Source organism: Melanotaenia boesemani, chromosome 10 (genome assembly GCF_017639745.1).
Source record: "Melanotaenia boesemani isolate fMelBoe1 chromosome 10, fMelBoe1.pri, whole genome shotgun sequence".
Lineage (NCBI taxonomy): Eukaryota > Metazoa > Chordata > Actinopteri > Atheriniformes > Melanotaeniidae > Melanotaenia > Melanotaenia boesemani.
Genome location: NC_055691.1, coordinates 35,004,276 through 35,076,364, shown reverse-complemented (window position 1 = coordinate 35,076,364; position 72,089 = coordinate 35,004,276). Strand labels below are relative to the sequence as shown.

Here is a 72,089-nt window from a genome sequence, read left to right as displayed (position 1 = left end):
TCTCACAGGCCAGTCAATCCCTACAAAACACTGATGTGTAAGAACTAAGCATTTTTTTGTGCATGCCCACTCTATCACAAGTGAAACAGAGAGGAGGCATCATCCCATAACAGTGAAATGACTGCAACAGTCTGCAGAGTCAGACATCACCTTTGTAAACCTCAAGTGACTCAGTGAGCTCAGTTCAGCCCAAACTGTTTGCTCTTGGGAAGCTCACAGCTTTGTTTGTGCCAGACAGGTATTCCTTCGCCTCGTCTTTTCTCCCACCAGTTATCTTTTACTTCGACAGCCAGCAGTACGTTGTCGCATATTTTCAGAAAAGGAAACAGGTGAGATTTTTAGTACCTGGCAAACACAACAATGCAAATCAGCTATGTAAATAAAACATTCAGGCAGGAGACTTTGTGAAAATAGTGCAGATGATGATCAGATGGGGAGATTTTCATCTTGTGGTTTGGGTAAAATAACCTTTTATTATAAAGATATGCAAAAGAGGCACAGATGAAGTTAAGTTATGGAAAGAGAGGTGCTTTCACTATACATATAAAAGCCAACAGCAGCTAATGTGATACAGCTAACAGGTGTGCCCTTTTTCTTTCATGTGTATGCAGCAGCTATTGATTAGTGAGCCCCAGATGACACTGACTAAACGTTCATGTAAATTTATGTAAAGTCCGTGCAAATATTCCACCCCTGAGATGAGCAGACCTGGAACCAAACCGACCAGACTTAAAGATTCAACTACAAAGCTGTAGCTTTAAGGCAAAACACGCTTTGTGACATTTAGAGGACATGCACAGATGAATGTCCTCTTAGCAACAATTAAGCCATTTCAGTTGCTTCTGTAATTACTGTAACAAAAAGTACTGGCAGATGTATAACCTTCCCATTATCCCCGTGTTTGTATGTGTTTATGCAGTTGGGCGGATATGCATCCCAAGTGGCTCCACACAGTTGTTGCAAAATCCAAGCTGCCCAAGTCTCTGTAACAGACCTTGAAACTCAAAAGTCAGCTGAGTACAACCAAGTTTAGTCCAGTTAAACTTTTTTTCTTGCACATATCATGCAAGTTTTGATAAGTGAAAACCAGTGAGATGAAAAAGACGAGTGAAGTCAAAACTTATTGGACTGAACTTTGTTGCATTTCCATTGGATCCAATGAAAATAAATAAGATAACCATAACCGTTACTCATGGTGCAGGCTGGTCATTCACATAGAGATTAAAGCTGCAGAGCAGTGAAGCTTAGAGATGCCAGCATCAAGTTTTCATTTGGAGTAAATTTTCTCTGAGGCCTGCAAGTGTCACAACTCCAAATAATAAGATCACCTGACATGCAAATATTGAGGCAGATTAAGCTGGGACTTTAAATCTCAGGCCATGTGGGAGCCAGGGGGTCTATACAGGATTGCATCATATCCATAATTCACCAATCATACACCCACACAGAGGTGGACTGTCGTTTTTAGAGAACATGAAACACATGAGGATTTTATGGATACACAAGGGTAGGTTCAGCTTCTCTCCCAGCAGGTTTGGAAACATTGAGGTGCCAGATGTAAATGTTTATGAAGCCATTACATGACATATAGAATTCTCTTTATAACAGAGGCATGGCCTTGTCAAGCCGGCTCCATTTGAACCATAATGGGCTGCAACCGATGCCTGTTGTTCTATTCAGCCTGTGAGACAAGAATCCACCACAACTGAACCTAAATATCACTTACAACAAGAAGTCCTTTTAAAAGCTGCAGTTTTGGATCTGATTTGTTTCAGCTAAGCCTTCTTTACTGCATTACAGGAAATTCCACACAATGAAATCTGTGAGAACATCGGCAGTAAAAATGAAGGATAGATACACAGAAACATCTGATCTCGTGATCCAAGGTCCAGTAGAAATGCAGTCTGGTCTGAATGTACTCTTTATAAATAAAAAACAATAAAGACTAGATGGAGCAATAACCTGAAGCAACACTTCTAATGATATAATATCTGCCAGATTGATTGTCTTTGATTGTGCTGTGGTATTCTTTAAATGACAAGTGGCCAAAAGCAAACAAACAGATAAATCCACATGCAAAAGATTTAAAAATATCAGCACTGAGTTAAAGACACACATGGTGGAGCATGTTTTGTTTAGTAAATCAGTCTTTAGAACCCTGTAGCAAGCTAACATGCTGTTAACATACAGTATATCCATGAAGATTTAAACAGTATGTTTTTCATTGTTGATTTTGTTGACCGTTATTCACAAAATCTAGAGTGCTAGCATGCTAACATTTTCAACTGGAATGCCATTAAATTAGCATGTGTTGATTGCTTTAAAATGTTCACCAAATTAAACCTGGGATCACTAAAGCTTCTACATCTCATGAAAAGGAGGAAATCACTGTTTCAGCCTAACAACCCATCCTATACAGTTTTAAGAACATTTCCTCAATTAAATCTTATAGCACTATGGGTAATGTTAGCATGTTGTCAAAGTCATCAACATCTGTCATTTTGTGATAAATGTTGAGGTATTTCTCAGACTCCTATGAGCACACAGAAGCAAACATTAAACACAGATTCTCATTTTTCACCAACAGTATGCAGTTGATATGAGATATTTCTTCAAACATAAAGACTTCTAGTGGAAACTTTTTGAACCATGATTTATCAGACAATAACATGCAATAATTACTGGGTAAATATCAGGGAAAAAAACAAACAATACTAATGATAACAGATTCCCTGCCAGAAGCATGGTCTCAAGATCCGCACTTAAATAAGAGGCATTTCTGACACCATCCACCAAACCCTGGTAGAAAAGTGTGTTTTCACAGACTCAAAGACTAACATCTGGTAAAGTGGTGTTGGAGCTCATAACATCCTTTGCTAAACAAGCTAAATTACAACAAAACCAACACGGAGGTTGTGTGTCGGATCCGATTTGCTTGGATGCATAATTTGTCTCAAGGTTCCGTTTATGTTTTATCTCCCATTAAAGACAAACGATGACTACTTTAGCAGTTGTGTCTGTTTAAGTCATGCAAAATGCTAGTTTAATTAGCAATCTGTCTCAATACAGCAGTCATTCTATTCTCCCCCTGTGGAGCCATTTTTAGAGCCTGGTCTCTCTTTCCTAGAATGAAAATTTTCTCTTTTGACTTATGAATTATTACATGTTCCTCCTACATCACCCTAAATGCTCCTCAATGGAAAATATTCCTGGTGTTTTCTCAAACAGGGGGGCAGGAATGGGAATGCTGAGGGGATTTAAAGGTGAACATGATTTATGTAAATGTATATCAAGAATCTTTGGGATATTTAAATAAGCTTAAGCTGAGCTGATTTTAAGTGTTTTTTTTTTTTTTGTTTTTTTTTTACCAATATTATGAATGAGGAACAAAGATTAACCCTGGACTTGGTCAGGAATGAAGACCAGGAATCTTTTCTTTTTTTTTTTTTTTTTTTTTTTTTTAGCAAATTAATCATTGAAAATGCTGATGCTGCTTTTTAAGCTTAAATTCTTTTCTATAAGACCTTTGATGAGGTCAACTAACACAGGATTACATAGAGTATGTCTTTGAGTATATGGGGCATTTGACACTGAGACTCTGAAGCTAGTTTCTCTCTATTGAAGCAGACTGGTTTGAATCACTGTCATCTTTGTGATTACATGACCGATGATGTTTGAGGCTTTCTAGTTACAATAAAACGCCAGAAATGAGGTGATTAAATATTTGGCATCGTGTCATTTGTCTTAAAGAAATGTGACATGATCCGTGTTCCGTCTCTGCTTCAAGGGCGTGAGGAACAGATGGAAGAAAATTATCCTGTGTATGGAAACACTTGTGTCACCCAGCAAGGTATGTTCTCTAAGATAACATGATATCATAAGGCATTGCTTCATGCCTTTACCCTTGCAGAGAAACGTTTATAAAATGTTATAAAAGAAAGCTAAGTGGAGCTGGAGAAGATGCATGTGAGGAGTAACATGAGAGTACAGCTTACCAGTTTTGTACTGTTATTATCTCTGCAGAGCCAAAAGTCTCTTGTAAAGTAGATTATTTCTACATAAACACAGACTAGCTGGCAGCTGTGTTACACTTAATCATGTTTCGTTTGTAGAATCATAGACTCAAAATTTCTGAAATGTCCCAGGAAGAGCAGCCGAGATAACTTTAATATTGCCTGCCTAACATACTAAATTAACATTGGGTCTGTCAGCAAGAGCAAGTTTTGCATAAGGAGAGTGCACCATCACAACAGATTCTTGTGCCACACATGCATATGTGGCAAACACACACACTGAAAGCACTGATTTGATTTCAGCTACATGCAGCCATCAGGTTGCAGCAGTTCCTTGTGATTAAGTGAGCGTGCATGTTCTGTTGTGACCTCTGCATGTGCTGTGCATATGTTAAGAGACTCATGATAATAAAACTGATCAAGGAAGTGGTCTTGTTTATTATCGATTTATTTGACTGTCATAGAGTCTCTTATTTTCTGTATCATATTCTGGTTCTGGTTATAATTCACTTGCTAAGCCAAGAAGAACCTGATAAACTACAGATAAATATAGGAGAGCAGGGAGCAGCTGCCTGAGCCTCTTAAAGCATTGCTGGTTATAAAAAGTTAGTCATTAACGAGGTGAATGACTTCCTGAAATCAGGAAAAGGTAAAACAAAGAAAAAAGATACTGCAGATACACTCCAAAACATAGATGGTTTATAATTTCAGCTGCTTTAACTTAAATATCTGTCTACATTCTCAAAATAATGAAGCTCAGTGCCATCACTGCCATCTGTTAACAAACTATAGATGACTGTATATTTTCTCCTGGAATAACTTACAGTTACTGTAGGTCATTACAATGTTTGAATGATTTGACTACATTTAATATTAATGATGTGAAAGTTTAATGATGGTTGTTCCAGATTTTTAACATTTCTCTTTTTTTCCCCAAATATTGAAGGCAGTATGTTAAATGCTTCTTTGCAATCAGCCATCATGCTGAATGTATGCAATAGTACCGCAGCCGAAATCTTATTAATATCTAATAAATTACACTTTACTGGTAGGAAAACACAAGATTTTTAGAAATTATTTCATATATTGTGCCAAATTGTGTGCGTATTGTCCGTGACAGGATTGTACAAGAATGACTCCCAGGTCTTAATAAATACAGGTAATATTAATATTACGGGTAATATTAAAAAGTATTTTATAGTTGAGCTGGGAAAATAGGTTTTATGTTGTGGATTTTTTCTGCCCTTGATGAAATTTTTTAAATTACAAGGTAGAAATGGCACCTGTTTCATAGAATGACTCAGCTGCTAGCATGAAATATGCTTGTTTTATGCATTATCTTCCCTAAAACTCTATATATTTATAATTTAATGTAACCCAAATGATGCAGTTTCCTCCTTTAATTAGAATTAAATTTCTGTTGTTTTTTAAAGTTTGCCTTTGCTGCCAAACTTGTGCATTTGTAAACAATGGCTCCGTTTTTTACTCTAAATCCAAACTGAAGGCAGAGAAAGTCTTCTATCGAGTTAGAGATATTTTTGTGGTGCAATCACTATATGTTTAAAAAAGAGTAATATTTAGAGAAGAACATAAAAAATAGAGAAAATCTTGGGTTTCATGTTAAATAATTTACTGGACCATGATCTTTGTGAAAAGTCTCTCTTCACTGTGGAGCCCAGAACTCTCCAAGGACTCGATTCACCTTTAACCTTTTTTCGAAAGAAGGTTTAACAGCGAAGCATCTCATGAGCCAAGTTTTGTTTTCAACCACTCTCATGATTTCTCCCACATAACAGTCCATCATAAACCCCAGCCATAACTGTATACGTGATCCATTATCTCATTGGACTTTAATTTCTCTGTTTTCTTTTTGATACAGACGCCTTCCAGTTTTCACCAATATGATATTAGAAGCTGCAACTCATGGTGTCAGATGTTTCAGTCAGAGCCCCTCCAACCATAAAAGGTCTCTTTTTCACCATAAAAGAAGAGAGACCAGTCATCCTAATTTATGTTTAAAACAATGAAATGTACATTTTATTATTGAAAGGCGTGTTTTCTTTAATCTCACTCCAAGTTCAGCACCAGTTAAATGAACCAAGTATTCAATTCATGCAAGAAAGCACAGCATTTCTCAGTGGTAAAGACACCCCAGGGATACTGGTTTGTCAGTGTATTGACTGCACCTGTCAAAAAGCCTGAAGTGATGATCACACTATGTCATCATGAAACAGCTCTGAAACAATCAGGATATAATGAGCTCGTCTCCAGATCCTGGGTAACACATCTTCCAATTACATTTTTCATGCTAATACATCAATATAATTTTCATTTGCATATGGATTAGCAAATAGTGCACATTGATTAGCCAACTTCACTACTGTATGATTACTGGTGGATTCGTGTGACAGCATTTGAACGTGTAATGAACACATCTCCATGTCTGGTGCATGGCTCATTAGATGCTAACATGTTTACAATCTGTCATAACAAATCACATTCATATTCAAAATGATGCACTCAGATGGCCGGGAGTTAGATAACAAATGCTTGACATACATATGGTGGTCCCATATGAGCATCGCAACAGCAAAACATCCTCAACATGAGAAACCACACTTCTTACCGTTAGCATCTGAAACCATTAGCCTTTAAGTGACAGGCTTTTCATTACCATGAGCAACACTTTAAAAATCCCCACTGTGTGTGAGCATAGTTTGCATAGGAACAAAATTAACTCACGTGTGAGGCTGTGCCACTGTTTCAGCAGGAATATCTGCATTATTAAAAACAGCGTTTCTCACATGCTGTTGGACTAAGATGAATTTAAATCCTCGTTGTTCTTTCAAGCAGAGCGGAAAATAAATGTTAGCATCAGCCAGTTTAAAAGGTGGACTAAAAGTTAATTAACTGTTATTTCCTAAACTCTTAATTCAAGCTATGGAAAAACAAAACGATGCTAAAAAAAAAACACCGCCACCATGGCTCTGCGTTGGAACCACTGGAAACAGAAGTAAGAATCTTATGGAGGATATTTTGACTCCACAGCGGAAACTGAAATGGAAAGTTAACTGTGAACAGCTTAAAAGCATCAAGAGCAGTGATTCCCAAACTTTGTGAGCCACAACCCCCAAGATAACCTGAGTTGGTGTTTGCAGAGAGTTCTGATGTGGATTCTCTTCTTGTCTTTTGTTTTGTCTCTTTCTCTCTTTCTTGGGTTTCTTTGCTAAATCAGCCATGGTGCGAGTTACTAACGGCCAGTGTGCTGATATCCAGTTGCTGGCATTTGATGTGGGGCTGCGAAGCATCATGCAGCTGTCATGTAACGCCCCAGGCTAGAGGAAAAAAAGTTTCCCAGCATTGGGATGCTGCAGATCAATGATGCTCCCAGGAATGTAAATAATAAATGTCAGAGTGTCATCAAAACTTTTTATTCTTTTAAAGTGTGTATGGCTGCAAAAACTGTAAACCCAAATAAGGCCCAGCCATTCCCTGTGTTCTGTTATAAGATGGACAGAAAATGTCAAAACCTTTGCCTTATTGAGAGGTAAAATTAGTCAAGTTTATATAATAACTTGGGTGATTTGTGCTTTTGGGACAAGGTCTTATTTAATGCCGTTAAGATCCTGTGTATCTCAGCCATGAGAAACTTGCACATTTCTGCATTTTTGAGTTTGAATTCTAGCTTTTCCTGTTTCGGATCATTTTCCAACAATGACCTGATCCTGTAAGATGAGTTCAACAGCCTTGTCTCTGCCAGATGACAGTTTTGCAAATATGTCTCAGTGATGGCTGAAACAATTGGATGAGAAACATGTTCAGCATCCAAACTTCTGACTTGCCCAGAGACTTAACATTTGGTGAGCAGGCGAATTTAACAAAACTGTCTTGTGGAAAACATTTGAGAATGCTTTTATAGCTTCATGTGACAACAACTGAGCAGAATACTATTCAGATTTCACATTATATTTACGTCAAAGGTTCATGTAACTGTCAGTTTGGTATAAAAATGTGCATACCTTTCTCCCCCTCCAACCCTGATATATCTGTTTTCAATCTGGCCTTACTGCAGAACTTGTTTATGTGATAAACAGACATCAATAGCAGATTTTTTTTTCATTTGTTTCCACTACTTGCTGTCCTAACGCTGCAGAATACTCAAGGGAACAATAATCGAACATACTGAACTGCTCATGATGTTGCTCTTAACAATGACCCATGTGCACAACTCATCACATCTAATGAAAAAAAGATATATCCAGCGGATATTTCAGGTCTGCAAAACAACATAGTCTGGGATGAATCACGCTACAGTAATTTCTTCAGGAGAACAAAAAGGAGAATCTTAAATGAAAGCCTTAAGGAATGTGTCATTTTATATATTTGCATGATATTTATATAACAAATTGTATGCTTCTTCTTATAAGCCCGTCCAGAGCTGGTCCAAGGCCTGGATTACATGCAAAATACAGCTAAGCCTTGTCATCCAGGTACAGTCCATGCAGAAGAATTTATCGACCATGTGGTGAGCAGATTCAAACAATACTTCATCATACAGAACCCTAGAAAAGACAACACTTGATTCATGGCTTCTAGGTCAGCTTGATGGTTCTTATCTTTTTCCGAGAGCTCACCCACCCCCACCCCCGCACTTCTCAAAACTAAAACAATAAAAACTGGAAACATGTGGAAAGGAAATGTGGAAATAAACTCAAACTAATGTGCTGTGTTCCATTGGAAATAACAATGCACGTGTTTCATGTGCAGCATGTTCTTAATTTAATAGTTTAATCAGCAGGTTGGACGCACGACTGAAATGACAGATGACAGTCGAACAACAACCCAACACGTTTCCATAAAGTGAATGATAGAAGAATCTGGTTTATATCTATTAGACGATGGATTTTTTATTTTGTCTTGATACTTGTCTTGTTTTAGTTTTGGAAAGATTGCAAACGCCCCAAACCCACAGATTATAAATAACTTTTTATATATCCCTAAAAGTTTGAAAGCCATCACTTCCTAAAGTCAATAAGAGAACAGTTATTATTGGAAAAATGAAATAAAAATGACAGCATCATTTTTAGAAATAGTTATACTTTTTTAAAAACTTTGTAATAACCATCATGTGCTTTGTTTTGTTTTTATTTTAGCATGATGGCATATAAATGATGCATAGATCTGCTCTACAAAATTAAGCCAGTGTACAAAATTGCACAATGAAACAATAATTTGTTGGTATATTTTTGGATGCAGCTTGCAAAGGTATACCTGAATCAGAACCTATCGTCATTATCAACATTGTGTTCCTCTAGATTAGCTTTGCACCCATCACAGTTCTACGTTGGTTGTATTTATTTCAGAATGGAGAACGCCTCCAGAATTCCTGGACTCTTTCTTAGGGGCAGAAGAGACGACGGGGGTGACTTACTTATGTGCACAACTTTTCCCAGTGATGAGTTCAGACAAAAACAAAAGACAAACAAGCTACAAGCAAATCCAGCCGTGCATGTTCCAGGCAACATGAGCGGCATCTGTTGCAGAGTATATCCAAAGCATGCATGAGATCTGTATTTTTAACTTATCTAGATGCTATTTCATTTTAATAATTTTTATTTTGTTATTTATTAAATAAGTCTTCAGATAGAAACTAATGGACCAATCAGGTTTCTATTGCATAAAATACCTTAACATACCATTTAAAAAAACAACTTTAGATGATACTTAAATAGTTTGAATAAGCCAGAGAACACAGGAAAACAAGCAGGGGCCCCTTAAGGCAAAGAAAACTGAATCAGCCCTGTAGGATCACTCATTCCTGATTTAAAGAAACATTTCCACAATATATAAGTGAATGTGTTATATGATTTTATAATTACAAAAAGACTGTTTATTTTCTGTGTGTTTGGAGGGCTTTATGAGACCTCATGCTTGTTATTTAAGGAATTAGAAAAAGCAAGCGAAGCCAGTTAGCTAATCATAAGATAATGAAAGAGTCCAGAGCAACCGACTGACAAAACACAAGTTCAGCTACTTCCTATTAAGATTGAGACATCCACAAAGACAAGTCATGGTGGACTCTTACTCCCGAATCGGACAATTTTAGTGAATTACAAGATTTCTGCCAATCGAAGCCAAAGCAGCCTCCTTCATGGCCGTTGGATTAACATTCCCAGCAGTGTTTTCACTCAGTGTTTGCACGTCCTCTGCCAGAACTCGAGCTTATTTAAAGGCACTTTGCAAACTGTTCCCTGTACTAGCAACACTCAAAAATGATTAATATGCATAGAGGGGCCAGCACAACACAGCTATTAAGAAAACTACAGCAGCAGAAATAAAAAGTCAAGAGCATCTCATCAATCATGGATTAAAAAATGACTTCATCTTAGATGATTACTTAGAAGGGTGTTAGGTGTATGTACTCTGCCGGGTATATCTCCCCCTTACCGACACTCGTACACTCATTTCAGCTGTTTTCTTTACGGTTAAATGTCCAGCATGTTTACAATATGACATCTGATATATTGAACCAATGTGGAAAGTATGAGTGAAGGAATGCAGTGGGTTTCAGAAGGTAAAACCACAGTATGGAGTATCATGAATGTCCAATTAACAAGACATGATTAACACACACACACACACACACACAATAATTTAATTTATTTTTGGTTTAATTTACTGATTAGTAAGGGAAAGAAATCTGCCACTAAACTCATTCTCATTACAAACTGAACTGATGTTAAATGAATATATTTTATTAGGGTGATTAGCAACCCCTGACAGTGGGAAGCAAGTCATTACAAATCAAATGAAAATGATATTAGCCTTATAATTACCTAAAATAATGAGCTGTTAAGCACACCTACAGTACTGAAAATGAGTTTTTCTTTTAGCTGATTAGATTCACATCAGACTGAACAAGGTGCTGTAAAAGAAAGTTCCTGATCTCTCCATGTGAAAAAGTCTAGATGTGCATTTGCCACAACTCTGCATTTAATAATGATGTTAACTTTAATCATGTTTTTGCTTATGTTTAGGGAATTGCCCATAATGCTCAGTGACACCTTGTTATTTAGTCTGCAGAAGAAATTAGTCCACATAGTGCAGATAATTCACATAGTACTGACATTTCCAGTAACCCTTGCAGCCCTGTAAATCCGTGTTGACATCAACATGGCAGCCTAGTCACATAATCCATACAACTACCAGAGAACATAGCCACACGCAGCCCATGCAAAGAAAGATCTGCAGCAGCTTTAGACTGTGGGCTCAGAAGGGCCCTGTAGTTAGATTTAGTTCATGATGGACTTGGGTTGGGTTGGAGATACAGAAATGTGACAGCCCCCATTTTGCTTCACACTATGATGAACCTGAAACGCATCAAACATTCAGCTTTGACTGGGTTCAGAATTCTCAGGATAAATTTGACCAAACATATTGATCATAATATATTCCTTTTCCTTTGAATATAATACGCTGAGACTGAATACAATCCCTCTGAGGCTGAAGGGTCAACTTCTACAGTAGTAGCGGTTTAAAAGTTCCCATCCAAGCTGAAAGCCAGCCGAATACCTGCCGGCTTCCAGCCCAGTTCCATTCCAGTTCCAGCCAGCTGCCTTCCAACTTCCAGCCGCCAGAGAGGCCCCCTCCTTCTCCTGGGAGTGTCGATGTTTTAATCAAACTCCACCCATTCCTTGTAATATAGGGTAGACCCAGAAGATGGCGCTTCTCTCACAGACTTCTCATCGCCCGTAGTCTGTCAGATTTTATCTGAATTTACACTGACCGGCAGAGGCGCCACTCAAAGCACCTCTGATGGCCAGTCACAATTCATAAAAATGCATAAAACTTAATACATAATCATCGTTTGACGTGGAATGTGAAATTGTAACATGCTTGTGCGCTGCCAATTGTTTTATTCAGAAATGAATGCTAGTAGGTTAATAAAACCTTTCAAATACTGGATCACAGCCCCTAGCTCTATTCTCAATAGGATGTATTTATCATACTGATTAATCTTTTAATATTAGCATTATTAACATAGACAAATCAGATTTGGATCAAGCAACACAGAATCTGTTTGAGGTAGCTAGGAAGGGTTATTTTATTCTCATATTATTTATTTCACCTCCATAAGAAGACAGGGCGACAGATAAAAGCCCCACGCAGGATCAGAGATAATGTCTTCCACTTCAATGTGTCTAATCGCGGGGGGACATCCAACACTCGCTGTGCTGCGACTTCCTGCTCGCCGGGAATCCCGATTACGTCACCCCTCCAGGTGGGCTATTCCCCGACACGCTCTGATTACCATTCCAAAAGGTACTGTATGCAGCCCCCAACTTGAACATGCGCCTTCTTCAACATTCGCACTTGCTCCAGAAAATTACCATCTCTTAGGCTCCTCCACCACCACTTTGACTGTGGATTGATACGTAAATGAGCCGCAATGAGGCAGCTGAACAAGTGACCCAGTTTTGTGATTGTTGCACATTGGGTAAGAGTGGTCAAACGAGTCCAGTTTGTGTTGTCATGCTACCAGAAATTCAGTAGGCTAGTCGGTCCTAATGCAGTGAATTTCCATGTTAATGTTGCCAAATTCAATAGCATAGCAAGAGATGAAAAAAGAAACAACGATATTTCTTCAACATGTTAACCAAAATATTTACCTCTTAAAGCATAAACCAAGTATTTACAACAAGCAGTGTGCTTTTTAACGTTAACGTGTGCCATAGCCTACTGCACCGCGGTTCCTCCTTTCGAGTCTTCTTTTTTATTATATTGTTGTTTTATCATCTGAATATACTACAACAACACAGAGAAAATATATGAAAGTTTATTTTACGCTGGTATTTGCGCAGCAGAGTTTTCTGCCGCCGGATTTGTAGTCCAGGAACGGAGAACACAGCTGCTGCCAGGAAAGGTGGATTACATTTTGTTAAAGCACAGCAATCTCCGAGTAGCCTATTATAAATCTCAGTGGCAAAATAAAACACACTGGTCTGGTTTAGTCTTCACTCTGAAATGGTTCAGTCAGAGGAATATAAAGCTGTTTTAAAAATGTTGAGCAAGCTTAAAATAAACATTCATAGGCTATCTATGTGTTTTAGATTAACACAATGATAAAACAACAATAGGCTATAATAATGGAAAAGAAGCGGTGCAGCATGGCAATGATGCGTTAATGGCTCGGGTCGCGGGTTAAACATCAGTCTGGTTCGGATTTAAATGGAATAAATACATTGGTGACGAGTCGGGTTCGGGAGTCATTCTAACGGGTTAGAGCAGGTATGCGTAGCAAAACGGAACCGTGCAGGACTCTGCTCTAAGCAGTTCGGACTTGGTTGACCTGGAACCATTTGACAATAAAATCTGGAGCCATCCTGCAACGCGCTCGCTTAGGCGTCCAGTTAAACCGTGTTTATTCAACCAGTCCCTACTTCATTGCATTCATTCTTTCCTCATAGCCTACGTGCACATTTTTTTCAAGATTGTTTATGTCAGTTTTGTTTTGGAAAATGAAAAAGGAGTCTTTGCGCAGAACTTATAACATTATTCTAATCTTGCCACTTGCCTATTTTATTATTGTGTATTTTTGTAATAACATGTAAATTCACTGCATAGGAACCAACTAGTCTACTGAATTTTGTGTGACAACACTAACAGAACTGTTTTGACAATGCAACAATTACAAAACTGCGGCTCATTTACTTATCAATCCATAGTCAAAGTGGTGGTGGAGGAGCCTTGGAGATGGTAATTTTATGGAGCAAGTGCGAATGTTGAGGAATTTAGCCTTTGTTCAAGTTGTGGGCTGCATATATGCAGCCCACAACTTGGTATACCTTTCAGAATGATAATAAACACAACAAGACACACCAAACCAGGAGCTAAGACCACGAAGTTCAGCATCATGCTTATCTATCTTTGGCGTTTTTACACCAACATTTTTATACACTGGATAATGATAATAATTATCGATTAAAGTCACGGATAAAACTGCTGTTGTTAAAACACACCCATCTCTTACAAAATCTAAAATGTAAAACAAAAAAAACAACAAACAAAAAATCTGGATCACTGTAGAAATATCTTTATTCATTGCTGATCATCTGGCCATTGAAGCGTTTTTATTTGGAATTGGGAACAAATATTTTCCACCCTGTTATATTCTGTTCCACTCTGTTATGTTCCATTCCACCCTGTTAGTAAGGTGTTTTTTAATTTTTTTTTTTTTTTTACTAAAAACATTGAGGACTGTGAACCTTGTTGCACCATATTAGGAAGTGAGGAACATTAAATTGATTTTGCTTTTCTGTTCCCAGGTCAAAAGGAATGTAATTATCTCTCATTTGAAATACTTGATTATGCTTTCCTTCTTGCCTTTGTGGAAACAGAAACGTGATAATCTCTCACTTGAAAGCAAGCTGGGCGTACAATAGTGTGATGACGATGAAAACTCACATGACCAATGCTCAATAAAGGGTACATGAAAATGTGAGAAATGGTCAAAAGCACATATACCGTTTGTGGTGAGTGAAACTATACAGCACAGTCCCTAGCTCTTTTCAAGCACACTCCTCCCCCCAAGGAGTATGCTTGAACAGCTAACGGCAGGTAATGGCTGTGTTTACAAATGTAAAGGTGCTAATTGTTGGCCATTGAATTGTTAATTTCAAACCGGGCAGCCTTTTGGTTGTACTCTGGGCATGGTAGAGGGATAAGAAATCTCTGGGTTTTCTAGTGTTAAACACTGGAAGCGCCGCCAGCGGTCTTTTGATGACCGCCAGTCACGCTACCATGCTTATAGTGTATTAAAAACTAAATGGCTGAACCTGGTATTTTAGGACTTTTATTAGATAGTTGTTGTCTATAGTTTTACCTGCTTACTTGTTTGGAAAAGTAAACACATCAATATTTACGAGCAGTTTAGCACGTCTAAACTTCCACAGAGCCGCTCAGGGAGACTCTTTCTCAGCCAAACTGTCGTATATCACGGCTATGGAGTTGTAATAAATGGCCGCCCTACTCTGCTTCTGATTGGCTGTAAGATCACAAACCCTGTGTGATGATAGGCTGCTGGTTCCTGTCATTCCTACCAGCCTTTGCGCATGTGCCTGCTTCAGACAGCGGGCAGGCAGCTGTCCCACCGCTGAGACACAGTTGTATGACGTTTTATCACGTTTTATCACTAGATCGCTATGAATAAAATCCAGGGACACTTCATTTCACAGTATAAACCATTTATTTACTTATCTACTTAGGATAATAGCACTTTGAGGCCTAATTCAGAATATAGGTTGGGCTGGGTCCGGACTTTTGTGATCCCTGCTTTACACATTATCAGTATTATGTTATTTTTACCTGCCGATATTACGTTATGATTTTGTCAATATTCAGTTATGCAGCAGCTGTATCAACCCCCACTGTGAATAACTTACGTTGCAGTCAAATGACCGCTGGCAGCGCTCCTCGGGATGTTTAGAAAGCTCGCTGCTAGTGACATTCACCACTTAGCCGACTTGAGGAGGTTGTGCTTTGCCTCATAACACCATTAGCTACACATGTCGGCTTTTTTGATACATTTATTTGACGCCATTTTCAAATCAAATCATTTTTTAAATGTTGGCAAAAATGCAACAAATGAGCGACACAGCTCATTATAAACTGTTTAGAGAGCAGCAAGATCAAATCACTGCTCCTCCCCGTGGACAAAAGAGGGATTGCAGCTGTTTTTTTACTTGGGCTGCTTAGGGGCAGAGCCTCGCTGACGACGTCATTGCGGGGGATTACATTACCCCCACAGACCTGTGAAGGATCGGCCAAGGATCAGTCAAGGACCAGTCAAGGACCAGTCAAGAACCAGTCAAGGACCCATCATGGAAACAGGGGAACTTTTAAACCGCTACTACTGTATAAGTCTTATGTTTGGAAAATCCTTAAACTGACATAAACAAGCCACTCATGGAATACAAAATCTGCCACTGCAGAAGTACTTTTCCTTTTTTTACGGGTTGAATGCAGACATTTTTATGTCCTTTCAACAAAGAGACTTTAAAGCCAACCAAAAGAATTCAACACAGCTTCAAAGGATAACTTCCACTACCTTAACAAGCTAGCTGGCTAGCTTTAAATTATACACATAACAGGGTTCTGTAAAATGACTTTAAACACAAGCAATTTTAAGCTGTTTGGAAGTCACTTGTTTTCTGTCTCACCAGCGGTTTGATGGATACCTGGTCTTCTGTTACTGACAATAGTATCATGGCCTAACTTCAAAGGCACACAAATGATCCATCATCTTGCTGGAGGTGCAAACACAAACACCACTGAAAACGCTTTTAAGTGTGAAGAATTACCAGACTGTATTTTGTTTTTACTCCCTGGTATAATACTGGAGCTGGTAGTCTGTGCTACCAGTGCTGCCCTATGCTGCCTTGACTTGAGGGTTTTAGTTGTTACCAGAACTGACATGTTATTGTGTCCAAAGTCAATCAAAAGCACCAACAACCCATAGAGGCTATCAGGCCAGCTGTTCCTTTGTTCTATGAGGAAAAATTACAGTTTTGTCTGTGGAGTCTGGTTGCTTTGAAAAGAGCATAAATGGATATAAAAACTTCAGTTCTACAGCAGAAAATGCTGCCTGACTGCAAAGAAAATCCTCTAAATATAGCAAACATTAAAAACTGATACAGTACGTGACTGGTTTTATACTGTACCACTCCATCACACCTTTTCTCTGGCACCAAAAAGCAGAGCGATACTCAATAAAATGAGTAATCTCAGCACTGACAGTCAGTTTGCTTGCAATCCAAACATAATAGTGTCCTGTCAGTGATCCCAAATGCCCATATGTGTCCGTTAAGACTGAACTTGGTATAACTGCAGTCAGAATGCAGACCGGGTTGGCACATGAATGCTGGCTTTCTGGCTGGAAATGCAGAGAGTCAGTGTTGGAGGTCCACCCTTAACCTAAATAAGACTTCTGGAAAACTACAGTTACTGGAGCAAACTCTCAGCTTGCAGTTGGTAATTAATACCTACAGCCTCTAGTGAGCAGCTAAACTTTTTGGGGGTAAAAACTCTTGCTCTTACATTTTGGTTTGTCATTAACAGTAAATTCTCATCACACATTTATGTCCTACCTAAAATATCTCCTGATACATCAGGAGCACCGGCTATTCCATGATTACATAAACAAAATGTGGATTTTCCTGCACCAGCAGCAACAAACATTCTGTGGTTGCAACAGCAAACACCGGTAAAACATTTAAGACATAAGCTTAAGACCAGATTTGAGTTGGTAAAAAAAGAGGACATGTAGTAGTGGTGGTGCTGGGGGGGCGTTGCACTGATCTTTTGACATTTTTACTGAATTTATATTGTCTACATGAAACAACCTCTATGTATCTTTTATTATTTATTTATTTAATTTTTTTTACCAATGATTAAATAAAGTGTAGGGCTAAATGTGTGTCTTTCTGTGTTTGTCTCTTTATGAAGGAATAAGGTAATAAATAAATATAATCACACAAACACACAAAAACAAACAAACAAGAGAAATCGGTCTTTGGGTAGAACTGATGTGAGCTTCCAGCTTCCTGCTTAGAGTGCCATGCTCTGAGCTTCCTATGCATCACCACCAAGATGAAGTTGGGATTTTTTTCCCTTTTTGTTCTTTCTGTAGCTCATTTACATGTTTCTGTATTTTCTAGCTTTACTAGATACTGGACACTGATCTAAAACTCAGGTGCATTTTTAAGCTGTCTGGGTAAAAGAGGATGTTTGGTAGCCCTCCTACAAGCATCGGTTCTTAACGTTAGCCTCTAAAAATGGAAACAAAACACAGAAATCAAATTGAAATTAATTAAAAGTTTCAATGTTTTATAATCAGCAGTAAATTCTCTCACTGTTAAAATATGTACAGATTTACTTCTAAAGACTTTAAAAACTGCTCTACAAAACTTTGCACTTCAGTTTTAATCCATTTATTAATATGTTTTATTTAATTGCACAGGAAGCTTGTGCAATAGCAGAAATGTTAAATATGAAGTTCATTACAATAATTCCCTAAATATATAAAGGTTATAAAACATAATCACACTCAGATCTCAAACTGAGCCAAAGCAGTGACCCAGATCTGAGGAGTAAAGTGTGCCACCATCTGCCAGCCCCTAAAGCTCTTTGTATTTTGTGTAATGGACAGGCTTACTAAAGATTCAGCAGGGCAGGAGCTTTTTCAGGGCTTTTGATAGCAAGAGCAAATTAAAACTAGCAGCATGAAGGGAAATGCTCATTCACCTCTAAAATGCTGAACATCCTGGTCTTGCCAAGCCCATCCAGAAAACATTTTTGAGTTATGGCTCACAGGTTAACATTTACTGTTATTATTTTAAGCTAGAAGTTAATTTACTTTCCAATTGTGTTAAATCATCTTTCATACTCTCAGCTGGGCCAGTGGACACCGTCTTAAATCATGACTTGCATGGATAAGAGAATGTTTTTGGTATAAAGGAGCTCTCTGGAAAATACGCTGACCTCACAGAATGCCTTGTTGCCATCTACTACAGATCTATGAGTGGAAAATCTATCAGCTCTACACTGCAGGAATGGGACATATGAAGAATTAGTGAAATTTAACCCTGGGCAGAACAACATACGTCGTTCTACCTTAGGAAGAACTTCCATAAACTTTGAAGCAACAATATTAAAGAGTAATACTTGTTTAATTTCAAGTGAAAATCATCCTGCAAGTATTTCCGCTGCCCACAGAATGGATTTAATAACGACCTGCTGTGAGTTTGCCTCTGTGCTCAGCCTTGTGTGAGGCTGGGAAACCTTCCTTCTTCAGTTTGACTGATGCCATGGCCTTCAGAGAGCCTGGCCAGACACATGGCTGGCACTGTTGTGGTATTTGACTTCTGGTCAGAGCAGACATTTACAAGTTGTGCCACCCAGAAAGAGCACAGTGCCCATCCAGCACAGTGATTATCTCTGGGAGGTCCAGTCTCTCTCTCTGTCTCATTATCTGCCTTATCTGACCGTGTCTACAGATGAATTCAGTCTGTCTCAAAAAGGAAGTGGTATTATGATGGCAGGACGTTGACTGGATATCGTACAACCTGTGCTCTCCAAACCTTGCTTAGCTATGTATGCTCTGAACAAGGCCTGCTAGCAGAAGACCAGGACGGAAAGTATCAGGAGGATCCTGGCAGGGGAAGAAGAGCTGTAGCTCCAAACTGGAGGAAAATGCAGCTCTCACCACATTGTTAATTTACTGAACTTCAGGATATCAGGATATTAAATTTTGTGAGAACTTTTTTTTAAACAAATTACAATCTGCCTTTGGAACCACATTTAAATAAAAGTCTAAAAAATATTCACTTTCAAATACACACAATGTAATGAGTATAATATCACAAATGCATGAACGTCTTATGTTCACCTAAACGTCTGGAAAACTCAGAGATGTGCATTCAGTATGTAGTCTGGCTTAAATTATTAAAATAAAGAGAACTTAACACAGCTATAAAGTTACACTTTACCCTTAAAGTCCATATTAATTTATTGAAAAATGACAAACTTTACACTTTTTTCTATTGAACAATTACCAAACACCTGGAAAAGAATCTAAAACCACACACAGAGAAAGAAAGGAAAACACTTCCTAATTGATTAGTAATGGTTACAGGAGGCATTGCAGAAAAATCCATGAAATCTATACACTGTGTACCTTCTATCACAACAAACAAAAAAACAAGATTAAATTTAAGTGTTTTATTTTATTTGAATGATTTCTGGTTTTACAGCTACATTTATACATATAACCTGATCAGTCAATCAATACAAATAACCTGATTCATTCACAAACAGCTGCTGATCATCGAATGCAGTCAGTTATTTAAGTACGACTGCCCTGAGCAGGCGTCACGACGTCTCCAGATAACGTGCTCTACTCCAACCACATGCAACGGATATTCTGCTGAATTTAGGGAATTTCTCAACATCATTAAGATGTGCAGTGCTGTCTGAGATTCTGCACATACTCTCATTTACTCAGTTTTAGCCATGCAAAAGGTTTTTCCTGTATCTTGCCTCCGTGTAATTTTGATTATGCCATGAAAGCAGATTACATTTTGGGACATTTGGGTATAACACTTGCAAAATAAATAAATAAATTATGGATATATATATATATATATATATATATATGTGTGTGTGTGTGTGTGTGTGTGTGTGTGTGTGTGTGTGTGTGTGTGTGTGTGTGTGTGTGTGTGTGTGTGTGTGTGTAATTATATGGGAACTACACTTGTGTCTGTCATTTCTGTTTATGTCAGTTTATTTTAACAGGTCTATGGCATGATTGAAATGATACCTACAATTCATTTTCACAAGTAGCATTTATCATGAAGTTCTCCAGGCCAGAAGCTTGGCATTTTTTCTTCTTCTGGATACAGAATTCGGCTCTCTGGGTTGTAAAACGGGATGTGAGGAAACCCAAGCCAAATAAAGGCTGAAAAAAAGATGGAAGTGAGTCAGCAGGGACATGTTTACATCACATTCAGTAAGTAATGATTTTGCAAGGCTCAAGTTTCCTTTTATTATATAAAAAAATTTTATGATATGACTAAAAATTCAGTTTCATCTTTCAAATGATATTTCATCTGTCTCAGCTCTGACAGTTAGTCCACATGAGTTAAAGATTGTGGGGTTTAAACAGCTAGTTTGGTGACATGTTTTATGAGGGGACTGATTCCATTCCCATTTCTGAACAACAAATATGAAGTCTGGTAAAATCTTTCAAAAATGTCCCCAGTATGCACTTCTAAATTTTACTCAAACCATAAATCTAATTTGTTTGCTGGGTGACCCCAGCATCCACCTTACATTACATAAAGTGTAACACTCGGAAATAACTACTGGGACAAAAGCAAAACCCAAAGCTGAAGAAAACTTTTAGTGAAATGAATAAAAAAATAGTGGCTTCTTGGTTGTTTTCTTTAATAAATATCTGCTCTTTTAGGTGATATACTCTTAAGACAAACCACAAACGAGCTGCTGAGAAAGCCAATTTCAGTGAGACTGGGAAGATTTGTGTGGTCAGTGTGAACATCTCAGTTTCACCAAAGGGTCTGGCTCAGGAAACCCAGATCGCTGCTGGGTTTCCACAGACAACTGTCCGTTGACCCACTAGGCGGGATAAAAGCCTGATGGCAACAGATGCTTCAGCTGAAATGTCTTGTTTTATATTCTTTTTTTCTTCTGGTTGTTTTTGTTTGACATTTATTTGTTCCAAATAAAGTCTATTACTTAAATAAATAAATACATAAATAAATGAATAAATAAATAGGGAGAGCATATGGCCATCGCCATGGTCAACTGTGTGTATTACTTTCATTATAATAGAAGAAGTTTCAAACGTCAGGCTAAAAATGTGGCCCTTCGGTGTATCAGCAGCTGCTCTGTAAATGGAGCACGTAATAGCTTGTCTTGCATATTAAGACTCCGTGTGATAAGCAGCGATACCATCAGCATGCTTGTTTTGCATGCACGCTATGTGCTTCCAACTTGGCAACAGTCAGAACTCGGGTTTGCCACATGACTACGCGCCAGCCACCATAAAACAAGTCCCATTGGTCAGCTCTTTCACCACTATAATTTAAAAATACATTGGAATAACAGAAGACATGGGGAGATCATGACAAAAAAAGTTGTTTGTGACAGAAGTATGCCCAATGGGTGTTTTGCTGTAACAGTAAATTAACTTGGATCTAGCTCCCAGACAACAACACATTAAAAACAAATCAGCTTTTCCACTTTATTTATACTTGTTCATTGTACTTTCACTTGCACAAGTTAAAAATGACACTTGTTTTTTCTCATTTTTAATTGTAAAATGTGCTGATTAAAAAGCAACCATAAAATAATTTAGGCTATGTAACAGTGATAAACCATCCATAAAATCCTTTATCTTTCTAACCAGAGTCATTGTTATAAGGTTTTTCATAGTAACAGTAAGTCTTCAGGGCTTGAGCTGGATGCTTCAGCACATTAAGACATATTTTAATGTCTTGTGCCACCTAGAGGTTCTCATACACACTCAAACCACGCAGAGGCTTGTGCTGAATACACTCGGGGATGACAACACTTACACCTCAGATTAAAGAAAAAAAAGTATTATTTAAGGTTAATTTTTAAATTACAAGAATTTCTGCCACTAATTCACATGTAATACTTTATGAAAAACACAAATGTTTAATTAAACTAGAAAACAAACAGGTTTGAGTCACTGAGACGAGTGAATAAAGCCGAACTATGTAGAAGGAAATGCAGGCAAAGACTATGTGTCATTCAGTAGCTGTCAAAATGGTCTAAATCTGGACTTTTTGAAGAGGACAACTTTAAATTAGGTCTGTCCTACATGCACGCTTTAGATATTTACTCAGTCTGAAGCTGTGCAATATTTCTGATACTGAAAAAAAAAATGTGAATGAATTTTCCCTGGAGACAAAATCTCAGACAGGAAGGACAAAAGAGCACATGTACAAAAATCCCAGACCCAGAGTCACAAAGAATCAGCAGAGGCCAGGGATTGAAATGAAATGGCTGTCCACACCAGAGCCGCATCCCCAGGCACGACATATCTCTGATCATAACCGCATAGCGTAATCCCAGAAATCCAAAAGACCACTAAAGCAGTGGCACAGATGACTCCAAGCCCCCAACCACACACTCTCATGCTTTCAGATGCTGAGCAGAATGAAGCTCTCCAAGTGTGATGTCAGTCCTTCCAAGGCCTTAAACCAGATCAGTGTGGTGACACTGGCCGCACAAGCTTTCCTCCCTTTTTTGCCTCAGCAGGGAGACGGCAGTGGAGAGGGGTTATCTCTCCACTGGTGAAAATGACTCCAAGACGTCCTTGATAACAAAACTTTGTTCAAGCATCAGAGCTTGTCTGTGTCCTCCAAGGACACATAGATGATGGGAATGAAAGAACGGAAAGAATGGCTTTCCCATGATTAGAATTTATATATATTATATATATATATATATATATATATATATATATCAATTTTCTTTACCAAATTAAAGATTTTGAGAAACTATTCATGTTGTGTGCAATGTGTGCAGTGTTAATGATCATCCCTCAGCGCTCCCCAGTGTAAACACATCTGGCTCAAACATCTCGGCTGGAACATCTCATGCACATCTGTTTGCTGCAAATCAGCCTTTCAAAAGCAACTTAAAAAAGAGACAAAGCTCGAGGGCCCTCATCGCCACCACACATGTGGAACATTCATGTAGCTTCACTTTGGGAAATGGGAAAGTGTGTCAAAAGTGGTCTGCATAAGAGTGATTCTACACCTGCTCGGCTGCTGTGCAATTCTGTTTTTATGGCAGATTATGAGACTCTTCCCCCTGCAAATTAGAGATGGTGGTTCTAAGACTGTGGCCAAGCCCATCTGTAGCATTTATTAGACTATAACAGGCCAGATGAAGAGTCTAAAACTTGATCCAGAATGTTGAATGGTCAATAAGTAGAATAATTACTTCTATAAAAGCAGATTATTAAACAAGGCTCCTGGTTTATGATGGAAAAAACGTGTGTTTACCGGTTTTCATTTCATATAAGTGAATCCATAACACAGCCCATACTGCCCCCATGTGTGGATCATTGGTATTACATCAGTGCAGTAATTGACTGAAAAGCCTGTCCTTGTTGTACTTATTTGAAAAGCAGTTTTTTTCTTTCTAATAAGTAATTTATTTGTGTTTTTGTGTCAGGTCAATGCACATACTTCTGTTTAAATACTCGATCTTCAAGTGTAGGCTATGAATAAGAATAGGTTGGGCTAAAATTGTGACTATTTTGATTAATTAAAGAGTAGTTTTAGGAGAGCAAATGCAAACATAAAACACTTCCAACTGTTTGTTCAAGCATTTATCTTTCTTTTTTGTTAAAACAAAAGTTCACAATTGCTCTGAGATCTGTGCCAGGCTTCTTTACAACAGCACAGACCCCTTTGGCTTTTTTTAGATGGCATATTTGTTGTGGTTTGGGTTAGCATGCATAAAGCTTGATCATCTTTTACAGAAACCTGTTGTGGTTAGGAAGCTAGAACTCCTCTTGGTCTGCAGCATTGTGGTCAGGACATAACAGCTGTTATACTCAAGCCCTGAAATAGATAAGCTGTGAATGCAAAGCAGGCAGATCCAGCAATTAAATCCTGGATCTTTGGAAAATGAAAAAGTTGGGTTAGAATTTTTAGACTAAGAATATGAGATCTAGCTGCAGTATTTAGACAAATCTTTCAAATGCAAATTAAGGGTCTTTGTGAATTCAAAGAGCAAGGTAAAAAACATCTAGTCCAAGGTCGCTGCCCCACCTGTCTCAGCAGACTTACCAAATTTTAAATCCTCGATCTTCAAGTGTAGACTATGAATAAGAATAGGTTGAAATAAAAATGTGACTATTTTGATGAATGAATTGAAAAAAAAAAATCAGCTCTAAATCTTTTGTGCCACTTTATTAACCTGAATGCTTTGCAGGCACATTGATTGGATGTGGCCATCATTAGTCTGGATGCACCTTCTGCTCTGACGAGTTTATCTGCTGTGAAAACGCTGAAATGTTCAAGCAAATGTTTGTAGTAAATATTGCTGCCACGCTTTGCTGAACTGAAGCATACTTATTAGCAACAAGTGTTGTTTTCCTGCACGAACACGTGAAAAAGATGACCTATGCGTGGGGACTAATGACCACTGCAGACAGCCATTTTTGCCTTAAACTTGCAGCCTGGTCAAACATTTAAAAATTCCGTCTAAAACGCCCCCTTTAAAAATAAAGTTTCATCACCAATTTTGGTTACGCGGAAACAAGTTTGCAGCTACGCGGTAGGTTGTACTGAAGTTATTATTTTCCTCATACTTCATGATGATGTCAGGAGGACTTTCCACAACAGCGTGCGGCTGTCGCTGCGCGCGACACGGATGTCTTCCTTGTCAGCGTTGCTATGGCGACCGCCGATAACTCAGTTGAAGTTCCTCCCTCCATATTTGCCCTGTCAGTGCTGTTAGTGAAATTCCTGCACTCACAGACCAGTTACTGGCACCTGTAACAAGAAGCGGACGTCGCACAGCAAGTCCACGTAATCCTCCAGCTTCAGTCCGACCGGTGCGTACTTTTATCCCCAAACCTTTAAGCTCAATTAAGCTGGTTAACTGTTAGCCAAACTTTACAACTAGCAGCTGCCTGAAACTCACAAGGAAGTACATATAGCTTAAAAAAAGTGAACGTTTACTTAAGTAATGTGACAATGACAGGGTGTCTTTATTTGTGACAGGAAGTTTCAAAACATCGCGGAGGAAGCGCGTGTTTAATGTGAAGTTACACGTGTTTTGTTAAACTACAACCCGTGGCCGACAACGTTAGACTATCAGAAATACATTGTTGGCTTTGGTCATTTTTGTTGGCTCATGTACACACATTTGGGTGTAACGTAGAAATCGTTAGGGGGCTACTTGTTGCTGCAGATGACATGCGGACATCATGCTTGCTTGCTGTGGTTTTACTGCTTTTGCCCCTCCTTCTATGCTTGTTTAGCTTCTGCGTCTTAGATGCTTTCGAGATGATAAGAAAGCTGCTCAACAATTGACTAGAGGTATGCAGATATAGGTCAGTCCAAACAAAAACCTTATGAACATTCAGGCATATTAGACTGGGATCACAAACTCATGTTATAGTTTAAAAGAGTAGTTTTAGGAGAGCAAATGCAAACAAAAACCACTTCCAACTGTTTGTTCAAGCATTTATTTTTCTTTTTTGTTAAAACAAAAGTTCACAATTGCTCTGAGATCTGTGCCAGGCTTCTTTACAACAGCACAGACCCTTTTGGCTTTTTTTAGATGGCATATTTGTTGTGGTTTGGGTTAGCATGCAAAAAGCTTGATCATCTTTTGCAGAAACCTGTTGTGGTTAGGAAGCTAGAACTCCTCCTGGTCTGCAGCATTGTGGTCAGGACATAACAGCTGTTATACTCAAGCCCTGAAACAGATAAGTTATGAATGCAAAGCAGGCAGATCCAGCAATTAAATCCTGGATCTTTGGAAAATGAAAAAGTTGGGTTAGAATTTTTAGACTAAGAATATGAGTTCTAGCTGCAGTATTTAGACAAATCTTTCAAATGCAAATTAAGGGTCTTTGTGAATTCAAAGAGCAAGGTAAAAAACATCTAGTCCAAGGTCGCTGCCCCACCTGTCTCAGCAGACTTACCAAATTTTCAACAAATCAGTCATTAACCTGACTGCATCTAGAGTCAACTGAGAAGTGTGACGTTGCGTTCAGTGGCAACTGGGAAGTTGGAATCTGGGAACATTGATTAGTAGAAATTTGAGAGAAATAAAGCCACAAGGAATGAGATTTCCTAGTTGGTAAGTTTAGTATTTTTTGTGATGTCTCTTTAAAGTCAGGCTACACATTAAATGCAAAGTCATTGTTTTGTTTTCTCAGACTGAGTTCCTTTAGTGCTTTTTTCCCCCATTTTCAGCATCATACAACTAGAGTTTGATAAAGATTAGAGTTCTAACTTATCACTTCTGTGGCATACGAAATCCATATTTACTCCCTGAAGCCCAAAATCCCCTTTTCGCTCTTTCTAAACAACAGTTCACTAAAGTTCCTTCCTTGTTTCCTCTCTTATGTTAAAGCCGTGTATCTTGTGTTGTAGACTTTCCTCGTGAGGCTCGTCATGCTTATAAAATATTACATAATATAGACGAACCTCATAGTGTGATATATTCAGAAAAAGGAAGTATTTAAAAAAACAGAAACTGTCCCCTTTGTAATATTTTGAGTCTGAACTAATGTTGCTGAGGGAAAACAAGGATTACTCTTGAATCAGCTCTTTTTTCATTATTTTGTCTGCCTGCCAGTTATTTTCTTACGTTTGTCCACCATCCACATTTGCTTGGGTCATCACACACATCTGATGCTCATGAGTCAACCAAGCAAACTCTTGATGCACACGTGGGAGGCACTCTTCCAAACCAGTAGATGCAGGTCTGTGGTCTGCATAGAGGCCAGTCATTTCAATCAATACTGCCAGACATACAAGAACGTCCTCGTCATGTTATGACTTTCTTTGCTTGTCAGATGACATTAGTCTCAGCAGGGGCCACTGCCCTGATGGAAAAGAGTTGTTTTAGGTGTGAAACTGACACCTAAGAGAGATCCATATGTTCACATTACATTCATTGACTTTATTTATTTTCTGTTTTATTTTTCTGACCAGAAGGGTTTGTGTTGCTGAGTCCCTTTTTTAATGCATTAAAATCACATTTCTGATATTACCCATCCATGAATATTATGATTATTTCTATTCAGTGGACAAGCGGCTGTAACTGAGGACTCTCCTGCATCTCTCATAGGTTTCATCTGTTAATTAAAGAGGTGGTTGCTAAGAGATGAAAATCTGTGACATTGGTGAAAGCCTCAGATGCACAACCGCCTGAAGCTCGACTTCTCTGAGCTCACTTTCCTCCACCCCTCCTTCTATACCTGGCTCATGTGAAGGACGTAGGAAACACTCTCATATCAACACTCGCAGATAAGATGGCAGCTTCTGCGGCTCCATGTGCCGGCATCAACACAGCAGCCACTGTGGCCCAGACTGCCTGGCAAAGGCAGGGGAGCTGCAGAGAGAGGAGTGTGAACAGGGATGTGGGACAAAACACTATCCTGGAGAAAACCCACGAGTTCTTCCAGATGTGTGACATCGAGAACAAGGGCTTCATCACCCAGCGAGACATGCAGGTGAGACACTGATAAATTACTAACTTTACATGTTTGGAAAGAAGAGTTCTGAATGTTGTATTTTAGTCATTTAGTTTGAACTGATTACATTTATATTTTTACACTGCAAAATAACAGAAAATACATCATTACTACCAAATCTGAGAACTCCTGATCAGCAGTGTCTGCTCTTTGTGGAGTTTTGTTACCCGCTGTGTATGTGACGTCACGTTCATGTTGTTTTTGCTTTAAAGGGATGAACACTTTTTATTCATCCGAGCACAATGCTGGGCTTCTCTACGCGCTTATTAATGATGTAGAACAGGACATGCACCGTAGTCGAAGCATCACAGAAGAGGCTGAGACACAGAGAGCCATGTGGGAGCTTTGTCATGCAGCCTCTCGGCCGCATTGTTGTGCAGATTCACTGGCCCTCACATATTCATCTCACCCTTTGATGAGGCACTTCTAGGCTCTTGCTCTGAAGAGCATAATGCAGGATAAGCTTTGATCCGGTGGTTATGATAATGGAAGTTAGATGGCTGTCCAGTTCCTCTCATTACTATATGACCATCTGCACTGAAGAGTACAAACTGTACTTAAAAGCAGTTCTTCATATCTAATACATTTTCCATTGATCCTGATATTACAGCAAAGAAAAAAGTGGTACCATCTAAATCTGTTTGTTGATACAGCTCAAAGTACGTTTCGCACCATGACCAACAACAGGATAGCTTTACAGTTCTGCTGACATAAGGGACATGTTCTGTCTAGATAACACATTTTACAAGAACAGCTGATGGTGTTAAGCAGATGATATCTTTTCTGTGTTCCACCCCAGGATTGTAAGAGTGCCTTCAGTCAACATTTGCTGCTGTGTAAACACTCTATGAAAACTAACCTGCTTACAGAGGTGTGGCTGTGTTGATTGTACTTGATGTTGCTCTGACAATCGCTGCCATGGTCGGGTTTTTAGGAGGATCTCGTCACATTTATTTGGATAAACATCTTGGTTAGGGAGCAGCTGTCAGACCTAAACTGTTATTTGTTATAAAATGCACATGTCAGTTGTTATAGCTACAGCATTATTAATGACCTTGAAAGTTTCTTCTTTTCAATAAGAGCTGTGTTTTGTGTCTTGTAAAGCAGAGATTGAATGGCGAGCTTCCTCTTAGTGCGGAGGAGTTGGAGAACGTATTTGCCACCCTTGATTCTGATGGGAATGGGTACCTCACCCTCGACGAGTTTTCTTCAGGCTTTAGTATGTTTTCAGCCTGTTTCAGCTTTAAACATTACTGTTAAATCATTATTTGTATCATTATTAATCTAAGTTATTTCGCTTTGGAGGTGCATTTCTGTTTGGCCGGAGGATTTCTGTAGAAGACGACATGGGGGAGAAAACCCCCAGCAACAGTCAGCCAGAAGCCCTGTACCAGTCGCAGTGGGGGGCGAGCCCAGAAAAAGGAGACGAGGATGAAGAGGAAAAACACTTCTCTATGCTTATGGAGAGCCTTGGAGCCAACAGTGTCTTTGAAGAGTGAGTATTGTATGTGTTCATGGCTGTGATCCTGGCTCGTTGTTGTATTATATTTCTTCACACTTTGTGTATTTTTCCAAGTCTACACTGTGTTTCCAGCGATAGGCTGGAACTGCAATCAGCTGTGCAAACCAAACAAGAGCTGGAAGTTTCCACTCGTAAGCAAAGCGCTTCCGGTTATACCTCTGAGCAATCTGTGCTCCGTCCATTTTTCTGCTTTAAAGTTAAACTTTTTAAAAGCTCTGCATTTCAAACATGTCAATTCATAATTAAAAATAAGTTTTAAGAAAACGAGAGAGTCAGAAATGATTAATAGTGATATATTCTGTGGTGTTTATAGATTATTACCTGGCCTTAGATGACTCTAGCTTTGTTAGACTGAAACATATATAATGATGGTGTCGAATGAAACACACGAGTCGACTCACACATGAAACTCAGTGAAAGTGAAGCGTGATGGAGGAGCATGACATTTTTAACCATTCTCCTGGCTTCCTCCTGCCTGGTCGGAGCTGCAGAGGGACGATGACATTTTGGATCACATCAGCTGGTGCAGCACAAACGTTCATTGATTTGGCCAAACCTGAAGGAAAAGCATTTAATGGGTTTCTGTGGATTTTTCTAAGAGATACCTCAGAGGCACTTTTAGGTCACACTTGTGCTAAAAGTTAAGTTTGTGAAGAAATTACCATGCAATTTATTTATTATTTAATTTAACACATAATTTATTGCTTCTATCCATTTTCTTAAACATTTTACTTCATTTTTTTTCATTTATAGTAATAAATTAATTAAATTAAAACAGACCTGCACGGAGGAAGCAGCTTAACGTATAGTACCATTTTTACCTCTGCCAAGGCAGAGGGTATGTTTTAGACCACGTACGTCCGTCTGTCTGTCTGCAGCACAAAAGTACAGATTTCTAAAGGAATTTTCAGGAACTGTCAGAAATGGAATAAAGGAACAAGTGCTTACATTTTGGGGGGTCTGGATTGCCCAGAGTCACTGGTAACAAAATACAAGCTGAGATCAGGGCAGACGTTATAATCCGACATTGAGTGACCCGGATCGTGTTGACATTCTGGATCCGGTGGGGGAACTGGGTGGGCTGTTGGGGCTTTTTGGGTTTTTCTCAGTGGCCCTATGGCTTGGCGGAGGTCTGTGCGATCCGAGTCCTTCTAGTTAATCATGTTTTGGCAACATTATTTTGAAGGTTCACTGAGTGCAGTTATTATAGATGATTAACTTTTCCCCTTGTTTTTAGACAAGTCTGACATTCACGTTCCAGTTTAAATTCACTTCAGTTCTCTTTTTCTAATAACTGGCACCATTCATCCACAATTTCCTAACCTTTTAAAGAGAACCACGGAGCATACGCAAAGACATATTAAAGGGCTCCATGTTAGGGGACAAAGCTCTCTTGTACAAATAAAATGCAACTAAAGATAAATAACAGCATAAGATTTTATTTAACAGTTTTAATTTCTTTCTCTGTAAAAGTCTGTCTTCTCTAGCTTTAGTTTTATGGCTGTTGTTCCCTTCAGATTATGTTACAATGATTAATATTTTGTTTTATTGCACTTGTTTCATCTTGTTTATTACAAGTTACTGGCCTTGTTCAACAGTGTCTTCTTCACACGTTTGAAGAACTTTATATTCATGATCTTTTATATTCTGTATGTTTTATATCAGCAGTTATGTTGTGAACCAGGATTTGGAAAGCCTTCCAGAACATTCATGAGTGGAGCTATTATCCAGTAGCCTTAAATGACCTTTAGACAGCTGTTGATGTTTCCTAGAATAGCCATGAACAAAGGATGTTCGATGTCTTTTAGCTCCAGTAGGTGACGATAATTATTATGAGAGAGAGAGAGAGATTTGAGTTTTAAGTTTTAAAAGGTCCTTTATTTCAGGGTACACAAGCAAAGGAAAATGATTCACATATCTAACAACAAAAAAAAGAGGGGAAAAAAAAAATTGAGAACCAAACAATTTTCTGTAACTGAACACAGAAAGTTCTGCAGACCCCAAAATTCCACAAATTCCTCCAACCTGTTTGTGAGTTTAAAGAAACCAAATTCCACCCTGAGCCGAGCTCCCAGTAATCTGGTGAAGACCAGGAGAACCTCCTCTGACCCTTGACCCTTGATCCTGTTCCTTCTGGTCTTCCAGATTTAACAGTGAGTGAACAGATTTTTTACACGCCAAGTACTGAGGACCAAAAACAAAATAACTGAAAGAGAACTGTTCTCCAAACTCCTGAACCAAACCCCTCAACAGCTCAAACAAACCCATCAGCCGTGAACGCTGAACAAAAAGATGGTGAACCGTTTCTAACTGGAAACAAAACGGACACCAAGTCCTCGTGCTAGGATCAAGGTGTGCCAGGTACCTGTTAGTGGTTATGGCCCTGTGCACAACCCTCCATTGAAGGTCACCAGACCGTTTATCAATTGGGTTTTTGTACAGGGACCGCCAGCAGGCTTTAGGGGATGCCCCAAAAAACTCAGTCCACCTCGACCCCCTGACAGCTGCCAGAGAGTATAGGTTTGAAACCTTCATGCTGATGAGGTAGAGGGCCCTCTTTCCCAGTGTCTGAAAAGTCAGTAAAGTTCTTGGTTCTCCTGCCACTGCTCTATAGCAGGAGAAGCTACCAGAAAGGGGAAAACATACTCATACTCATCACCCCACTGGTCAGACAGAGTGCGGTTCTCAGCAAACGCTCTCAGTGGTTCTGGTAAAGAAGCACAGACCTCTTGTACCAGCCTGCTAAGCAGTCTGACAGTTTGACACAGCCTGCCTCCTTCATCTGGGACCATAGAGTGACAGATGTGAGGATCGGAGAAGAAAACAGTTTACTTCCAAGCAGGGGCTCCTCAAACAACCAGAACCCAGGAGTACAGATGGGCTCCCGCTCAAAGAAAAAGACCCGCCATGCCTGCAACACTGACCGGCAGAAAGGTGTCAAGCCCATCAGATCCGGCGTCTGTGATTGGAGAAGAAACAAATGTTTGTCGTAACCGAAGCCCCCCGCCTTCCTCAGTAACAAACAGGCGGTGTCCATCCACGGTGATCCAAAACTATAGAGCAGTCTCGTCTGTAGTCTGAAGGCTGTCACACGAGAGATGATGTCAATCAGGCCCTGTTCCCCCTCCTGGACCGGGACATACAGGACTGCCGCTCTCAGCCAATGATGCCCAGACCAGAAAAAAATCCACAAGTGTTCTATGTACATCCTCAAGCAGGCCTTCTGGTGGTGGCAGCACGATCAGTCTGTGCCAGAGGGTCAAATGACCACGTTATTAGCCACTAGAACCCTACCCATGTAGGACAGCTGAGGCAGCAACCACTTCCAGTTGGCAAACCTAGCACACACTCTCTCCATGACACCCTCCCAGTTCTTTTTCTGAAAACCCTCACAGGGAGAGACACAGAGAGAGACACAGAGAGAGACCGAGACACACAGAAAGACAGAGAGACAAACAGAGACACAGAGAGAGACAGAGACAGACAGAGAGGCAGAGAAAGAGAGGGACAGAGAGAGACAGAGAGAGAGGGGCAGAGAGAGACAGCGAGAGAGAGGGACACACAGAGAGACAGAGAAAGAGAGGGACAGAGAGAGAGAGAGAGAGAGGGACACAGAGAGACAGAGAGAGAGAGAGAGGGACACAGAGAGACAGAGAGAGAGAGGGACAGAGAGAGACCACTGAGTTTTTATTTTAATAAAGTGAATATTTTCCACAGCAGCTTCCTTCATCTTTGTTCTTTTCTGTTGAATTTGACTGGTCGTTATTTTATTCAGTATTACTACAAAAATCAGCTTTTACAAGTTTGTGTGATTTACAGCTTCCATTTGGGGAATAAATACAGTTTTAAGTTAATTTCATGTCAAGTTTCCAGTGATTTAGCATCTGTTTGCATCTGCTCCCCAACCCTACTCCACCAGCCCCGCTGAAGTGCGAACTCTGTGGGCCCAGCTGCGCCGGGACGAACCTCATCTTCTCTCTAATTTTGAGGACTTCCTGGCTAGAGTGACATCCCAGATTATTGAAGCCAACAAAGAAAAGAGTGAGATGGAAAGTGCTCTCATAAGGTACACCAACATGATTGTGTAATTAATATTCAGTTGATGTAGATGGTTTAAACTGTATTTAAGGCTTTTCAGCATTTTATGGTATTTATCTAACGGGGTTCCCATATCAGCATGATTAAAAGCTGTTCCTCTGTACTCACAAATTGAATGTTCTTAAATGGGTTTTTTGTTAATTGGCTGTTTCTGCCAAGACGTCTGTACTGTTCTAAGGCTGATTACTACATCTGAATGTAATCAATACAGGAAAGCAGCAACACATGATGATGAGATCCAACGCTTGTATGAGGAAATGGAGCAGCAAATAAAAAGTGAGAAGGACAGGATCGTACTGCAGGTACAAACCCGATACTGCCCCTTAATATAAAACATATGTTTGTCACATGTATTATAACCCCTCATGTTTTGGCTCATTGCATCATTTCAAACTGCGCTGAAGGACTACGAGCGGTTTCTGTCCCGCAGTCAAGAGCTGGAGCTGCAGCTATCCAATAAGGAAAAGGAGCTAGAGCAGCTCTTCCAAAAGCAGAGAAGGGTAAGTAGGAATACGGAGATGTACTTCCCTCAGAGTGTAGTATTAAATGAACATTTAGTCATAGATAAATATAGGCCATCAGAGCATAAAACACTTAAAACAGGATGACAGATAACAGAAAGCAGTAAAAAGTTAATAAAGTAATTACGCACCACTTTAAAAACATTAAAATATGACTATAAACCCAGTGATAAAGCTGAGCAGAGCACACTTCTAAACAAATATGACGTTTTGAGCCATTCCTCATTTCTTGTGATCATTTAAAGTAGCCATGAGCAGCAACTCTCCAGGTTTTCTGACGTTTTTCTCTGGAGATTGGCTGCTTTTACTGGTTACTGAACAAACACATAAAAAGGTATAGGTAGGAAAACATACTCAGCACCACAGTTCCACGTGATCGTGTTAGCCTTGCACCTTTCACTTTTTATCCTCTGCTGTGTTTAGTTATCTTGATTCTGTCTTGTGGCATCTCAGTAATGCTTCTCCAGTGAGCAGCAAAGAAGCTTGTATTAACAAATTCAATACATATGTGATAACAGGCTTTATCATGCTTCCATTTACAGACTCTACCCTATCTGTCAAAGCTCATTAGGGAGCTAGATTAAAGCAGCAAGGCTGCTTCTCATTGACATTCATCAACAAGTTCACTGACAAATGAAAATAATGAAAACTACTGGTTTGGCTGCTAAAGTCAGAGATGGGAAAGGCCAAATATAAAATTTAAGGCTTCAGGATAGTAGCTGACAAACATGTCATGATGCCAAAATCCACCGTTCATTTATTGTAAATTATGACAGTGACTGGCTCTTTTCTTACCTTGTTTCTCTTCCTTGTACCTTTTTCTGTTACCCCTCTATCTCCAGCTGGAATGTCAGTGTCAGGAGCTTCATAGTGAGCAACATGTTACCAAAGTGGAGAACGTGAAGCTGAAACAGACAAATGACGAATTAGCCCGAGAGCTGGAGCACATCAGCCAAGAGTTGATCCTGGCTCAGGAACAGCTGTGTTTACTTCAAGAGCAGTCCACGCGACTTCATGAGGAGAAGGAGATGTGAGTGATTGTTGATTCACGAGTTCTGTTGTCTAACGACCTTTTATTTTCCTGCTTACATGAAGAAAACACAGCCATATACAGCTGTCTGCAACATCAACTTTCCCCGAGAAGGATGAATAAAGGTCCAGCAGATTTTTTCCTTTTGTGAAAACAAAGTTAAACACTCCTCTAGGTAGATAGAGATCCCAAATTTCCCTGAGGACTCTCCAAAGGGATTAATAAAGTATTTCTATTCTATTCTATTCCTATTCTATTCTATTCTATTTCTATTCTATTCTATTCTATTTCTATCTTATGAAGCAAATGTAATGCTTAATAAAATACGTGTAACAGGCTCGTTTCAATTTGCTGTTTGTGAGTGAATGAAGTAGCCTGTATCTGCAGGCGAGGTTGCTACGTAACACATCACTGTGTCGAAAGCTAAATAATCCCTGAAACCACCTCAGTCTGTTCTGCTGAGGACAGGAAAATGTTTAGATCTTTCCCGTTTCCATCCACCATTTCTTATTTACTTATAAATGTAAACATGACTAATGTTGTCCGTACATCTTGTTGTTATTATTATTATTATTATTATTATTAATGTTATTATTATTAAGGTCATTGTGACCCATATTGTTAAGGTTAGTGTGGTTGCTATAAACCACAAGTAATTCACTCTTGTGCTCTTACAGATGAATTCTTTGGCGTTAACCGTGTCGCTGCCATGTCAGAAAGACTTATGTTTTCACTGCTGTGACACTGTGTCATGAAATAATGTAGAAAAGAGAAGAGCTTGTATTTTGTCCATTTTTGCTCTGGATCATGTTCATACGTAAGATTTTTATCTTGACAGTAACCCTGGAACCGTAGCGAATATTCAAAGTGTTAATCATAATTATCTGATTGTTGTTTAACAGGGAAATTTACAGAGTTACTGAACGACTGCAGAGAGAGCGAGCGAGCCTTCTCAAACAGCTGGACGTCTTCAGGTATGGATCGAGATTAAAAAGAGACCTGTTTAAAGGTCCTAGCTGGTATTAGGAAGCATCACCTATTATTTCCATTGTGATTTGTCTCTGATGTCATTTCACTGCATATTAAATTAAACTATTATCTTTTGAAACAAAAAAGAGAGACAAGCAAAAACAAAGAAAAAAACGTACATAGAGAAAGTAATCATCATCATGTGCTGCTTTCGTGACCAGCAGTGCTGGGCTGGCAAAGCGAACGGTGTTAACTCATCTCAGAGCGTCGCACGGGTCCAACACGATGAAGACGGATTCGTTTCTCAGCTTCATGTCTTTTCATGGGATTTAAAGCTCATATGACAAATTGCTGAATACCTGTGAAAACTGTTTTTTATTCTAAAAACTGTCCAGAATATTAAACCAGGACAGTTACCAACCTTGTTGCCCTTCAGCTTCTCCACTTTAGCACTTTTTTAGGTTTTAAAAAGGAAGTTTAAGTTAATTTAAGACACTTTGTCTTTGGTTCATTTTGACAGCAGTTCTGAGAGAAAAAAAAACAAAGCTGAATGACTTCAGCCTTTCAACACAATGAATGTGATGGTAACTGGTTTAATGCAGTTTTAAGATCAGTCATGTGAAGTTTTCCAGCCACCTGCTTGAACCGGCTCGTTGCTTTATTTACACTGCTGATAATGTGTCAGTCAGCTGGATGGGGACTGTAAACATGGGCCAAGTCAGACGCAACATTCCTCACTGTGAACAGGCAGAATATTCTTGACTGGATTCAGGCTGAAGGTCGCAACAAGAAAGATGAGAAAAAAAGTCTTTTTTAATATTCTGACTTCCCCAGAATAATCTTTTCTTCTGTGACCTGGTAAGGTTTCCTCTTTGGCATCTTCAACAATGTCCAAAGCTCCTAAATGCTCATCAAGATAGCGAGAAGAGCAGACGCTTCTGTTGAAGCGTTGACAATCAGAAAGTCTCTGCATGTAGCGTGCATTAAAACTCACCTTTAGACTGATTCAAAAGAAGGAGAAAACTCTTTTTCCCCCAAATAAAAATAAAAGCACAAATCTTTACCTGTAAGAGTCAAGCTTCAGATCATCAGATTGTCAAGAAATGTGTAAATTGTCTGTCCAGTTATTTTACGCCCTATGGGCCCAACACAGTGCTTTTTATCCAGATACAAACTGAAGCACAGAGCATCAAGAACAAAGAAAATGTGCACCCCTTCTGTAACTCGGTGCACATCGTCTTGCTTTTTAGACTCTGGAGGAGAAGCAGGATGTAAGCATGGAGGTTAAGGTCGTGGTCACGTATCCAGTCTTTGCTCTCACTCTGTCCTGTTTCTCTTTTTTTGTTTTATCCAGAGAAATAAACAAACATTTGCAAGATGAAAGAGACATGTGTTATCAGGTGTGTGTGACGTATCATTCATTCCTTTAAACTTTCAGAGTTATCCTGTATGCATATTGTATTTGTTGTTTCTTTATTAATTTTACAGAAAGTTTGTTATGAAATGAAATTTCGTGCCACTCCACACTAAACACACTGAACTCCATCTTCTGACTCCGTAGAAACCAAATAGTTGTAAGAAATCCTCAGGCTTGAAGCAGAGGCCTTTAGTCGATGGTGTGAAACACGCACACGCAGATGTCTTCAGAAGGTAAACCATCAGAACTGACACGTTGAATACAAATGTCTTTATGTTTAAAGCTGCATCACCTAGAATACTGCAGGTGTGTTGAAATGTCACATTTAATCTGCAGTGAGGATGAGGAGGAGTTGACCTCCAGCTCTTCGAGACAGAGCATCGTTAATGGGTCAGACCAGCCATCTTTCCCAGCAAAGGGGCACTTCCAGAGGATCATATCAATTGAGGAAGACCACCTCCCCCATCTGCTGAATGACTGTCAGTCACAAAACCGTCCTCAGAAATATAATGAAGAAGAGGAAGACTCAGACAGCCAAGATTCTGTAGACTTGGTGATGAGTGATATTTACCCAAATGCATCACCAGTTTGTCCACAGGAGTCAGTGGAAAGTGTGCAGGAAAGGCAAATCCCAACATCTCCAAGGGGTCAGCCCGTTGGCATGGAGACCAGCATTAACGTAAGGATGCAGACACAGAATTAAAAACAACGAATAAGACGGCAGCTATACTGAGAGTTTCATTTCTGCTGTTTGCTCAGGAGGAAGGTGGTCCATCCACACCTGATCGCCTGTTCAAGATCGTCCTGGTGGGGAACTCTAGTGTTGGAAAGACCTCCCTCCTCCGGCGATTTTGTGATGGCAGCTTCCACCCGGGCTCTTCTGCCACTGTGGGTAAGTGGTGTGTAGTGCAGATGCACCCATGCAGCCCTTTTGCTTCCGTGTGCTGACAAGTGTCAAAAAACTCAGCCATGTTTTTGACACTGAAAAGCAAATGTATTTTTTTTAGATTACAAAGATGTCAGAAGAGAAGGTATCATAAAGCCACACTTTGCTGATGCACATGATTCTTTACGAACGTTTCAGTTCTGTGTTACATCAGAACTTCATCACATCCAGGCTTCCGTTATTCTGGGTGGTTCAAGAAATAAATGTGAAATTAATCTGGAGATGAGTAGTTTCAAACCTGGATCATATGTTCTTTTCTTTATTTTTATTCTGGTTCAGGTTGGTTTTTTTTTTTACTCTTTTTTTTAGCTTCTGAGACTTATGGGTTGTGACGGCCACTCTGTTGGCTTCTGTCTTTAAGATAAACTTGATCACACACCTGCCTCCGTGTTCCTGTCCTGACTGGATGTTCTAGGTTCTAGGTGGATTTTTCTTTCCTATGGAGAGAGTCCTGGGATCATCCACTATCGCCGCATTGTGCACATCTAACCTTTATATATGTTTCAAAGCTCATTAGACTCATTTTCTTTCTCAGTTTGTAATCAAAGATTTGTCCCAGTGGTGCTGAAGACTCCCCGATGGTTTAGTTTAGTACGTCATGAAACTTTAATCTGCACAAGTTGTCCAGTTACATTACTAAGACTGAGTTTGGTTTGGTAAACAGCTGAAATAACAAAAGTTGTGTTAACATTTAAATATTTTGGTATTATCTGCACATGACCGACAGCATATTTTCTAAAAGTCAGATAAAAAAAAAGTTTTTTTTCTGTTTAAAATTACTAATAAAGTACTTTAGTTTGTCTTTGAAATGATTTTGAGTATAATTTTAAATGTTTTATTAATACCAGAGGGAAATAAAAATATTTCTTATTACAATAAAAAATATATTTTTATTGTATTACTTTAATAAATATTTACAGTTTTCAATCTTATTGTTTTAATCCTGTAAATCAGTTTATAACTAAAATATCTTCCCTCCAGCATTTTCATATTCACGGCGACGCTCCTGAGATCCGAACACAAGATTACATAACGACACTCAGCATATTGTACATGGTGGTGTTTCCTGACACTTTTAATTTATTGTTTTTCTCTCTTTTTTCTTTTCTTTTTTTATTTTAAATATTTATTTAAAAAATTGCATACGCTGACCTATGATTGACTTCTTTCTGTGCAGGCATAGACTACAGTGTAAAGACAATAACGGTGGATGGCAGCCAGGTGGCCTTGCAGTTGTGGGATACAGCAGGACAGGAGCGGTAAGGCTTGAAGGGAAGAAAGACGGCTGTGGTCCTTCTGATCACTTCATGATCATTTCATATATTTAATCTCATGTTAGGTTTAGCTCAAACAAACTGTTTATATGACCAGAAACCTCCCTGATTTCCTTCTACTGAGACATTTAGTATTAGACGTATTTAAAACTTATTATTGATCCACACTTAATGAAACTCAGTAATGATTTAAATTACTCTAAAATCAGACACTATCCTTGAGTCCACTTTTTCCTGTTCTTCATGCAGATATCGAAGCATCACTAAGCAGTTCTTTCGTAAAGCTGACGGTGTGGTTGTGATGTACGACATCACTGCTGAGGAGAGTTTCACGGCTGTCAGACAGTGGCTGACGAGTGTGAAGGTAAAACAGGGACCAGGCTGTGATGCACACCACGGTCGCTGTTTCACGTTCTGATTTACGGATGGTAGACCCAAAATGAGTTTAGTAAAAAAAAAAAAAAAACAGACACACATTGACTGTTCCTTTAATAGCTAATTTTCTCTCTCTCCCTTCCTTCGCAGGAGGGTGCAGGTGAGGAGATACCCGTCATGCTACTGGGGAACAAAACCGACAAAGAGATTCAGCGACAAGTTCAGAAGAAAATGGGTGACAGACTAGCCAAGGTCTGTTTCAGATAAATATTCTCTACAAACACAGAGTAGTATATTAAATTTGTTTTTTCTTTACTTTTTTCTTTTAAATTTTTTTCTGTCTTTTTGTCTTTATTTTTTTTTTAATCCTTCAATATGTGACGTGACCTGTAGTTTCAGCGTCTGCTGATGATGACATTGATGTTAATACTGTTATCTGTTTTTTTTACCCTACCTAATTCTTCTTTTTCTTCATTTTATTTTGTTAGGACTGCCAGATGAGCTTCTATGAGTGCAGTGCGTGCTCTGGATACAATGTAATGGAGTCCATGGTTTATTTAGCCAGGTGAGCACAAGTCTTGACTTTTATTCAGCTAGTTTATGTAAAAAGAAAACCAGAAGAAATAAAAATGTGTCAATTGGGAACCAGTTGCCATTTTAACCCACTAATGCATAAAAAAATATATAATAAATATATATATATATATATATATATATATATATATATTTGTCCCCTCGCCCTCCGTGGGCAGTCTCATCCATCCAAGCTCGGGTCCTCTACCAGAGGCCTGGGAGCTTGAGGGTTCTGCGCAGTATCTTGGCTGTTCTTAGGACTGCTCTCTTCTGGACCGAGATGTCTGAGGTTTGTCCTGGGATCTGCTGTAGCCACTCTTCCAGTTTGGGGGTTACTGCTCCGAGTGCTCCGATGACCACGGGCACCACTGTTGCCTTCACTTTCCAAGTCTTCTCCAGTTCTTCTTTCAGGCCTTGGTATTTCTCCAGTTTCTCATGTTCCTTTTTCCTGATGTTGCAGTCACTTGGTATTGCCATGTCAACCACAATAACTGTCCTCTGCTGTTTGTCCATCACCACAATGACCGGCTGGTTTGCCATTACCATTTTGGCGGTCTGGATCTGGAAGTCCCACAGGATCTTAGCTCGGTTATTCTCTCCTTCCTTGCACTAAGTGTATAGTCTCAGGCTGCTGGATTTGGGGTGGTACCCTCCATGTATGGTCAGGAGCTTTCATGTTTTCACATCTGTGGTCTGAATCTCTTCTGAATCTGATGACCGGCAGGGCATAGCTAGGGTTGGGCAATTAATCGAATTTTAATCGCAATTACGATCTGGGTTTTCAACGATCATAAAAAATAAATGCTTATTGGGGCTTCATAACCAATCTGTGGATAGGGATTTCTTAACTGCCATACCATACCATGGTCTGGGTGAATACTCGATTCTGATTGGCTGGAGGGTGTCCATTAAAAAGTGATAATGGACACCTACAAAAGAAGTTCCGGCCAAATAGCCTTATTGCTGTAAATTATTGCGCTGACTAAATGGTAATTGGTAACCCTGGCAACAGAAACTAAGACGCAGGGCTGCAGACACGCCAGATCATGTCTGTGGCATTGCTTCGCGTCGGATGGTTTCACTCCTCCTCGTCATCCATTAATTTATGATAATAGCCACCTCGTCGTGCATTATCCCTTACATATATATAAACATTTTATCATATATTTTTTTCTGTTCAGTGAGTGGCAGTGTGGTGGATGACTCACTAATGCCCAGAAACTAAATTGTAAACACAACATCCACACTCACACTATAATACAGCCTTTAGATGTGTACTGGAGTACTTTTAACAAACTAAATTCTTGTCAGATTTGTTCCACGGTTGCCAGATTTAAAGTAATTTCTGTTTATCAGTCATTGCATTCTAGTTAGATGTCCTAGAATCTTTTTCTTTATTTTTTTTTCTATTTTCTTAAAAAAAATCAAACTGTTGTGCAGAGATGTACAAACGTGGATTTTATCGCAGCCTGACTCAACATTATGGTTGTTATTTCCAAGTGCTCCTCGGAGAGAGCATAACAGCATCTTATGCATCGCAGCCTAACAAATAATTCAGTGAACAATAAACGTAATTCTGAAGGCAGAGCAGGAATAAAACATGTGAGTTGATATGCAGTAGCAGCAACAGCTGCAAAGCACATGTAGGTATTAAAACCATGTCTGACACAGTAATGCTGCACACTGAACTGATTTATTCCTTTATGCCTCAATATGTCTCTTAGAAGTCTGAAAGACCAAGAGGATCGAGAGAAGGAGAAGACGGTCCGGCTGGTCAGCAGCCCCTCAGAGAAGAAGAGATCCTGCTGCTAAAAGATGACACTGAACACAAAGTAACACTACCCGTATTCCCAGTATGATGGCGTCTTTGAGCTTAATTCCAACACCAGGATGGAAACTATCACTCTGTCTCGTTGCAGATGTTTGTAAAGTAGCTGCAGTTTGATGTCAGTAAAATGGTTGGAATATGTATTTCCCCCTGAGGGATAGACGTCTCTGAACAATGTACAAAGATGAAAGATGATCTCTTTCATCCCAAACTGAAACTTTTTTAAAACATTTTTTTTTAATCTGCTGTACGATTTTCACTCAAACTTGAATGTAATACTCAGAAACTGCGAACATGTGTTTACTCCAGGCCTCTTACCTGCCAGACACGGACTTTTTATTAGAAATATTATTCTCTTCATTATTTGTGAAATATTGTAGTTTTAAACTGTTATTTACCTTTTGTACACACAAGTGAGCACGGTAGCACGAATCTCTGTTAAATACTCCAGACAACCTTCGAGTAAACACACCTTTTGCTGTTAATTTTTTAAAGAGCTGTTGGCTTAACTTTGTGTTCACTGTTCAGGCTGAGCTTACTCTGGTTTTATGTGACATCACAGATGTGTACTGGAGTACTTTGAACAAACTAAGTTCTGGTCAGATTTGTTCCACGGTTGCCAAATTTAAAGTGATTTCTGTTTGTCAGTCATTGCAATTATTGTTGTTTTGCTATTTACTATTAAAGATGTGATGTAGTTTGATGTTGGCTCTGCTGGAATATGAGATGAGTTATTTTGTATGACCTTAATCTGCCTCGGTGACAAGTATTTTATGAAATAATATCACTGTGTCTTGTTATGTACTTTGTATATGGATATTTTGTTAAAAAGCTCAGATTTTTGTCACTAACAGTATTTCACTACTGCTAGGATCTGACATGTCACTTTAATAAACATAAGATGTAAATATAAATAAATATTCATGTATGTTATGCAGAAAGCACCAAAGGACTGTTTTCTTCGTCTTCTTCTTTTTTTTTTTTCCTGGAACAATTAAATTAAAATTAGCTGCACAGCATAACCCAGTGGACAAGTTTGAACATTGCAGTTTATTCAGTTTTTAAATTGACAAAACAATGTATTTAAGATATATTTTTACAAAGTAAAGGAAAATTAATACTTGTGCAATCAATTTGCCAATTTATATGAATTTATATCATTGCCTATACAGAAATCTTGTCTGTGTTTGAGCAGACAAATATTTTAGTTATTTTTTATACTTCGAACCCAGAGATGTGAATTTCAGGTCTCACTAAAAAAATGACATCATGTAGACTGATTGTAAGCACTGATGGTTCAATGCATTTCTTTCTTCTAACCAACACTTAACCTTGTAATTTTCACTCAAGGATCAAAGAAGTGATCACAGTATGTGCTCTAGAAAATAGTATGATTATTTTTCTTTACTGTGGTGGCTTCCATTGGTTGAATGCTTTATTTATTTATTAACTTTGCATTTTTATTATAGTGTTATCATAATAGCACCTGCCATGGTGTAGTATACGCAGGAATATAATGTGTTTTAAACAATGTTTGGTGCAGAAAACCCATTTCAAGGTTATGAAGTTATAACACCTCTTGATAAAATGTAGATCGTGTCTATACCAAAATAAAGCAGGAAAACTCTTGTGTGAACACCTTGGCAATGACCTTATTAAGAGCACTGGTGAAATGGAAAGTTATTTCTGTCCGAGTACATAGCAGCATGACCCAACTATGTGCAATGTCAGTGTGAAACTAAGCTCCACAAACTACAAGAAATGGGACTCATAAGTGGTTCAAACCAGACCCGGCGCTAAGCGCGGCCCCAGTACACAAGCCCCGCCCATTCACAAGTCAGGCCCTCCCATCCGGCCTATTTTAATTTATATACTTTTCAGTGTCATTTTCATTTATAATTATTCAACAGCTGTTTTTTTTATAGTGGTACTAAATTATCAAAAGTAGAATCAATTCCCACGTGTGCTTTTCTTGCAATGAAAAAACTTCTCTCTTGAGACATTTGCAAGTTGTGTGTGCGTATAATCACCAAATCCCGCGATACCTAAAAAACTTAATGCATTCTTTAAGTTATCGCGATATTTGGCACAAAGTCATTAACTAGCTTTAATGAAGAAGTAGCAAACTGATTCCTTTGGACAGTGAAGATAAGAAAGACATTCAACAGTAACGTGAAGAAAGGAACATGTGTCACTCATTCCAGCAGTTTGGATGATTCCAGTAATGAGACCTAGCAGGATAGTAACCATAGCAACCACAGGTGAATATGTCCCGTCTTCTTCTCTTCTTCTGGAGGCATTGCCTGCAGCTGGATGAAAGTAACGACTCGTCCTTACTAAGTGTAGTAAGTTGCAATTACATGTTTATATGTCAGGTTTCTGTCTGCTGCAGATGTTTCCTGATGTTTAGCAGAGTTGAAGTTGCACAAAATGAAACTGGATCAGTCTGGTTGAGCTCTAGTTGCCTTTCTCTGAGACCAACTTATTAAACTTGTGCAGGTTAGAAGCTCACTGAGTGCTCCACCACGGTTCCTGGCTGGGATGTAGAAGTTTGTTGGGTGGCCTGAGCCTGATGGAAACATGTGTGTTGTGCTGAACGTTTGTGTGTTGTGTAAAATCTGGATCCATGGATCTGAACTTTTCTCACATAATATTGCTGTTTAGTTTTTTCATTAATTGATCTGGACCTGAGTTATTCTGTCATTTAAATCTAAAGTCTGATTACTTGTTGAAATGACTAGATTGGCTTTGCTATTCATAAGTTCAATGCTTTATTTATGTTAAATCTGTCCTGTTACATCTGATATCAGCTGGATCCGATTTTAAGTGTCCAAAGTTTGTTTTTATTTTCAACAGTAGAGTTTTTTTTTTTTTGTAGTCTATAACTAATCAGCCTCACGTGGGTCAGATGTTGAATTATTAAAGTGAAATTTGTCCTCTTATAAAATCAAAATTCATTTGCTAAATGGGGCCTGTCCTGGTTCTCCGTCCTGGCGCCGGAACTGGTTCAAACCAAGACGTACAGGATTGCTGCAGGGTGTCATATTATGTCTGCTTCCCTTTAAAAATACTAATGTTTTGTTTCCGACTTTGCCCTGTTACTAGAGCTGTAAGGGCTGTTCAGTGTAGTGAGATTAAAGTGTAGATGTAAAGTTAAACGTCATGTCAGTAAGCTTCATGTCTTAAAGCAACTACAAGAGTTAAAATGCAGCAATGCAGAAAAGAATTAGGAACACTTGGGTACTCGCTGAAGGCATTTAGGAAAAAATGGGGGAAAGATGGTTATTTTCATGTCAACATCACAGCTCAAACTGACTAAACAAAGCACATAAGGAGTCCTGGCTCTTCCACAGAACGAGCTGTGACACCTTCTATTGCACACCCACAAAATGGACAAGTACACTGACAATACAAACACGTTACCTTCCACAATTGTTTGTCCTTGGCTGTGCTGATCAGATACTCTTAGTTTTCCACCATTGCTTAAAGTATATACACCTAGAAATTAAACTGTTTAGATTAGTTATACTTCGATTTATTGCATACCTATAACTGAATGTGAGGAATTAGATTTGTCTCGTTAAAACCTTTAAATCTTCCTCTCTATCAGCTCCAAGTTAATGTGATAAACAAATACCAAACAAAACACACAAGTACATCACTCCATCTCACATATAAGCATAATTGAGCCACTAAGAACATTCATCAGCTCTAGAAAATATTCCTGACCTGTTTGTGTTACATTCAGAATTGATCAACAGTGAGATTAAGTGACTTCTCAGTGTTGTGACACTGGCGTCGTTGATGGGGCCTCCTGTGTCTTCTTCTCTTTGACCCTCTCACATCCCACTGCGTATCTCCCTGTAATGGTGAGAAAGTCTCCAAACTTAACGCATTTTGTAGTCGTGGGATATGGCCGCTTCACATAGCTGCCCTTTGAAATCCAGCTCAAAAGTAAAGTCCAAGTCGCGCTGCAGGTGAGAAAAGAGAGAAGAAAGAGGCTTTTTAGTGCGCCTGAGACAATGATCAGACGCAGCAGAAAGAGACTGTAGAGAGCAATCAGATTTCTCATTTTGACTTGACAGCAGGATGCTGTGTTAGATAAACAGAAGAAAGCAAACACCCCTTCTACATCCCGCAGGGGAGGCGAGGACACCGACAAGGTCAACAGTGGAATCTGTTGTTTGTGCAAGTCACTGCGGTACAACTGCCTGCCGGCTTGGCCGCTACGCAACACTGAAGAGAAAACAATCTGCTGTGGGCACACTGTGCAGGGGAAGAAGCGTTGTGTTTGTGTTGTTTTAATCTAGCTGCAAGGAATTCTGGATAAATAGTTTAAATAATCTTGCAAACATTTATGCATTTATTATCAAATATTTGCACAATATAAACACGAGATACATTAGATGCAATACTCACAATGTTTTTCTCATTGGGCTTCATTGCAATGCTGCCAGTAATCTCTTCTCCTCTTCGCACTGTTAAATAATCCTCCAGGTAAAACACTGTCTGCTTCCAGTGAGTGTATGGAGCATCTGGAGCTAGAATATACACAAAGAAACAAAAAAAATTCAGTCATGATGAAGCATTTTGGCAGGAGGAGTTAATAAAGGTTTAAAAGTTATCAGGACTATTTTATTGATCAGACTGAATGACAGATTTCCAGCCTGTAAGACGGCCATCATTCTAGATCAAAATCTTCTTACATATTTACCTAATACGTTTTCAAAGCTTTAATATTAACAACTGCTGGCTGATGAGAACGTTAGAGACACACAATGCTGGCAACCTACAAGTTATGACTCACAAAAGCTTTAATCAATAGCATGAAAATTGTTCAAAAGTTCGATCAACAAAGTTCAAACATCTGTCTGAATGTGTCATTTAAAAGGCAAAAGTTTGAGTTAAATCATTTCTCAGTCAGTTTTCTTCTGTTCGTCTATCTGTGTGTATTGTATTTGACTGAGTGCATGAAGATACGATGTAGATAGTTAAAATCTGATATCGCCAGCCTCATAACAGATGTGTCAGTATCCCGTCGACCTGGAGCCCTGACTATCACTGATGATTGGCTGAGATTCAAAAGGTCAATACGATTGAATTGACTTTCTGTCAGCTTTCCTGGAGCAGCTTGGTTGCTCTGGCTTCATGCACAACTTCTTTTGGAGTTTATAGATAAAAGCACCTGTCAGTCAGCTTGGCTGCTGCACAGGAAGGCTCTCATGGTGCAGTACAGACACTGACATACTAAGTCTGCTTCTTATGTTGTTGCAGCAGATAAAATACATCTATAGTGACCAGGATGAAATGGATCCTGACCTCTGATTGCCTTCTTCTTTGGGGTTGAGTCATTTCTGATATGTTTCGCTTTCAGGATTTTTTATTGGCTCTCACTGTGTAAGTTTAGATCTATATCTTAAAGTTTTTGGCAGGCGAGTGTCCAGGTTTGACATTGGGAAACGCACATGACAGTCAAACTCACAGAAAATCAATGGAAGTGCAGCAAGAGGAACAGAAAAAGCTGACGTTAGGGAATGACACTGTACCACTGCAAAGTCCGTGTGATGGTGTTCTTGATGAATAAAAGATGACCTGTTTCTATCTTAAGAGTCCAAAGATACATCTCGATTTAATGTGACATCAATGCAGAAGGATCTGTTTTGCTCAAACACCAGTAGAGGTCAGTAACACCCCAGTTTTGACACAATCCCACCTTAAATATTTGGATATTGCTAATTTTCCTTATTATGGCTGCTTTGACATTCAGTGCCCCCTGTTTAGAAAAATGCATTTAAAGCCTGAAACTACATAAGATTAAACACTCCTGTAATGAGCAAGCACAATAAAAAGAAGAGAGATTTTTATAACATTTCTTACCAAGTTTCACTTATGTTCAAAGGCTGAGATAAAACACTGTGAGCTTCAATAATTTAACAAGGTTCCATCTAGTATATTTACCAAAACTCTACTAGGACTAAACCTGGACATTTATTCGGTTCTGTGTATTGTCTGACTAAATTATGGTGCATGAAATCAGTTTTACATGAATGTAAATAAGGGGATATTAACCAAGTTTAAAATATAATGACAAGGAAGATCTCACAGACTCGAGGTGCATTATTGTTGCTCATGAAGACTATTTAATTTAAATCCTTTCAAATGAGCTTGTGAAGCAGCTTACCTGTGGAGAATCCAGTCTTCTTGTGACACTTTGTGAACTCTATGTTGAAGTAAGTAACCAGTGCATGGATGTAGTCATTCCTCAGGATTTGCAAGCAAAATGCTGAGGTGAATGAGAGGTCCTCGGGCTTTACTGTGTAGATATCCACCTCCTGGAATAACAATAACTCTCTTTACTCCTCTCAAAGCAGATCCCCCAGAAAACAAACAAAAAATCTCTTATACAATCTCTATTTGTTTAATGTGTGACAAATTTAAACTCCAGTTAGTTTTATTCTGACCTAAAGAAGGTCAGTTAAGTAAATGTGAGTCTTCCTCTTTCTTCTCTTTATACATATTGCTTCCAATGTATCAAGGACACCAAGAGACAAATATAATGAGGTGTAGAAAAGCTTCCACCTGCCAAAAGAAAAGGAAAAAATGTACATTGCAAGTAAATCCCAAAGGGTTATTACCAAAATTGTAAAGAGGCCAGTAGCACTTGTCTGAGATGGATGAAAGAAAGGGGGCAGCGTCATTTGAGAGCTTTAATTTGCAGCAGGATTCAGGTGTTATTCATGACTGCTGCTTGCACCCCAAAATCTGAACATTTCCCCTGGTCTCATTCAGCCTAACAGGGTATCTGATGCAGCATCTTTCCACTACGTCATCTTCAAAGAAGAACAAGTTGTTCACCCTTCTGGGAACGGCACCATGCCACCATAACATCTAAGCTTAGATGACTGACAGAAGGATTGGAATTCACCTTAAACATAGGCTGCAGGATGAACACGTAGGCTTAATCCCATTACATGTACCTTCAGTGCTAATAGATATTCACTACTAGCTTGCTGGATTTAGTGCCAGATGTCACATTTGTTGAAGAGAAATTAAGAGTTTTGAATGTTGGCCATAAAAGCAATGCATTTTAATGTAAGATTCCCCCTGCTGTAGCAGTAAATACAAAAACAATCACTCGCAGAAGCAAAAATGTAAGATATTTGCTTTGTTCTTGGCATAAAAACTTTTAAAAGTCACATTTCAGACTTTAAGACAGAAGCATACCATACAGTGGTATTATAATTCTAATTACCCTGAATGTTCAGAGCACTTTAGTTCTATTGCAAAAAACTTCAGGCTGCAGTTTATTGGCATGTGATCCTGTGAGTACAACTACTTAGCTATACAACTTTAATGAGAAAATTTGATAATCCATTTAAATATAATGTAACTTGCCAGCAGGGAATCGCTGCTATAAAACAATGACATCCTCCCAGGATCCAAAGATAAGCAGCATTCCCCATCATCTTTATGGAAATGTCTTTTTATATTTCACAAAAAGAAAGGTTGACTTCATATAAAAATTAAGGAATGATCCCACAACTATATTCCACAGAGGACAGAGGTGAGACAGGACAGAACCGTGCAATCAGTTCCTGAGATAAGAAGGTCCCTATGACAAGAAGGACAATCAAGGAAACTAGACTGGCTGCCATTGACATGCAAAGCACAGCTGCCTGATGAGTCTGGAGGCACAGGAGGGGGCAACCGGCACACGTCAAGGTCAAACTCATCCCAGCCTCATGTTAACCCCATTCATATCCCTGCTTGGTTATATTAGACACACTGAACGTGTTTGTTTTACCACGATAATCTCAGCAACAGGAGCTGAATTTATGAGACCATGTAATAAAAAGATAAAACACTGATTCTCTGATACTACAAAAAGTCCCTCTTATCATCCCATTTACTCTGATGTTGGTAAAGAATTTAATGGTAAGCTTATTATTTCAGGAGAAACTCACATTTTGGTCCCATAAACCTTTTAAATCGTGTTAACCTGAAGAAATTACTTCAAGTATGAGACGAATGATGTACATTAACAGTGGAAATCCTTCATAAAATTAAAATAGTAAAAAAGATAAGAAACGAAATATGACTTAAAAAGGAACCGAAATCTAGTTAATGCTTAAAGAAAAATCTGGTGGGACATCACAGATGTTACTAGTTGTGACAGACATCAGCAGGTATATGAGGCTGAGACGTTAAAATGAGGAAGGGTCCATCGCTCTGTAAGGAAAAGGCCTGAATAGTGACACAGTTCAGGTCAATGACTGTAATCAGGATTAGCATGATGAGACACGCTGATGTCTAAATGTGTAACATAGGCTACGTGTTTGTTAGCATGTACAGGTGGTAACTGAGATCCAGCAGAAAGTGGTGAATCGGGACATCATGTCCATGAACATACACACCATTTGTAATCAGATTACCCAGAACAAATGACGTAGCAAATGTGAACAGAGCTTAAGATGAACTGAGGTGAAGTGACTCTCCTTTCTGGAAATCATGGATGCTGCTGGTCAACACTGTTCACACTGTTGGTCAACACATCATAGTTTTCGTATCTCCCGGGGCGTTCAGCTGTTCCTCTACTGCCTGTACGAGTTTTCTCTGGGTCCTCAAGTTTCCTCCTACAGTTTAAAAGATGTGAGTATAAACTAACTGCTGGACTGGCAACCTACCACACTCTGACCTCCTTTAAAAGCTTTTGGATACACATACACATTCATTTTACCACCGTTTTCTTGACAGTCCATTACCTATTAACTTAGACACCCTGCTAGAAAAACCATTTTCCAGACAGCATTTCCACAGCTACAATGAAATCTGATCCAGAGTAGTAATTACCTGCCTATTTGTTGTTGTTCCATGAGCTAGTTATCACCAGGCAGTATGATGCTAATCACATTCTGCCTGCAGCATCAGTATGTTGTTATTGCACTGATGTGGCAAGCTGACATTATGCAAGGCTTTGTGATTGTTCAGCCATAAGTCTTTAGCCAAAATATTAGCACTAACATATACATACATACTAACCTTGACCAGGCAGGAGTTGGTCACCACCTGTTTAGGATCCACAACATCCACCAGGGGCTCCTTCATGGCCACATTACGAATGCAGGTCATGTCAAAACCATAAACATTCTCCCACCCTGGTAAACACAGCATCATCAAATTACTTTAATCATGTTTTCACTTAGTGTTCATTAAGTGCAAACATATGGAGCTTTTTTGTCTTTGTTCTGTTTTTTATTAGTTTTTAGGGTGGAAAAAGCATGGGGAGGTGTAAACAGTTGGGCTGCAGCTGTAAAACAACACCACTTGGATGGCAGCATTACTTATAGAGCTTCCCAGAATAGTTTGATCTATGACCCCGAAGACAATCCTGTCACTTCTGATTTTTTTTTCATTTTGACATATGAAAAGTCACATTGTATTCGGCAATGATTTGTAAACATGTGCTTCCTTGAACTCAGACTCCATCCTTGCCTCATAAATCCTTGCTGCCGAAGCTAAATCCTCCCATACATTATTCATGAAGCCACTTAGGACAGTGTGTATAAAAAAAACATCTTTGTCGTGACCTAAAATGGGAGAACAACTTGAGTGCTTCAGAGAACCAGTGATAATGAACAGGTCACAAACTCCCAGGGGTTTTCCTGATGTGTATTTGCATTTCTTGCCGCCCACTTATCTAAGAGAGAGTGCAGCCCAGAGCAGCAGCAAAGATCACTGAAGTACTGGAATCCTTTAGAGGGCCACTTCTAACTCTGCATAAAAGCCCTCTTAAGCAAGTCTGTAGTCAATATGTGCACATCTCAGTGTTTTCTTTATGTCACAGAATTATTTCAAACTAATCTGAACTATTCTGACACCATAGGAAAACTGCAGAGAACTGATCCAAGAACATTTCATTTTTTCTGCATTATTATGTGGTGGACTGCAGTTGTATAATCTCCCACATGTGTAGGAGAGTACTGGTCATTGTGTGTGTGTGTGTTTGTATCTGGGTTGTGCACTGGCTCAACAGTAGATTTATAGTGGTGCTTCATGTCCAGCAGCAAAACATCACCCACAGGTCTTGTGGAAGGTTCAAGGTGGGATAAGTGAGGAAGAGGCTTGTTGACCTATGATTTCAATTATCGCCCTCAGTCCTGTGCCGGAGGAAAAGTTCAAGTTTATTATAGCTGTGCAGGAAGCTTGTGTGGCTTGTGTGATGTGGAGGTGAAGAATCCAGCAGGACACACCAGAGTCAGTAAGTACAGCACAAGTAAGGTGAAAGAGTCCAAGCAGTGGTGCAAACAAACAGCAGAACTTCACTTACAATGGATTTTGAAGTCTTTGTACTGCCTGTCCTCTATGGCCACCACATACAGGGAAGCTCGGTCAGGAAACATTAATCCACCGGGTTTCTGTTTGGCGAAAGAGCACGTTACAAAGGGTCGCAATACAGCAGGGGCAATACAACGGTGACATTTAATTCCACGAAAAGGACAAATTCAAATCTTTGTTTCTGTTATTTTTCCTGTCTAAAACATGATGAAGGATGAATAACCATCTTAAGTATTAGTTATTAATTTAACAGTCCTCTCAACATTTGGTGTTTCATCAGTATTACAACATAATATACCAATACATGATTTTTATTATTAGCATGATTATATCATTTACTGAACTTGTTCAGACTCATTTCATAATTTCAAAAAGGACAGGCTTAACCACAGGACGATGCTAGTACAGCTGACAAATAGATCAATGGACCCCATATTAAATAGCACAGTCTTATTTTTAGATATTCAGTAAATGTAAGGTGGCATATTCCAGGTGTTAACCAGTCGTTTCATCAAATGAAGGTCAGTAAAGTCAGACTAAGCAGATTATTAAGTTGATTTACAGATCCACTGAAAATATCAATTTCTATCATGTCCTACGAGCTACTTGTAGTTTATCTACAGGGTCCCCACTTCTCCTTGTTTCTTCTTATTTTACTGTGTTCAGGATTGTGTTGGACAGTGACCTTAAGACAGAGGATGTACAGCCATGAGTGGCTTTGTGAGGATGTAAGGATCAGTACATATCATGGTACACAGTATGCAGGCAGAATGGAGACTTAATCATAAAATGATAAAATCTGACACACTGCTTAGTAGACATCTAACTTTTTCCAGACTATGATCTACTTGTAATTTGCATAATCATATTTAGTGAATATTTTTAGAAGATTTGGACTTATTGAATCTTAACTTACCATTCTTAAATGCTGATCAAAATCTAAATAGGGAACATTAAAACACAGAATCCACATGTCATACCAGCCATTTGTCCCTGGCAAAGATGACAGTGTTGAGCATGGACTCGTAGAACAAGCAGTAGCCCATCCACTCGGATATGATAATGTCAACCTTTTCAACCGGAAGCTCCACCTCCTCCACTTTGCCCTTAAAAATAGTGATAACTGAAACACAATACACATATTTTAACCACAAGGAATAAAATTGGGGTTAAAAAACTTTTAGGACACATTAAAAACTACATATAGATTACATCAACACAGTATTTAGCTAATTGGTAAACCTCCAGTATTATTTGATTTCAACTATTTCTTTAAAGTTGTGTTAGTATGTTCGTTTAGAAACATTTTTCATGCTGTAATAAAAACTTTTCCGTTCAGTTACGATGTGCAATAAATATAAGAAAAAAAAAAGAAAATTAATGTAATAACAGTTTGTACTTCATGTGCTGCCATATTGTTCCAGTAATATTCGGCCCAGCTGGAGACAACATAGACGAGTGTGTCCTTCCTGCTGGGAATTAGCTGACTTCAGCTTTGTTTGCACTCCTTTGGCAGGAAATTACTGGGAAGTTTCATACAAGTGTCAGAATGACATGTGAACCTTGTTACTCCAAGTGCTGGTTGTCTTCTGCTTATTAACTGTCCACAACTCATAGCAGACAGTGATAACTCTTACTTCAATTACTGGAGCATATTTGATATTCATGGGTTTATAGAAGCAATATTTGCTGACAGGGTGGTTTATGGAGCTTTTATTTGGTAGGTACAAAGCAGGTGACTTGGATGGGAAATTTGTTTTCTGTCAGAGGGCTGTTATGATTAAAACATATGCTTTGAAGTCGTGACAGATAGAAGCATGTTGGTGCAAATGAATACCAATGAGCAACTGCAAAGCAGTATGACAAAGGAAAAAGATAGTATTGGTTTAGACCATATTCACAAATTTATATTCATCCTTCATAACTGCTGGCTGTACCTCCTCTTTGTGTCCTTGTGTCTTTTCTGCTTGCCGTCTCTCCTTCATCTTCACTCACTATCATGATTATAACTTAACTTATTGCTTCCTTAATGTTAATCATGTGCAGATTTATCAAATGAGAGATGGAGGAATAGCTGCATCTCTTACCGCTGTCAAGGTGGTTAGACTTGATGATCCTTTCTGAGTACTCTGATATACTGGAACATTCAATCTGGCAAAAAAAAAAAAAAAAAAAAAAAAGAGAAAGTAAAGAAAGAAAGAAAAGTTAATGAGCAACGATCTGAAATGCAAAGTCTACTTCCTCCATAATAACTTGCCTCTATTTACGAAATTACTTATATTTACAGACACACAACCTGAATAGATAGATAGATAGATAGATAGATAGATAGATAGATAGATAGATAGATAGATAGATAGATAGATAGATAGATAGATAGATAGATAGATAGATATTACGGCTGTCAAGTGAGTAAAATTTTTAATCAGATTAATCACAGCTAACAAATTAATCATGATTAATCATCATTCATGACTATACCTGAAATCTGCCCGTTTTTCTTGTATCGTATCAACATTTACATTAATCACTTTAGTTGTATAGTTGTAATAATCAGTTCAATATTACATAAAATCAAGACCTTAAAAAGTATATTTCATTTGTGCCCCCCTTTTCCTGGTCTGTGCCCCTGCCTGGCCCCCATCTAAACCTTTCTAGACCCACCACTGCATATCTGAGGTATAAATCCTTTCTACCGTCAACTACTTCATTAGAGAGGAGAGCTCCCCTGGTTTGTATCTTACATTAATGCCTCCTAAATGATCAGACCTGTGGCTGCAACATCTACACAGCAGCAATGATTTAGAGAAGACGTCCCATTGTTTCTGTGACAAGTGACGTGGATCTGATTGACATGAGACTGATAAATATTGCTTACTTCAGCTAGCGCTTGCCATACTTTTGGGGTAAATATGTGTTGGTGTGAACCATGAACCGCTAGTTTCCTCATTACATGCTGAACGATAAACAAATGCATCAAAAGAGAAAAGCCAATCAGCTGATCAGCGACAGCCATCATGATGCACAACAGGAGAGAGAGGGGGGTGAGGAGGATGCTACGCTGTGCAGGGTGGAGATGACCTGAGAAGCGACGTTGAAAGTCTTTTTTTTTTTTAAAAATGCGGTGCAGGTGTTGAACCCTCACACCAGTAAAGTGTGGGTGTTAAAGCATCCTCATCTCCCCTCTCCGGTTTTATGCCGTCAAATCCATGCAGAGAGGCGTTCGACTCACTCACACTGCCTCCATGTCTCACTGTTATTAATGACGCATGCCGCGCATGCATTAAATTTTAATTACATAAATTAGTAACCACCATTAACGCGTTACTTAATATATATATATATATATATATATATAGTTGCCTCTCTGCAGTAATATCTATGAGCCAAGGCTACAATTTTGCTTTCATTTTCTATTTTTCTTGCATAAACTCAAAACATTTTGAAACAACTGCTCAGCCTTCCCTACATATACAACTTGCACAATACAACCAGACTCCAGTCACTGCTGAACCTTACAGGCATCCATACTTCTCAGACTTGCCCTTCAGGGACTAATCACAATTTTCTGTGACATAACTGAGTTTTTATTTTTAAACCACTGCTCAGGGCAATAAGGCCTGTCTAACACTACCATGAGGCTGTACTAGAAGTTAAAAGAACAAAGGGTTGTTTTGTTTAGTATCTCTGTGGATTGAATCCATTCCACCCATTCCAAAGCTGACAAAAACACTATAACTTACACCTGGGTAAAATCAATCAACTATTTTCATCTTTTATGATACAAAACATGACTGCAGATGTAAAACAGATAATAGACCAGCTGGAAACCTAGCAGTTCTGGATTGAAGAAAGAGGAACTGAGATAAAACACTTGACCATCCCGTAGTATCTGAAGGCACGCTAGTAGAGGATGTATTTTTTTGTATTTATTTTCTCTTTTTTACTGCAGCGTCTGATAGCAATAAGTTTTATCACTCACAGCATGTTTATGGCTTGCGTGCCTGACAGGTAACTAGCAAGGGAGGGATTATCATCTGACATCATGCATATTTATTGCTGCTGGAAATGCCCTGGAGTCAAGCTGAAAACAGAGGGATGGTAACAGAACATTGAGGGGAACAATTTGCCAGGCCACATGCCTCTTTCATTGAAGCGCTGCCAGTGCTAATTAGAAGTAATTAAGTTTAAGATTAGTTACTGCTCAACTGCAACAAGCCATTGAGCTCAATGGGGTCTGAAAAAATCTAGTTTTATTTATCTTTTGATGCTTCAGATTACTTTAGATCATCTTTACCCCACTGGGTTTTCTCCTGTTCCAATCCTTAAAATGACACCTGTAATATATATTCTCTGTGCTTCTCAGCCTGATGCTCTGTCCACAAATGCACATGCTGACACATGATATACTGAATTAAGCCCAGTCTCAAAACAGCTTTAATATGTTTGTAGTGCACTTGTCAACATAATCCATGGTTATAAATTGTGAGATGGGAATACCTCCAAAGGCTGTTATTTTCTCCAAGGCAGCATTCATGGGACATATTTTTCAATTCTGTCCATCCTTTTTGTATCATGTAGACAGAGAATAGGCGGTTTTCTAGTTCCAGTGTTGGAAGGCCACTGTTTCCCATGCTTTGACATAACAGACCAATTTGAAGTGGGAGAAGAGGTAGAAAAATGTAAGAGCTGAGCCCGTCTTCCTTCTTGTAAGCACGTGTTGCCAGAAGAACACATCAGGATGTGAAAAATGGACATCATAATGCAATGAGAGGTACAATATGAAGATACTGAACATGCTCTATAAAAACTGAAGCTCCAATTTTGTAACAGAGTAAGAAAAACTGAAAAATTACCATGTTGTTACCATAGAGTTGCTGAGGTGCCACCACTAACATCATTACAACAGCTGAAGGTTCAACTACTTATAAGAAGCTCTCAAACAAGTTCAGGAAATTATTCAACAGAATAGATTTTTTAATACCAGCCTACAACAGCATTGGTCAGTTTGGGAACAAAGAATTTTGCCTGAGTGTATACATTCAGTTCCACTTGCCTGGAGACTTATTCATGCTGCTAAAGATCCATCTGGTCATAATAAACTGCAGAACTCTTGATCGTTAACAGTTTTGGATCATGACACAGCTAAGCCGGTCTGAAAACCATGTGTGACAAGCAGACTGGAAAGTAAAAGGACTTTGCTGTTCCACATTCTGTCATGAAAGAATGAAATCTTTGACAGACTGAATTTTCACAGGGCACAAACTGATTGGACATGCTTCATATGCAACAACTTAACTGATAGATGGACAAATTAAAAGGTTTCATCTGGGAAATGTTTTGTTTTCAGCGTAACCCAGATATGCACACAGAGGTCATCAGTTTCTCCACCGTTCAAGCAAACAGGATGCAGGAATTTCACATTAGCACAGCCTCCCTGGAGCAGCCTGGCTGTGTTCTGTGCTGGCTGTTAGCAGAGGACTGGTCAGGGGGCTTCTGGTGCCTACAGTGGCCATTAAACATCAGGTTGCATAAACATACAGCTATATTCACATTACACCAGATGTATGTGTGTCTGGGCTTGCAGGCACACATATGCCTTTGTTAATGTGCAGCTGATGTGTGTTAATAAGACTGCTAATGCCAGTGCTTTAATTGGGAATGATTCTGCATCTCACTGTGAAGAGTTACCCATTAGCCATGTGTCCATTAAAATCACACTTCACTGGGAATACTGAACCCTCAAGGCTCGTTGACAAAGACGCTTCCTCCTGCATTGCTTCTTGCACATCTCACTAGTGTCAGGAAGAGTCTCTGTCACCATGGTTATCTCTGTGGGTTCCATGTCGTCCTTTACTCCAGATACAAAGCACGTTTGCCCTTCTAATTTAGTCCAGATGCCATGGCACCTCCCCCCCTCCTGCGGCTAGACTCTTAACCTTTGACTGATACATCTGAAATAAGTTCAGCAAAGCAGGAGCAAAAGTTGTGAATGTCAAAGTTATTTTAGCTTCAGTTGCTCCACTTTCAGTTTAGTTTAGTTTCTAAGCCTTTGGAGATGCTCATTTCTACTGCAAATGTACAACCCCATTGTCCAAAAGCTTGAGATGCTATGTGAAATGTAAATGAAACAGAATGCAATGGTTTGCACATCATTTAAACCACATATTCAGTTTAAAATTGTTCAAACACAAGAAAAAATAGTTAAACTGAGACATAGTATTGTATTTTTCTGAGGCGTACATGCAGACTTTTTTTTTTATTAACTTTAGCAACAATTTGTAACCAAATCACTAAATCCCAGCTGCACATACAATCTTTATTTCTTCCTATTTGATTTGGGATTTGAGTTATTCAACATTTTTGGGCCACTTGAGTCATTTATCCGTTTTTAAATGACCTCTGGAGTAAAACCAAATGGCAACAACACCATTTCTTAATCTCATGCATACATGTTTATTTTTCTTTTCATTGTTTATTTTCATTCTTTTCATTTGCATTTGTGGATAAAACGACTAACTGTGTGTAATCTGTGACATGTCTGAGACCATGCAGGGATTTCTGAGATTGTGTCTGTTTTTAATATTGTGCAGCCTGAGGACCCAAGGAGCGTGACCGATCAATGTTGATTTTTGGCCTTGTTCCTTACACACACAGATTCAACTGTATCATCAAGTTTTTGATCAACTTTTGATAGCTATGCCATTTATGCTGACAATGTTATTCTAATATTGCTTAACTTTCCCATGCAAACTTTCACAGAGAGGACTCCTTTATGTCTTCATTTCTAAGACTCAAGACACTTTGTCCTCCTGGTAAAGTACCCTCCTCTGCCAAACCAACACTTTGAGCTGGAGTTTATTGGGAGTAAAAAAAAATAAGTAATTATAACAGCAATCTCAAACTCTGGTCCTCCAGGGCCACCGTCCTGCAGGTTTTAGATTTTTGCCCGCCTCAGCTTGCCTGTCTCAAATTATAGGTCATTGAACAGAACTCGACTAAAAGGTTTAGGCTAGGTTTAGTGTTAGGGGGGATCCATTTAATTTAAATCAGGATGGACACCTAAAACCTGCAGGACAGTGCTCCAAGAGAACCGGACCTAAAGGTCCCTGAGTTAAAGGGTTCTTCATGCATTCAGGCTACATGCATTGCTTCATTAACCCTTTATTTTGATCAATTAGTGTTTTTCCATCAAAAATGTAATGCAGTGGTCAATTTTCAAATTACAAGGTTTTTTGCTTCTGGTATTTGGGGCCTAACAAACCTGTGTGTAAGCCCTCTGCAATAACAGGCTAAGATGGTAGCATGCTTTTGCCACATGTGACCTTGTTTCCAGATGTTTTCAAAAGCTGTTTCTGTAGAAAATCTTTTGTGTTTGCTGCATATTTTTGTGTATCTAATCTGGTATTCTCGTACCAAAGGCTAAACTTTTCTAGTAAGATAAATAAAAAAGTAATAAACATGCATGTGGGAAATTATCCCTCTGGTTGTCTGATCTTCTATAATTGAGTCTTTGGAGCCCAGGAAGCCAGTGTTCCTGTACGAAACTTTGCTGCTGGTGCACAAGGCGTTAAATGGTTCTGGTCTGAAATATATCAGATCAGCCGATGCTGTAGGAGCCACACAAGCTTCTGTATAGAAGCCGAGCAAGCGGCCATGCTTGCATGTTTTTTTTAACACAGTTTTCTTGTGATAATAGGATAATTAATTAATAATTAATCTCATGATTCATCTAGAGCAAACAAACTTTGTTTTCACCTGGTTTAATTTGCTTCACCTGCTCCCCGTTAGTTGGCCTTGGTTTAAGTTACTCTTTGCCAGATTGTTTGTCATTTCCCTGTACGTTCATTTTAACCCTTTAACAATCAATTGAAAACTGTATTCACCTTTTTCTAAGCATGTGGCTTGTACATATCTATTAAATAACAACAAAGAAACTTTTATAAGTTCTCTGTGGACCCAGATCTGTGAAGATCACCCTTTTTTTCTTTTCTTTAACAAAATCCATATGATAGAGAGATAGTCTTGTTGGCCTCGAGCTCAGTATCTCCACCTCACATCTTATCTCTCATATCAACCTTTAAAAGCTTAAGGTATGATAGAGGTGTTGCATTTGGTGCAGAACTCAAGCTGGGAGGCTTTACATTTAAGATAAACTAAATCCCTGAAATCTTAACCCCATTTATGTGGACAAAACCCTGCCAGATGGAAAGACAAATGTGAAAAGCATCTAAAATACAAAAACATGGTTAAAGAAACAAAGAGACAGAAATTGAATTAGACAGCTGAAGAGAGAAGGCAAACTAAGTCAAGACTCAAGGTAAAGTCACACACAAACACAAAATGCCAACCAGTAGCTCAGAAAACGTCTCCAAGCAATTCCAAGTTAATCACTTCTTCCCTGAAGCACAAGCTCTCCATGTGAAGCCACCAGCAGAAATAAGCTGCACTTGGTCATCCTGAGCTAGCCGCGAGCATGCAGCGTGTATTCTCAGACATGCCCTGACTAACAATCACTTCTCCTTTACAACACAGTAACAGTTGTTTTCTTACCTTAATTTTTCCAGGTAAAACATTTCATTTACAAACATGACATTTCCCAGGACAGATAAAAAAACACGATACAGAAAGACCTACATGTGACCTGATAGACATACCACATCCAATGAAAACAGATCCTCCTAAAACAAGCATGTAAATCAATGAATGTAAAAATTGTATAAGTAAGAAAAATGTACTAACAGGATAGAAGAGAGAAGAAAGATGGCAAAGAAAAGATGTGTGTGCATGCATGTACGGATATTAAACGAGAGCGAGAGAGAAATGTGTCTACGAACCAGTTAAAAGTCTGGACACAACTCCCATTGAACCTAATGGGAAAATATGTCCAAACCTCTGACTGGTACTGCACGTATGTATACATACAAGTGTGATCTGGGATGATTAGAGCAATGATCAGTAATAATCTGTTGCAATTTGAACTTGAACATGGTGAGAGATGTCAAAGTTGTGAGTTTGGGGGTATTCCAGTCGCTTTGCTGCATCAACCCACCCAGTGGTGAGTGTGAAAGGGTGTGTTGGTGGCAAAACAAATAACTGAGTGGTACAGAGTGTCTAGTCTACTGAGAGCAATGTTTGGTGCCATTTTGTAGATGATGTCACCGCTTTGACTTTGGTCTGACGGTTGTTGATGTGTGTTGAAAATGAGATAGATGAATCCAATCAGATGCTGAGATATTTGTAAATCTTGACATAATCCAGGGCCGACCCATCAGCACAGCAGATCTTGGGGGAGCTAAAGGCATCATTTTTCTGATCAAAGATGATGCATTTGGTCTTTTTGCTGTTAATGGAAAGATGGACGTTTGAGCTCTCAATTCACTGCCCTGCCTAAGAGAGCGCACACTTTAATCACCTGAGATGATATTCCTCAAACATGATGGCGGGACAGTGGTTAAAATCTACAGTAAGGTCTGTGCACGTGCATGTGCATGCAATACATGCACAGAACATAAGGCTGAGCACCAGCATGAGTCATGGATCACTGCGATGGTGCTGCAACAACAGGAAATGCATCTTACCCCATAAACATGCTTGGCTCCTGCTTTGGCTGCAAACATGGACAGGATCCCAGTCCCACTTCCAACATCCAACACTATTTTGTCCTTGAAGACATGCTTGTTGTGGTACATAGAGTTCCTGTAGGTAAGCGTCCTCACCTCATCCTTCAGCATTTCCTGGTTTAGCATAAAATAAATAATATTAGGAAGAAGTAGCCACTGCTCTTCTGAAGAAGGTGAAAGTTTTCTACTGAACTTAAAACACTGATTGGACACTGGGGTTCTGGATATGACACCTACAGTGGTAAAGTGATAAATAACGCACAGGCTTCAGCTAATCTCACTCCATTCCCTCTCAGCTGTATGGTTTTCCATTCAAATTCATAGCTATTACTTCTGAATAAGCCCTGCGAGCCTCTAAGGCCAGGCTGTCTGTGTCGCTCTGCTGTTTCTTGCATTGTGCATGCATGTGTGTGTGAGAAGAGAAATGCCAAAAATATACCTGACCTATATTCCAAAAATATGAAAAATTCATCTCACAGGTCACAATAGGAACTCGTTTCTTTTCTTTCCCCTTTTGAAGTCACCTGAGCTGTAAGGCTGGAGATAAAAATTGGTACGAACGTCATCATGAATGGTGGAGACACGAGATTCAAATATCTGTCATGATGGTTTGCAGCTCATAAAGCATAAAAAAGTTTTATAATTTTAGAAAATTTTCAAATCCTTTTGTTTTCTCCATCAATCCAAATAGTGTATTGGCTTTATCAGGGCACCCGTGAGTTAAGCTTCACTGGCAGGAAATCCTCTCAGGAAAAGTTCTGAACTGTTCACCTTTGAAGGGACCAAACTACTCTTGCTACAGCCATCTTTTATGACATAAAAATCTTGGGGAAAAGGTTGCTGGAGCAGTTCAGGGCAGAAGGGGGAGCTATAAGAGCCCCCCTTCGGGAAAAAAGTCACATAAAATCATCTTTAAGTACCTTGCCAACACACAATTTTGAAGGGTGAGACAATGTGGTCTAAAAAGGGACAAAAGAGAAACATCAGCAGGGACACATGGTTTTTACGGGCTAGAGCTCATCTACAGAAACATATTTGAGCTTAGAACTCTACTGGTTGTGTAGACATTACAACCAGTCATTTGATTGTTGTGGTGTGTATCTGCAGCATTTCTGCTTGTTCATGCAAATTTCAGCAAGCTTCAGTTTACATTAATTCTATTTCGTTTCCACATGGCATGCACTGACACTTAACAGCTGACTTCTAAGGAACTGTTGGCATAGCAAAGGCTCATCTTTGAGCTCTTCCACTGAAGCTAATGTGTTAAAAAAGTCTCAGTGATATAAAACTTATATATATTTGCAAAATGATGATACAGTTTCCACTGAGTTCTGACATACAGTTGTACCTCATGAATCCCAAAATGAGCATAAGAGTCAAAGTAGTAGTCTCGTGAGGTCATCTCCTCTGGGCTGAGAAACTTGGCCATCTTGCCCCGCCCCGGACAGCTAGGAAGGTTGGCAGCATGGGGCGTGTGTGGTGGCAGAGGAGGCCGAGGCGCATGCTGGATAGAAGGCACAGGCTTGGGCAACGAAGTTGGCTGCTCCGAATGAGAAGGAATGATGCGGATTGGCAGATGCTGCGACGCTGGTTGCTTGAGAGAAGAAAATCAAGATAATTAATAATTCAGTGATGTAGAATGAGCATAAACATCAGGCTTTGTTTGTATTCATGAACAGGTCCTGGCTTTAACTCATTAGACACGTTTGTAAGTTTAGGCCTCTCAGCTCATGTTCCAAGGAGACTTGTGGTGAGTTAACAAAGGGCAGAGAGCCCATTGAGTCTGGAGAATATGCTGACAGCTGACATGAAGTTAGCCTGTCTGTCAGCCGGTCGCGGCAGATGGCCACCCTCCCTGAGCCAGGTTCTGCCGGAGGTTTTTCCTTCCTGTTAAAAGAGAGTTTTTCCTTTCCCCTGTCGCCTGCTGCCCCGTGCAGCTCAGGATGGAAGATTGAATCAAAGTCAAGGTTGGATGCAATCTGTTAATTTTCCTTAAGTAGGCTATTCCTTGTTATGAACTGGCTCAAACTGATTTGTCTGTGAAGGGCCCTGACATGTTCTGAATTGGCGATTTACAAATTAAGCTGAATTGAATTGAATTGCCAGCAGAAGATAAAAAGCTCAGCATTGCACAGAAGGTATGCCCACAATGCCCCGATTATCACCTACAAGGCCTGCTGGGAAGGTCTCGTCATGGTGTGTACGAGCTGGTTTGCGAGTGAAAGCGACACATGGAGTGATGAAGAAACAGACAGATGCATCTCAGTGCCAGTAATCCATTCTGCTGTTTATTCTCATTCCAAGTTTTAGGCCTCTAAAAATACATGATGAAAATATATTTGTCCAGATGCACAATAAGAGGGGTTGTTTTTGTTTTACTGGCGGGGATACTTCACTGTTACAACAATATGCAATGAAAAAAACCTGTGTATTAGTAGAGTAATGCAAAGACTCAGATGTCATAAGGCTCATGTGACACTGACCTTGCTGAGGACTTTTATCTCTGAGCTCATTTCCTATTTATCCAGACTCATCTGGCAAACTTTTTTTATGTTATGCTACAGTTCCAAATTTTAACTCTACAATATATTTACATGTCTTAATTGTGTTGCTTTATCTTTAGGCTCTGCTTCCAAAGAGCCAGGTCCTCCTGCGGAGTTCAGGTAACATGCTGAGATTAAAGCGAAAACGTAAGAAGTCCAGCACTCCTGCAATCACAGCGGCCTGACGGAAGTCAGCGTAACAGAGTGCCATCTAAGGATGATGAATTCATCTTAATTCACATAATTGTCTTCATTTAAATATATTTTCAGTAATGCATAACTCATCTAAGTTGGTCATTAATCATTCATTTTTCTGGTGTGACAGAATCAATGAGGAAGGTAATTTCCTGAAGAGATAAAGTCGTATTGTTGGAGCTCACAGTGACAGGACTAAATTTCATGCTTTAAAGGGTTGATTCTTTCCCCTCTCTACTTCCATTCTATCCTCTTCTCCTGCTCATATCTATGCTTCTACAGTGCCCATCATACATTATTTATATTTTCACCTGTCCTGCTGGGATTAAACGGCTCAGACCTGGACTATGTGTGAAGAGACAACATTGTATGAAAATGAAAGGTTTCGATCCAAGCATGACATGGTGCTTTCACTGCAAAGCTGCTGGTTCATTGCTTTGGTCCAGAGTTAAATCGGCTAATTTTTACATGGTGATAGTTACCTGACACCACTGATAATAATCTGTTCTCAGCTGCTGCCATGAAACATATGACAAAGTAAATAAAACCTCAACAGTTACTGGCATTTCACTACATTTGTCTCGTATCATTATCAAGTCAAACTTGTAAATTCTCACCAGCTAAATAAATTGCTGAAAGAAAAGGTTAGCATTAGTGTTTGAATTACTCTGAGGATTTGGGGGGAGGCTTTTTGTTTAACTGCATAATCATATCGGTACTTAGTACCAGCAAGTACTCCAATGTAAGTACTTGAACTCGGTTTGAAAAAATGTGGTATTGGTGCATCCCTATTTTTTAAAGAAACATTGGGAACCTTATTGAAAAATTAAATGTAACCTAAAGTGGAATATTTTTAGGGCTCACGCTTAAAGTATCACTTTTGCTCCCCAGTAATTCAAACCAGGGTTGGCATGCAAGATTAAGAGTACTTAAAAAGGGATGAAATACAAAATGGGTGGTGAGAGGCAGTTTTTTTAACAGACTATCACTGGGAAAAAAAGTCAGAGTTTTGTTTATGTAGATTCTGAATGTTGAAGCTTAATTCTTCATATGCTCAACTTTGACATTCAGGTAAAGACGATAGACGTTTTGGCCGGAGCATACTTCCACACTTTGCTCTCACAGGATAATCATTTGGATCATCAAGGAGACTTTCCACTGAGCTAAAATTACACTGTGGTCTGTGATGAGCTGCATACCGTTGCAGGTGTAAAGGCTGCAGATTAAATATTGGCAAAGCAAAATAAAAAAAGAAAAAAAAAAGGAAAACAGTCAAAGAAAACATGCTTTAATAAACATCAGGTTTCAGAACCCCAAGAAAGGACCAAAGTAAAGCTGTTTTAGGTTGTTAAGTCTGATTTAAAGTTGCTGTGAAAAGCAAAAACCTGCAAGGATTCATTATGCAACAGATTAAAGTAAACTTCGTGGGTCCATCAGATCAGATGAGAGCAGCTGGAGCAAGCGTAATGGAGATACCATGTAACAGGAAAGAAAAGGCAAAACATGCCCCTGCCTTTGACCCTCACAGAGATAAACACATTCAGGGTTCTATTTCTGACTGGATGGAGGTCTGTCCACTGAGGTGAAACTTGTTATCTGAGAAGGACATCTCTGTGCTTCCTTCTGTTACACATGCAGTCACTTTCTAAATGTCTGGCTGTTAAAATTGGCCCCTGAGCAACTAAATTTTGAAAGATTATTGCATACTGAAATATTTGACAAAATAATTCTGGGGTTCATAATGATGAGGAAGTTGTTATCTTAATCCATCATTTCATGAGAAAAAAAACTAACAGGAAGGAAGGAGAACTGATCTTTATGCCACTTAGGCTGCAGAGAGCATCAGCAGAAGGAAAAGATCCATCTTATAATCACTTATTTTCTCCCCTCAAATGATAAAGGAGAAAATGTTTTGAGTTTAAGGATTGCCTCTTCCAAGAACTTGTTTTGAGGGAACTTTTCATGTGATGAATAATATATAACGAAGGAACATGAAGCTGTCTCTCACTTCAGAGGGTATTTAAATCTCTTCAGCATCCCTTCCAGATAAATCAACGTATACTGCTGGTCCCGTCATGAATACAGATGTGGCACACGGCTCTTTAAAAGCAGAGGAGCAGGGCCAGACCTTTAGCTCTCAAAAAATAAACCACAGAGGATGAATTTAGCATTTAAGGGAAACCGAATTGAGAAGGGCGCTAAACGTGTCTGAGAAACCTTCAGCTCACCCTTGCTTCTGAAAAACTGCTCCACTCATCGGGTCCCGTTTTGTCTGCAAAGTACTGCAGTACCTTGGACAGCGCAAGTGAGTCCCAGCACACAACACACCGTCCCGAGTCCCGGATGGCTCACAGTGTCCAGATTATGAAAAAAACGTTCTTTTTGTGTAAGTCTGTGAGGTTTAAACATGTTGTAAATCTTCCTTTTTGTGGGTCATTATTTTAGGATGATTGGATGAAGGTACTAGACATAAAAGCGACGTTATTCAGCTTAGAGTATCTGACCTTGGCAGCTATGTCATTTATTTATTTATTTTAATATTCAGGAGGCATTCTTGCATCGGACCGGTCAGATTGTCTCACACTCCGGACAGTCAGCATCCTTCCATTTGTCCGAAAGGCAACTTCTACTGAATATCGACTGCATCACAGGACTCATTTAGCTCCCTGATTCTGGGAAGAAAAACCGCGCATTGTCTTTTTGAGTTAAAAAAGATGAAAGATGTTTCTTTACTCTTACCTCACTGCTGTCCGACTCCGCCATTTTTCTCCTGAGGAGCATGCAGCGGGACGAGTGCTTAATTCCCATAAGAACCCGTAAAATGTGCACTCGCACCTGATAGAAGTAAAGCAAAAAGACTATGATGCGCCTCCCTGTTTCCACAGAATCCTGAGTTTTTACTATCAAATTCTCATTCGCATCGCAAACTGCAATGTTCTTTGCAAATTGTGAGACTGTGAAAAGACACAAAACTACACGAGGTCCCAGAAGAGATGCAGCCACTGTTGCTACAACGTGCGGATTCCATGGTACAGAAGTTTGCAGTCCAACCGGTTCCTTTCTTGGAGAGCACGAGAGGAGAAGGAGGCATCGTTTGGGATCAGCTGTAATAAAACAGATACAAATCAATGCAACATCTTGTTCCTCGGCCGGGGAAGCGCAGATAGAAATGTCAGAAGATTTTCGCAATAAAAAAAGCGACAATTTGTCATGAACACGGTGTTTTTTTTAGCCTCCACTTTGATTGATTCCTCTACCGCAACGTTGTTACTAAAAATAGACCCGCAGCCGCTGCTGCCGCAGAGTGAAAGGAACTGCCGCTGACTAGGTACACGCGCACAAACCTGATGATTATTAAAATGTGCAGGAGAATTTCTGATCAGCTCGTGTCACCGTTAATGTCATCTTCAATGAAACGGGCGCTCATTTTGCATGCACCCCCACGAAGTGCTGCACGCCGCCTGCAGAGAAAGTTGGACTTGGTGCACTCTGCTGAAAAGCGAGGACACACACACACACACACACACACACACACACACACACACACACACACACACACACACACACACACACACACACACACACACACACACTTCAGGGGAAGTTACCACCGCTGTCTCAACGACTGAAGGTTAATATCAGAGCTGGCTGCAGCTTGCACGTCTATTACCTATGCTTCACCTGCTCTGCTCACTCCAGGGCTGAATCAAGAAAGAAATAACACACACATTTACACACTCCGTTCCGTGATGTCTCATTCTGTCTCTGAGCTGTTAAATGCACATCTCCTTCTAGATCTCTTGCCATTGCAGAAAAGCTTGTTTACAGCTCCTATTATTCTACTTTTTCTTTCTTTTATTCTTAACTAAAACATCAGGAGATCTCCTGCTGTCACACCTGCCATTCTTCTCATTCAGGAAGTTTCATTAATAACTGAAACACCTGCTTTGCATGGAAGAACGGTGTAACCCATCATGATGCTACTGTATCTTGTCTCTGAGGTCTTTTTTTGCATTTTGCACTGAAGTCTATTTTGAGAAAAGGCCATTCCTCTCTGCCACCCACACCACTCACCACTTGTTGCATTATTCAACAGAGAGGGTAGGCAGACACACACCAGGCACCAAGATAGAAAGCTGGCCAAAGGCTCTTTTTGTCGCCCACACTGTGCTATCATGTCCATGGATGTATTCTACAGATATGCAACAGTAGTTGGGAAAAAGAGTTAAGAAGCAGGCCTAAGATTAATCATTGTTCCCGTATTGACACAAAATGCAGCTGAGCTTGATGGCAATGGCAGGTAGCTAATCATAAACCTTAGTTTTGGCTGATGTAACTTTGAATAAAAATGCTAGGGAATAAAAAAAAAGTCAGACAGCTCTTGAAATACAATCACCGGCCACTTTATTAAGCACAGTGGTTCAATTGCCTGTTCACACAAATAGCTAATCAGCCAATCACATGGCAACAACTCAGGGCATTAAGGCACGTAGACAAGGTCAAGACAACTGGCTGAGGTTCAAACTGAGCATCAGAATGGAGAAGAAAGGGGATTTAAGTGACTTTGAACATGGCCTGGTTGTGACCACACCAGGTGCCACTTCACACAGGCTCACCTAAACTGGATAATAGAACTTTGAAAATCATTGCCTGATCTGATGAGTCATGATTTCAGCTACAACATTCAGCTGGTAGGGTCAGAATGTGGCATAAACAACCTAAAAGTGTGGATCCAGCACTTCAGGCTGCTGCTGGTGGTGTAATGGTGTGATGGATGTTTTCTTGGGAGACTTTGGTCCTCTTACTACCAGCTGAGCATCATTCTAATGCCGCTGGCTAGCTGAGTATTGTTGCTGACCATGTCCATCCCTTTATAACCACAGTGTTATAAAGGGATGGCTACTTCCAGCAGGATAATGCACCTTCACAAAAACTCAGATCATCTCCACCTGCTTTCTAGAACATGACGATGAGTTCACTGGACTCCAACGGCCTCCACAGCCACCAGATCTCAGTCCAGCAGAGCAGCTTTGGGATGTGGTGGAACGGGAGATTCTCATTACGGATGCAGCCGACAAACCTGCAGCAACTGTTTGATGCTGTCATGTCAACATGGAGCAAACCTCTGAGGAAGGTTTCCAGCACCTTGTTGAATCTATGACATGAAGAATTACAGCAGTTCCGAAGGCAAAGGAGGTCCAACCCCTCACTAGCAAGATGGCCCAATAAAGTTTTGCTAAAGTGGAGGATATCAGGACAGAACTCTGACAAAGCCATTCTGTGAGTAATGCTGCACTATGAGTTGGAGCACCTGCAAGCATCACAATCAATATTTCCCCACAGATGACTGATCATGCAGTGAAGCAGATTACAGCAGAGATGTACTTTGATCTGAGTCTAATTGCTCTCTCATGAGGTGCTGTATCACATCTGTCTATTGGCTTTCTCACTGGGTTTTTGCCCCTCGTCATTCACACAGGATCAGAACTGGAAATGTACTTAAATGTCTTATTATTATGTTATTTTTCTTCACTTTGATGTGTTAGATTTTTCCTCTGATAAAATACTCATGCTAATATTAGTAGTATTGACCATGCGTGCTATAATTCCTCCCTGATGAAGCACAAGCTGTCTTTTGACTACTTTCCTGGTGGATGAGTGTGTGAATAAAGTAAGACACACTCTGCCTTCTAGAGCTTAATTAGGCAATTGTGCCTCTTTTATTTGAACATGGACACTCTGAACTGTAGTTTAACTCACCAGCAAGCAAAATAAGCTGAAGTGGCAGTTTACAGTGAGGATAACAGGAACAGATGTCAGATGTTGCACATACTTATGTTTTATTACTCTGTTTGGAGCCATGCTGTTGTATTTACTTCTTTTCTCACTAAGTCAGATCACAGAAAAAACAGTTTAATTTATAGTTAAATTGTAATCTATTTAAAATCCACCCACTCCCCCCACTTTTGTTTGGTTTTGTCATTTTCTCCAGCTGTGTCATCTTGGTTGTTTTGGGATAAATTAATGAGACTAGAAAAAGAGGCTGTTGTTCAATCTTATGTTTTAAGTTAAGTATGCATAGATTTGCACTAAGGTAAAACTTGGCAAACAAGATGTCTAAACTACTAAACATTTTGCATGTGGCTCTGTCTTCCAGACTGTCATGAGGGATGGATGAGAGACAAAGATGTAGGACCCAGGACTATGAGGCAGGAGGACATAGAAACCAGGATTTATTCAATGAAACCAGAGGTCCTGCAATGACTGGATTAACAAGAACTGGAACCAAAACTAACAAACAAAGCTAATAACAGATGTCACAACAGTTTCTAGAACTGCCTTTCGTCCACCTGTGTAATGTTGCAAAAATTAAGGACATCCTATCTCAGACACGTTCTCTACCTATAAGACCAGATTTAAAACCTTCCTTTATGATAAATCTTATAGCTGGGGGTCTAGCCATCCCTTAGTTAGGCTGCCATAGGCTTAGGCTGCTGAGGGACCTCCCGTGATGCACTGGGCTCTTCCTTTTCATCTCTCTGCTCCTCATCTTCCATGTAGAAACATATGACAGTACCTCCTCCCTGAGCAGGTCTTTCTGGATAAAAGTTGCAGGGTCGGTTGGTCTCTCTTTTCTGTCCTCTCCACCCCAACCAGTCGAGGCAGGTGGCCGCCCTCCCTGAGCCGGGTTTAGCCGGAGGTTTTTCCTTCCTGGTAAAAGAGTTTTTCCTTTCCTCTGTCACCTCTTGCAGCTCAGGATGGAGGATGGATTCATTGCAGTCTGTTAGTTTTCCTAAACTAGACTATTATTTATTATAAATCGTCTTGAACTGATTTGTCTGACGTTGTTGTGAAGTAGCACTGTACAAATAAAGCTGAATTAAAAAGAATTGAACTGAATTGAATTGAATTGAATTGAACTGAATTGAATTGAATTTAATTTAAATGAATTGAACTGAACTGATCTGAACTGAAGTGAACTGAACTGAATTGA

At 39.3% G+C, this 72,089-nt stretch overlaps 2 protein-coding genes across 10 annotated transcripts; one reads left to right on the top strand and one right to left on the bottom strand.

Moving 5' to 3' along the window:
• The first annotated feature begins 24,689 nt into the window (after nucleotides 1–24,689).
• cracr2aa (calcium release activated channel regulator 2Aa) lies at nucleotides 24,690–43,343 on the top strand. 8 transcript variants are annotated; one of them, XM_041997682.1, is made up of 19 exons: nucleotides 24,690–24,908; nucleotides 25,083–25,188; nucleotides 27,397–27,825; nucleotides 28,951–29,065; nucleotides 29,152–29,341; nucleotides 33,288–33,434; nucleotides 33,678–33,768; nucleotides 33,871–33,966; nucleotides 34,830–35,017; nucleotides 35,920–35,991; nucleotides 37,341–37,386; nucleotides 37,548–37,636; nucleotides 37,740–38,082; nucleotides 38,163–38,295; nucleotides 39,527–39,608; nucleotides 39,873–39,987; nucleotides 40,149–40,250; nucleotides 40,487–40,563; nucleotides 42,296–43,343. In XM_041997682.1, the coding sequence occupies exons 3-19, from the start codon at nucleotides 27,625–27,627 to the stop codon at nucleotides 42,381–42,383; spliced, it is 2,175 nt and encodes a 724-aa protein (XP_041853616.1). In that variant the 5' UTR covers nucleotides 24,690–24,908; nucleotides 25,083–25,188; nucleotides 27,397–27,624; the 3' UTR covers nucleotides 42,384–43,343. The 8 variants fall into 8 exon arrangements, with proteins under 8 accessions (XP_041853616.1, XP_041853620.1, XP_041853619.1 ...); XM_041997686.1 differs by having other exon boundaries at nucleotides 24,811–24,908; nucleotides 27,586–27,825; XM_041997685.1 differs by lacking the exon at nucleotides 24,690–24,908 and having other exon boundaries at nucleotides 25,044–25,188; nucleotides 37,740–37,882; nucleotides 37,991–38,082.
• A 1,853-nt stretch (nucleotides 43,344–45,196) lies between these two features.
• Nucleotides 45,197–68,531, bottom strand: LOC121647894 (protein arginine N-methyltransferase 8-B). 2 transcript variants are annotated; one of them, XM_041997688.1, is made up of 10 exons: nucleotides 67,835–68,531; nucleotides 63,706–63,951; nucleotides 62,316–62,471; nucleotides 54,822–54,885; nucleotides 53,715–53,857; nucleotides 52,727–52,814; nucleotides 51,439–51,554; nucleotides 48,581–48,731; nucleotides 46,819–46,940; nucleotides 45,197–46,370 (listed from the first exon to the last, which is right to left on the bottom strand). In XM_041997688.1, exons 1-10 carry the CDS (start codon nucleotides 67,901–67,903, stop codon nucleotides 46,287–46,289), a joined length of 1,239 nt encoding a protein of 412 aa, XP_041853622.1. In that variant the 5' UTR covers nucleotides 67,904–68,531; the 3' UTR covers nucleotides 45,197–46,286. The 2 variants fall into 2 exon arrangements, with proteins under 2 accessions (XP_041853622.1, XP_041853623.1); XM_041997689.1 differs by lacking the exon at nucleotides 67,835–68,531 and adding an exon at nucleotides 67,324–67,436.
• Between the last annotated feature and the right edge of the window lie 3,558 nt (nucleotides 68,532–72,089).

Excerpts from the sequence above, each read along its gene's own strand:
- cracr2aa (XM_041997682.1), top strand. The coding sequence starts at position 27,625 with ATGGCAGCTTCTGCGGCTCCATGTGCCGGCATCAACACAGCAGCCACT. Across the intron at positions 38,296-39,526 it reads GGGCTCTTCTGCCACTGTGG|GCATAGACTACAGTGTAAAG; the intron begins GTAAGTGGTGTG and ends CTTTCTGTGCAG. Across the intron at positions 40,564-42,295 it reads TCCATGGTTTATTTAGCCAG|AAGTCTGAAAGACCAAGAGG; the intron begins GTGAGCACAAGT and ends TATGTCTCTTAG.
- LOC121647894 (XM_041997688.1), bottom strand. The coding sequence starts at position 67,903 with ATGGGAATTAAGCACTCGTCCCGCTGCATGCTCCTCAGGAGAAAAATG. Across the intron at positions 53,858-54,821 it reads GTCTAACCACCTTGACAGCG|TTATCACTATTTTTAAGGGC; the intron begins GTAAGAGATGCA and ends ATTGTGTTTCAG. Across the intron at positions 48,732-51,438 it reads CCAACTCCTGCCTGGTCAAG|GAGGTGGATATCTACACAGT; the intron begins GTTAGTATGTAT and ends TTGTTATTCCAG.